Source organism: Panthera tigris, chromosome F3 (genome assembly GCF_018350195.1).
Source record: "Panthera tigris isolate Pti1 chromosome F3, P.tigris_Pti1_mat1.1, whole genome shotgun sequence".
Classification (NCBI taxonomy): domain Eukaryota; kingdom Metazoa; phylum Chordata; class Mammalia; order Carnivora; family Felidae; genus Panthera; species Panthera tigris.
The window spans coordinates 43,769,726-43,830,333 of NC_056678.1; the positions used below are offsets into that span (position 1 = coordinate 43,769,726).

Here is a 60,608-nt window from a genome sequence, read left to right on the forward strand (position 1 = left end):
GGGAGAGGGATAGTCACTGAAGGCAAGCAGAACCGGTTGGGCTAGCTCTAACTAGTCAGGTGACCTTGGCCAAGTTCTCATTCTCTTTGAGCCTCAGTTTCCCATCTGTGAAACGGAGGTTACGAACTCACCTACAAAGTTTGTCTTTAGCCTAAATGAGAGTTTTTGACAGGCAAATAGTAAGCGCTCAATAAACAGCAGATATTATGAATTCACAAATCTATCAAAAAATGTGATCAACTGCGCTCGCTTTGGCAGCACAGAGACTACAATTGAAACGATACAGGGAAGATTCACGTGGCCCCTGCGCAAGGATGACACACAGATTCGTGAAGCGTTCCAGATTTTCCGATTTGAAATAGATCTACATGTTTATTGAATTAAAAATTATAATACATGTGACCCACCAATTCTTGCCCTACATCAGTGGTTCTCAAACTTCAATGTGCGTAAGAATCACCCCAGAGCCTTGTTTCAAGTGCACGTTTCAAGCTCCACACCCCTGGAAATTTTGTCTCCGTCCATGTGGTGTAGGGCCTGGGGAGCTGCGTACATAACTAAATTCCGAGGTGTTTTCTGTCGCTGGTAATCCATGGACCATACTTTTTTTTTTTTTAAGATTTTTTTTTTAAATGTTTATTTATTTTAGAGAGAGAGAGAGAGAACACGAGCAGGGGAGGGGCAGAACAGAGAGGATCTGATTGGCCTCTGTACTGACAGCTGAGACCAATGGGGGGCTGGAACCCTTAAACCGCGCGAGATCGCCAGATCATGACCTGAGCCGAAGTCCAACGCTTACCCAACTGAGCCACCCAGGCGCCCCAATGCACCATACTTTTTGGGAATCACTAGCCTATGGTCTCCGAGAATGAAAAGACAAAAATGTTTTTCCCATCACTACGATGCCATAAAAACTCTATAACATGCAGATGTAAAACTAAAGAGATCCAAATATTGAATGATTCTATTTTCAAGATGAGTTATATAGTTTTTACCTACTTCAAGATTTCCAAATGAATCATCATAAAGTAACATTGTATTCTTTAAAAAAATTTTTTTAATGTTTATTTTTGAGAGAGAACAGACAGAGCGCACGCAGGGGAGGGGCAGAGAGAGGAGACACAGAATCTAAAGCAGGCTCCAGTCTCTGAGCTGTCAGCATAGAGCCTGATGTGGGGCTTGAACCCACAAACTGTGAGATCATGACCTGAGCCGAAGTCGGACGCTTAACCGACTGAGCCACTCAGGTGCCCCTGTATTCTTTTAACACCCATGATATGGATAAATGTGTGTAAATACCTCTACCTCAGAGTTCTTTTCAATCCCTTGTAGAGACCTCTCTCTCCCCTTTGCTCAGGTACTTAATTAATCATCTCCACCACCCCGGAATGCTGACAGACAGCACCATTTCAATCTTTTGTTGTTTCACGTTTTGTTTGTGCCTTTTATTTCCCCAACTGGACTTTAAGTCCAAAGGCCGAGGCCAGTGTCTTTTATTGTTCTCTATCTTCCATGAGCATCTTGTAAAGCCTTTGTACGTGAAATGTGTTTCATAAATTTCTTTGAGTGAATGCAGATATATTTAACAGTGGACTGGTACTCACTGGTAAATTCTTTACCACAGGAGTGGCTCAGAAAATTAGGGCTGTGAAGGGTGAGCTATGACGCTTTTTTACGGTAAGAGTCGGACAGAGCAGGGGGCAGATTTCAGGCCTATGAAAGTGCGAGAATCTCCCTGAGCCTGTTTCCTTATCTGTACAGTGGGAATAACATTTACCTTGCAGAGCTGTTGTGGGGATTAAGACAGCGTTCGCAAGGTTCCTAGCAAAACGCCCAAACACCTGAGTTCTCTTTCAATGGTAACTCCTTGCTCTTATTATCATATCTAAAAGTACCACGTAGAATAATCGATGTAACTGCCATAGATATCTATCTTCAGGTGTAAAATAATAAACTGATTCTCTTTGACCAAAGCTGATATTTTCTCTTTTTCCCTTTTTTCTCTTCTATCATTTTTATCATTATTTTTTTTTTTAAGGGCTGGCCTTTTCAGCTTTAAGTAACAGCTCGTGCAGAGGTTTGTATGGATTCCCTACAGAGATGGAAAGGGACACAAGGCAGCCATTTTACCAGTCCCAGGCGTTCACCCAGAGCAGTACAATCAGGGTTTAAGTTTACACTTCACAAACCTCCTCTGTTCATAGTCATGATTATTGCGACTTTCCTCTCATTACTACAGAGCAACAAGCACCCAGAATGAAGAATATGCATCCTACCTGAAAATGAGATGTAGGAACTTCCACCTTTTTGTAACACAGATTAGGAGATTGACAAATCCAGGGAATGAGCTGAACATTGGGATCTCCCATGCAGGTTTTGGGGATGCTGTGAGAGACAGGGTCGCAGAGTGGCAATGTGTTTGGTTCTACTCTTTTAAAACAGCCAGTTAGGGATCAGAGACTCTATGCTATGGAGGAAAGAACATATACAATTTTGAATGAAAATAGTAATTACAGTTTTATCTCTAAAGGCAAAAAAAAAAAAATGGAAACAACTAAGTATCCCAGAATAAGATAGATAGCGGTTAAGTAAACTACGATATAGTCACTTGATAGAATGGGAAGTAGTCACTTAAAATATTTGCTTAAGACATATTTCCATATGGAATAACACGGAGAATGTAACAATATGTAGATAATGATTCTGAGTACATTTTAAGAAAAAAAAAACAATAAAATTTGGTATAGACTCAGAGCTCTCTCCAACTCACAAGAGATGCAGACAGAGCCTGCCCGGTCCGTCTGCCTCTTAGAACAGCCAATAAAAAGCCTGTATTTAGGTGGTGGGATTGTGACGTCTTCGGCGATCCAGCCAATCTCCCTGACGATTATTTGCATAGTTTACTTCTCCTAACCCAACGGAACCCAATTTTTTTTCAAGGGAGCATTGAGTGGCAGTGGAAATCTCTAAAAGGAAGAGAGGAAAATTACATTAACAAAGGAATATTTATAATGATGTTGGTATCGAAATACAGTGATGAAAATTATTATATCTGGTCTCAGTAGAGAGTACTTTTACTTCCTAAGCTAAGCGCTCTTCTTATGTGTTAAAGCTTAAAACAGCTGACAAGTATTACCCATTTGATGTTTAAAATGTTTTTTAAAGAATTCCTATGGAGTAGGAAACAGAATTTTCTTGGATAATCTGCAAGCCCCTTGCTAATGGCAAAAAGAGTAGCCTTTTGGAAAAAGAAAAGAAAAACCTTACTCTATGCTTACCTGTTGATCTTGGCACCTTATCCTCTATAGTTAAAGCTTCATCAGTTTATCAAGATAATTGAGCTGGCTGTTGACATGGGAGCAGCGTTCCATAACCCTGATCTTTATCCTTCTTGTTTATATATTTACTGGTTTAGTCTATATGATACTACCAGGAGACCCCCCACCCCCCTTTCATTAGCCTAACTGGGATTTCCTTTCACAAAAAGCATTAAGCTTAGTGAGATAATTCTTTTTTTCATGCGGCAGACTGGGGGCTTAGATAAATCTGTTAATTATTTTTGTTTTATTCAGGTTTACTGAGAACATCTATGTATTGAATGTTTTCACGTGCATTATCTATTTTTAATCCTTAGGATAACCAGGTGGGAATAGATCTTATTAGCGCCTGTTTATAGATGACAAAACCAAGGGTGAGAGAGGTTAAGTGAGTTGGTTGCCCAAGAATACACAGGGAGTAACAGAACTGGAATTCTCACATGGACAGTCTAACACCAAGACCCGCGTTCTTCCTGAGACACCATGTTATCTATTATTTGTAATTAAGCAGCGGTGTCAAAGAAAAATGGAAAATCTACTCTTGCATACTAAACATAATCTCCTACATCGCAAATCTGCACATTTTTGTCTTCTCTTGAACATCAAGACATCCTATGTGCCTATATTTTTGCAAAGAAGCCTAGAGCACAAGAATGATCCATCCTTTCAAAAGAATCTCAATCCAACTCCTTTCAAGTTCTGTTTATCTTAGGTACTCAAGAATTTACTCTGGCTACTGAAAATTTGCCATCGGCTTCAAACTGGCAGTTGTATGTAACACAGGTCTCTACACAGACCTCCCACCCATATTTCTTTGGCAGTAGTGTATTTGTTCTATGAGTATGAACACAGAGAAAGTTGGACTGGGTGAGAAGCATTTGAACTCCCAAGGTTAGAACCATTGGAGTGGAATGTGTAACGCTTTGGAAACTGGATGACCTCTCTGATAATAGCCATGGCCCTCACTCTGCACCAGGCAATGTCTAAATGCTTTACATTTACTACCCAACACCCTATAAGATAAGTACTGTCATTATCCTCACTTCCAAATCAGGAAACTGGGGCATAAAGGGGCTAGATAACTGGCCCCCAGTCACATGTGAGCGGAGAGCAGAGCCAGGATTTGCTTTCAACCAGTCTGGCCGCAGAGTCTAAGCTCTTAACCACCATGCTACATTGCTTCTCCCAAATGGAACGTATGGCATTAGCTGATTTCATTAAACACAGGGCTCCTTTTTATTGACCTGCATTACACCTCGCTAAATATGGCCACAAATAGGAAATTTGACCATCATGCTATGTATGTCTGATAATTAAAAAAAAAAAAAAAATCAAAGTTAAGGCCAACTTCGACCTAGGAGAGAAATGAGACACGATTCAATTGGTAGGGGTCCCTGCATTTCTCTAGGGCTAGCCAGGAGTCTGGTAGAGGGCAGTAGACTATTCTGCCTGACATTCAGCACCAGGAGAATCTGCTCCCACTGGTTCTGTCTGGTCCTGCCTTGTTCTTCACTGGCATTCTGTCTTTCCCTCACCATTGAAAATACTAACAGCAGAGTACCAGTAAAGCTTTGTTTTTCTGCGTTGTGCCTGATACCGTGTAGTGGATGTAGAGGGTGGTTCTGCATTCCCAGCCCATCCTAAATTCCTATCTTCTAAAAACGGAGCTGCCTAGTTTAGAAAGTAGCTGCCTGACTGAAGTAAATTCTTAACAACTTGGGCTCTTCCAGGATACACATGAAAATGAGTGGTTGGAATGGGAAAAAGGACAGAACAGAGTCAGGAAACTCATAGCCTGGTAGGACTGAAGTGAGGCTAGCATGGCGTGATAGGTGTAAAAGCGATTGGAAAACTGTAAAACACTTTAGGGATCATCACTGTGACTCACAGACTCAGTGGCCCCTTCGCCACAATCTAAACCAATGAATGGGTCTCAGATGTTCGCTTGCGTTAGAATTACCTGGAGGGCTTATTAAAACCGACTTCTGGACTCACTATTTTTGATTCCGTAGGTCTTGCTGGGTTTCCAAGAATTTGCATTTCTGTCGAGTTTCCAGGTGCTGCTGGTGCTGCTGGTCCCAGGACCATCCCCTAACAACCATTGGTCTAGGCTGCTGGATGGGCAAAAAGCATCATATCCATAGTAAGCACACAGTAGACACTCGGATGGAGTTGTTATCACTCGGCTCCGTATCTTGGTAGCCCCAATATTTACTGTCTTCTGCCTCCAGATTAGTAGCGCACTTTGGCTGAGATTTATGGGAAAAAGCGATTGCGTTCTTTTTCTTCTCTTCCATATGTATCAACCTCCTGCCATTAACACGCCTTCTTATTTAAAAGCCTTTCCACAGTTTGCAAGGGCTCACACATATTGTTGCGTTAAACAATGAAATACGTTCTAATTTCTGAGCATAAAGCTAAAACTCATATGAGATAGTCACTTCAAGTGGGAGAAGGGATGATGGGGCAGAAGATCACCCCCTCCCCTTCTGCATTTGCTGCTGGTAACATAGGCATAAGGTTTGTGTTTCTGACCATGTGAGCTAGAGGGGATCACTGTCAAAGCTACAGCAAAATGCACTGATGATAAACATCCCTATCTCGCCCCCTCCCTGGCAAATAAAACGAGTGGGTGGGGGGAATCCCGGCAGAGTCTTTTCGGGGAGGGTCCCTCGGGCTCCGCTACAACCGCGTCTGGGTGGCGCGCCGCCCCGCCTCTACCCTGCAGCCCGCTCTCTGCAATGCCAAAGCGCAGCAGCACAGCCCTCCAGACCTCTCCTGGGGGACCGCGCGGTGCAACCAACCCTAAAGACGTGGCCGCGCGACGCCCCCTCGGCCCTCCGGGCTTCCCATTGGCCCGTTGCCGCTGTCACTCCCTCCTTGCCTCGCCTTCCCCCTCGCGGGCGGAGGCAGCGGGCGGGGTAGGTTGCGCGCTCGCCGCTGGCTCGGGCCGCGGCCGCGGCTTTGCAGCAAGCGGCGCGGCGGGCGGGGAGCGGGGCGCGCGGGCGGGGAGGGGGCCGGGCGCGCTGCGGGCTCCGCGGCGGGCCCGTGCGGGGCGGGGGCCGGCGGCAGGGCCGGGGGCCGCAGCCCGAGCCGAGGGCGGCAGCCAAAGACCTGCCCCGCCGGCTGCCCGGTGCCCTGCCTCGCCCAGCAGCCCGGCCCGCCGGGAGGGATGCGCGGTGCCGCCCGGCTCCCCTCCGCCCAGCCGGCGCCCGGGAGCAGAAAGTTTGGGGGGCCGGGGGCTGCCTTCCTCCTCCCGCTCCAATGACTGCCCAAGGACTGCTGCTGCCCAGCCTCGACTGTGACCTGCCTCCGCTCCCCAGGTCGTAATGAACTATTCCAGGCTGTAACCAAGGCTCCCTGTCCTCGCCCCTCCCTCATCCTGATTTATCTTTCAATTCAAGAAATTGTGACCCGCCGACCCCTCCCTCGTTACTAATTCAGACCCCGGGCCTCGTTTTCTGAGTGCAAGAAGGGGTGCGGTCTCCCCCAAGACGGCGCGTTTGGAAGGACAGATTCCCCTTGCCGACCCACATACACCATGAAGAGGTGCAAATCGGACGAGCTGCAGCAACAGCAGGGCGAGGAGGATGGAGCTGGGCTGGAAGATGCCGCTTGCCACCTGCCGGGCGCGGACCTCCGGCCCGGGGAGGCCACGGGTGCTAACTCTGCAGGCGGGCCAACTTCAGATGCGGGCGCTGCCGCGGCGCCGAACCCGGGGCCCCGAAGCAAGCCTCCTGATTTAAAGGTGAGCGCAGACCTTCCCCTGGCAAGCTCAGCCGGCGACTTAGCTCCCCCGCCCCACGCTGAAGTGCTTTCACAGGAGGAAAGTGATGGGGAAGCCAGGCAAAGGTCAGAGAGGATGTTCAGCCAGAACCCCCCGGCTGGACGTCAGGTACCATTTGTGCCTCCGTCTTTCAGCCCCATTTCAGGCCTCTGTGTTTGTTCCTCATTATTCAGCAGACGTTCTAGTGACTCACCCACCCGAGATTGTTTGAATAATGTGTGTGAAGTGCTGTTCGCAGACAAAGGGCTGGAGAATTCCAAGATGCTAACTAAAAAGTTGACATCACTTTCCCTCCTGTAAGATGGCAGGGGAAGAAAATTGCAGCGTGGGAGGCCAAGTAGAGGACCATTCGTTTCCTTTGCTGAATTAGTTTCCTCCTTTTGGGACCTTCCTGGATGAAGCTCAGTTTGCCCATCTGTGAAAGGGGAGTGTGGATTTCTTGCCGTTAGGTGGAGCCAGAGGTTAAGCTAGTGCTTGGAGATCCCTGCCTGCCTGCTGAACCAACCCCCAGGGTGGAGAACTGACAGGTGGCCAAGCGGTGCTTGGGCTGGCTCGGGGCACACATGCTGAGCCGGCAGTTAGAACCAGAATCCGAAACAGCCGATCACATGCAGCTGGGAGCCCTTTATTTTCCGGCCTGCGGTTGCCGACACAATTATCGAGCTATGTTGAATATGTCTCTATATTAATTAAAACAGAAGCGGGGATAAATAATGCGCCTTTGCTGGAGCTGCCACAGGGACTGCAGGCTCAGGATTTGCAAGCCGGCTCACCACGGGGCTGAGCGAGATGTCAGCCCAAGGAAGGAACTTAGATGCCTTGGAGATTGATGCCTCCGGAGAGATAGTCTCCAGAGGGGGTGCAAGGTCTGGGCTAGGGGAGCAAAAGGACTCCATTATGTTAAATAAAGCCCGTATCCTATGGCAGCAGCCACTAAGGAGCTTACCAGAATAAGCCAATGACATTCCTCGTTTGGCCTGAGCAGCTCAGAGTCAGGAAGTCAGAGCGCAGGTGAGTGTGCTCTTACCTGGGTGTGTTACCTGTCTGTGTGCCTCGGGGAGGGGTAGAAAGGGAGACAGCTAGCTCCTTGTGTGCACTTAAAAAAAAAAAATTGTGGCAGTTATGGGAATGTGACCTCTTGCTCTGCAGGTGCCCTGTTCCGATGTTTGGGGCAAGCCTTCTGTCTAAAGATGAGCTCCATTGGGTAGGCTGTGCACAGGAGGTTTGTTCTCTCGTCAGGCCCGAGGCATCCTTGGCGCCTGTCCCAGCTGTCACCTCTGAGCCCACCCTGTGTGGTCAGGAGGTGTGGTTCCTATTTTAAGTGAGATAATGAACAGAAATGGGTGCCCTTAATGTTGATGTGGGAAGGAGGTGAGCCTTCTGCTGCACACTTCAGCCTCATTCTGGGCCCATCCAGAGGAGTCTGGCCAGCAAAACCTGATTCTCTGACCAGATGGGACCCTTGCCCTGAGTTTATGAGAAGCAGCCTTGGAAACTCCCCCACTCTCCAGTGCAGGCCAGCAGTGGGAACTGCCAGCCCCATTCATATCCCCCGCTTGCCTACGTGGGGGAAGGTGGGTGGGCTGGTTGTGGTGTGGGGGCTGCGGTGTCTTTGTCTCTGTCGATAACGCTGCCTTAAGAAAGCTCGTTCATCTCCACCCTCCTCTATCATCTCTCTTCTTTGTCTTTTTTATTTTTATTAGTGTGTGTGTGTGTGTGTGTGTGTGTGTGTGTGTGTGTGTGTATGTGTGTGTGTGTGAGTGACGCCCTCGTTCTGGTCAGGCAGATGCAGCAACAACTCTACACCTGATATTAACCCCTGAACTTCCCTGAAGCAGAATTGAGATCAGATGTGAGAAAAGGAGCCTCACCGCCCCCTCCCCAAAACATATCACTGAGGTAGATTACAGCCATGTGGACCCAGGCTGGCAGCAAGGAGGAGAAAACATAGCTGCTGCTTGCTCAGTAGGAGGATGGGGAGACGAGCAGAGCCCTTTCCTGTTTATCTCTGTCTGCTTTATCAAAACATGTTTACGAGGTAGGGACTTCAGAACCAGATAAGGACTGGGCCATCGAAATTTGATTTGCTGTGTGCTCTCAGGCAAATCACTCAACTTTTCTGAGCCTTTTTCTCAGAAAAGGGAATAGGAAGACTGAAGTGTCCAAACTTGGTCTCCAATGCTGGAAAAAGTTGTTTACCAATGGTGGCACAGTTTTCCCAATGATGGAAAAATTCCACGACTGGCTCCAACACTGGCTAGAAGCAGACTTGTTTGGATTTGATGGTGATACCAGAAAGGGGCAAGTTTAACTTTTTTTGTAACACCTGTGTCTGGCCTAGAGCGACCAGCGGTTCTGGCTTGCTTTTGTTTTCATTTTAAACTTTGGAGATGGAGACTTTTGGTCCCTTAGTCCCACTTCTGTTTTCTTGTGACAGCTTCAGGCATTGTGATAGATTAAATGCATCGGAAGAAATCATCTTGAGAAAGGGGCAAAAAAAAAAAAAAAAAAAAAAAAGGAGGCTCTTTGTCTGAAGCACCTCCATGGAGGTTGGGGGGGGGGGATTTTAGTCTTTGCCAAATAGATCTGAATGGTGCCCTAACTAGTGGCACCTACAGGTTTCAGGGGCTCCTTTGGCCTCCCTTCAGTGTTGTGCAGGATATGACTCTGTGCTGTAAGTTTCTGCTGCAGGGGCCTGGGACCTGTAATTACGGGGTTGAGGGCCAATGAAAAGAAGGAAAAATAGTGAAACAGCAATCGTAAAGGAGCAATTATGTAATTGTTACTGAAAAATCACCTGCAAATGGACATTGCCCCCCAGGAGGTTCATGGGGGTACTTTGGGGGCCTTCTTAGCTCCTCAGCACACTTGACGTGGCTTCCCTACAACAGGAGCCCAACAATCCAGAGTCCCGTGGCCCCCTCCCTCCACTCGTGGCTTGGATTCCTATTTAAGCACTTCAGTTCGTGTCTCGAGTCATTTGTCATCATCATCAAGTCCTTTGCCACTACCAGATTCCCTGCTAGTCGGGAGGACAGGCCAGGATGGCCGGCAACAGAGAGAGTTAGCTGACCAAAAAGTACACTGGAATTCTCCGGGGAGGAAACCCAGCTCCAGTGAGAAAAGGGAGTGGGGAGGAGCTCAGAGGAAACTGCAGAAAGGGACACGGGGCACACATTCCTGTTAAAACTACAGTGGGTGGTAGCTGTTGCTGAGGCCTGGGATGAGTGGCGAAGCATAAGAGTCAGCTGGTTCTGTCCTGGGTTCCAGAAGCCTCAAGGCAAGGAGGAAATCACCAGCCTCACCACCTCTCCCTCCCCTTGTGCAGCCAGAGCAATTGAGCCTTTCCTGAAAGGGAGACTCTGAAAGTGCGGAGCCAGAGGCCTTCCCTTGACGTTCTCTTCCCCTCACAAAAGCCCCTGTGGATAATTTCCCCAGGGATTTCTGGGCACTGTTAATACTTTTCCCAGAAGAAAAAAGGGGGTATGCTGGAATCCCATTATTACAGTCCTGGCTCGAAGTGCTTTTGACTTTAGATTCATTTGGGTTCCAGCTGATGGTCTTCCATTCACCCCATGCACTAGCCTCCCTGCCTGTTCAGAGTAAGATGAGAAAAAGCGATTAGAAGCCACATAGCTGGCCGAAAGTCCCGGCCGAATCCTGTGTGGTTCCCCTTGCGGCCTCCCCACCTTTATTGGCGCTCACAGGTACTTGAGCCTCTCCCAAATGGCCCGGGTTCCTTCAACCCTCCCATAGAGAGTCCACTGGGGAAGGGATCATGGGTCAACAGATACCAAACCCCTTCAGTGGGAAAGGCGCTGTTCTAAAGTGTGAAATAAGACGTGTCTGGAAAAGTGTCTGAAAACGCATACGTATCGTTTACAACAGCAAAACAGACACCCCCTTTACCTACCATCTGAGTCGAGAAAGAGAACGTTGACATTCCCAAGAAGCCCCTGCTTGTTTTTCTGTTCTTTTTTTTTGTTTGACGTTTTGTTTTTTTTGCTTTTTTAAGTAAGCATTACATCCAACGTGGGGCTTGAACTCACGACCCCAAGATCAAGAGTCGTGTACTCTACTGACTAAGCCAGCCAGCAGGCACCCCTTGTTTGTTTCCCCCACCCCCCTTTTTTTTAAGGCCATGGCTCTTGATCAGATTTCTGGGTTTCAGTTTCTCTACTGCATCAGTGGAGGAGAAGACAAGTTACTTCACAGGAAGGAACGTGTGTGCTCTGGGATTCTAGTGGCGGGTTCTGACGGTAGAGTATGGCTCTACATGCCTTCTCCTACTTCTGCTTTAGGAGTGATATGTTCAGGCATGAAGATTCCTTCAGTCTCACGCAGGGGCTGAACCCCTGGGATAGATTTCATCAGGGAAGTAGGATTGCAGTAGATGTAAGATCAAGGGAGGGGGAAATTAGGGGAAATTAGTTCTTTGGCAACAGGTAAGCCCCCAGCCAAACAGGATGAAATGCTTGCAGGAAAATCACCCATCAAAGCACACATAAGTGTAAGAGTGCTTTGAGCATCATGCAGTGGAGTCAGAAACATATGGGGTCGATCGGAAGAGGTGGGCTTAGAGCAAGATATTAAAGAAAGGGTAGGGGGCACCTGGGTAGGCTCAGTGGGTTAAGCATCCGACTCTTGATTTCAGCTCAGGTTGTGATCCGAGGGTCGTGGGATCGAGCCACGTGTCGAGCTCCCCACTGAGCGTGGAGCCCGCTTCCGATTCTTTCTCTCCCTCTGCCCCTCTCCCTCGCTTGTGCGTGCTTTCTCTCTCTCTAAAATAAAAATAAAAGATAAAAAAAATAATAAAGAGAGGGTAGAATGTTAATTACCAAAGAAGAGGAAAGGGGTTGGGGCACCTGAGTGGCTCGGTCGGTTAAGCGTCCGACTTTGGCTCAGGTCATGATCTCACAGTCCGTGAGTTCGAGCCCCGCGTCAGGCTCTGTGCTGACCACTCGGAGCCTGGAGCCTGCTTCGGATTCTGTGTCTCCCTCTCTCTCTGCCCCTCCCCTGCTCATGCTCTGTCTCTCTCTGTCTCAAGACTAAATAAAAACATTAAAAAAAAAAAAGGAGAGGGGCTTTTTTTGGGGGAAAGTGGGGCCAGTGTCCTTTTTGACTAGAATACAATTGTTCTCCCAGCCCTGTAAATAGTCAGGGATAGTGCAGGGGTGTGAAAAATGCTGAGGTTCCCTGGTTTTCACCCCACCTGCACCTAAGGTGCAGAGGGTGGAGGGTCCCGAGGCCCAGGACGGCCCCATCCCCACCCCTCTTTGCCTCCAGTAATATTCAGAGCAGCCCTGTATGTGGGCTCCGGAGGAATTGGTGACCGACGGGAAAGCACGTGGCAAAGGGAGCTCTCCGTTCTCCTGCCACGTATCGGGTTCTAGATAAATTCCCAGCTGCCCTCGTGGCTCTAGTGGGAACTGTCCCGCAGGCTCAGTGTTTGCCGAATGTACTTCTTTTTTTTTGTGGATCTAATTGTCCTTCGTTGCCAGTCATGCTAACAAGACTGTCTCCCTCAACAAGGAATTGAAACATCTCCTAAGACCTGGATTTTAGGTGGAAGTTTTAAGAAAAAGTGTGAGTGTTGGGAGCTGGGGGAAAAGCTCAGCTGGCTTCTCAGTGGTAGTTTTGGAGGCCAACTCAAAATTCTTCCCTGTTTTCATCTCTCTTCTAAGAGATGGCCCCTGCCTTAGAAATCCTCAGAGACCAGGAGGGTGCATTCTTAGAACGCGGCCAGGACTGGACAAGGTCCACCGTTATCAGCCAAACACGTAAGCCTCTCTCCATGTTACGAAGTTAGAACGAAGCTGTTGAGGGAGAGCAGGTATGTTTTGTGATTGTGTGAGAAGAATAATAGGTTACTTTTCAAATTGAATGGCTAAAGGCTTCCTTATTCCAGCCACGTTAACTGAGTCATGTCCACCCTGGAAAACAACACTGGCTGTGAGCACCTGAGCCCTGACCCCAACTGTGTGTGAAGACGGTAAACACGTTCAGGCTCCCGGGTCCCTGTTCATCTCCTTCCAGGCCAGTTCAGCCTTGGCCGTTACTGGGATGAGGTACCCTGAGATAAGACTTTGAACTGTAGCAGGAGGGATCTGGGTTAGACACAAGCTGCCTGGCTGAGCATTTTATGTCTTTGGAAAAGGTCATTGTCTAAGGATTAAGTCCTCTTTTAAGATGGTTTTGTAGGCTTGGATAGTTTCCACTCCGAAAATAAAGAATTACGCAGCAATTGTCAGGTAAAATCAGGGATGCAAAGATATAGATGATAGAACTCTTGCCCTCCGTTGAGGAGTCTGTCCATAAGCAGGTAAAAAGTTGGATAACAGTTTGAGAAAGCACTAGAAGCCGTGTCACCAGGCACACGATTAATTGCAAGGTGAGCGGTGCAGATAATGAGCTCTCTGGAATTCAGAGCAGGGCAGTGAGACCTGGTGGGGGATGGCTCGATGGAGGGGGCAGGCAGTGAAGGGTGGGTAGGAGGAGAGGAGGCGGAGAGAGGGCGCACCACACGGGCAACTTTTAAATCTTCCGGGCTGGTATATGTCGAGTCAGTTCTGCCTAAAGACCCAGGGGAGGCGGTCGCCTTCCCAGACTTGCATTGGCACCAGGCAGAATTCTCTAAGCAATAAAGGAAGGAGGAATTAAAATAAAATCGAGAATGGGGAAGTCATTTGCCCCTGTGTTGAGATCTGCCTTTTTTTAAGTGTCAGCTGTGATGCTGGGGGAGAAAAAAATGATTCCAAAAATCTTTCATCACTGTGTTTCTCACAGAAACCCCAGACAGGCCTGAACGCTGGCAGCTACTCGCTTCTCTCCGTCATTATCCTCGTCGGTGCCAGACCTGGGGCAAGGCTCCCTCTCCCAGCCCCAGGCCCCCCACCCAAGGCTTCTTAAGGGCAATTGGAGACTTCCTCAATCCACTTTGTATCCTGAGAGTAGGACTCTGTGGGTTTTCACAGCGATTAGCTCTCTAATGCTGGCCCTGTTTCCATAGAGACCCTATAAATAGAGGAACGTTGGCGACCTAGGCTTGCTAAGGCTCATGGTGACCCAGTCACCCCCCTGCACCCGAGGCTGTGGTGGGGCGGAGGGAGTTCTGAACCCAGGTGGGAGGAAGGGATGTGCATTCAGCTGCCAGGTTGGGATAATTTGCTATCGGTTATCATGACTTGTTAAGATCCAGCTTTTCTGGGAGTTAAGAACACAGGGACCTGTAGGAATCAGAGGCTGCTTTTGGCTATTTTTTAAAAATGTTTATTTATTTTGAGAGGGAGAGAGGGAGCGCGCACGTGGGGCAGGGGAAGGGCAGAGAGAGAGAGAGGGGACAGAGAGAATCCCAAGCAGGCCCTGCACTGTCAACACCGAGCCCAACTCGGGGCTCGAATCCATGAACTGTGAGATCGTGACCTGAGCCGAAAATCAAGAGTCCAGCGCTTAACTGACTGAGCCCCACAGGCGCCCCGCTTTGGGCTGTTTTTAACCAGATGGTGCCAAAGACGCTGTACCCTAAAGCATTTTACTTCTGATCTCATGCAGCTGTGTTTGCAGATTTTGGAGCAAACTTCCCCTTTGGGGGACCCACACCCAGGGAGGAAAACAGATGAAGCCTGTTGAGACACCACAAACTTCTCAGGAAGGATCTTACAAAAAATCATCCAGCTCATGCTTTCTTCCTGAGAGGATGACAGCACCCTAAGGAGAGGGGGTCCTTTCTGCCCTTAAAAATAGTTCCAGGGGGAGGAGACAGCAAGTGTCCTCTCCTCCCCCTCCCCAGGTGTCAGCCCCCGGCCTGGAAGCTCTCCTTTCTGGCTAACTGCTGGCCTCCGGGCTGTTCTGGGACAGTTCTCGCTCATTCTACTAGGTCCGGAGAGCTCTGTTTATGCCTCACCCCTGACTCTGAAACATCTCGGCTCTCTCCTCCTAATCCGTGGCTTCGTTTGGCCACCACAATGGTTCCTGGCAGCTGGGGAAAAGCAAAAGTCAATGTGGAAAAGCAAGTGACATTTAGGAGCTGGAACCTGTTAGTCAGAACAGGTGGCGCTTTCTGCTGCGTTGGTGGCCAAGTTCTCTCAAGCTAGTCACCATGGTTTTCCTCATTTCCAAAACTTGTGGCTGGTTATGTGTATGTGCTGAGCTGTGTTTTTTGTTTTTTGTTTTTTTTTTAAATACTTACCACGTTATGTCAAAACTTCTCAACCACCTCCTCTTGGACGCCTATATGCAGAAGCACCCCAGCTCACGGGTCACCCAGCTCTCTTGTCTTGCACTTTGTTAGTGAGCAATACCCCCGTCTCATTATTCTTTGGCTGCTTTTTTGTTCTTTCCCCTCACGCCTACCATAGACTTTAGCAGACTCCTCGGTACTACGAAAGCAAAGGTCCTGTGGTCAGCCAGTCACCATCCTGGGCTTTCCTTCACCTTCAGAACAGACGGGGAAGAGGGGAAATGAAGGCCCACTGTGGTTAAAGCCCTAACCCAAGTCCTACAATGTGGCATGGGCACATCGGCCATTACGGTTCAGGGGACCCGACTCCCCCTGGCCCAGGCCTTTTTAGGTTTGTTGTAATCCTGCCTCTGATACTGTTCTGGGATGCATGTAAATACCACATCTGCTTTAGTCTTAGAATCAGTGTGTGAGCCAGTGAGGGTAAATTAGACTAGAAGTTGGGGGACTTGCCCATGTAACTTGGATGAACCACTTAACTGTGCTGTGCCTCAGTTTTTTTAATCTGCAAAATGGAGACAATTGATCTATACCTGTCCCGTTCTCCCTCCTAAGGTTAGGATGACAGCATAGATTGGAGAGCACTTTAAAAAATGCTGCATGATTTTAAAATAAATTGACCAAGGATCTTAGGATTCAAGGCAATATAGCAGACAGTGTGGCCGCTGTCCACAGCACCTCTGCCTGTTTCCCAGGGCTCAGAGCTCTGGGACCTGGTGAAGTCTTTTGAAGGGAACTCTTTTTACCTGAGCAGATACAGAAGAAGGGCCTCTGAGTTGGAGAAGCTGGGTCAGGAATGGTAGGGAGAGGACAGAGAGACCTGGAATGGGAAGCTGGGAGGACAGTTTGTAATATGTAATGACTGTTTGACAGGAGCAGCTCGGCAAATGCCAGAGCCAGCTGGCCCCATCCATGATGCCTGGAGGGAGGTCTGGTATAGCTTGGGCCTCAGGAGGAAGGAGTGTCCTGGCCGTCCCTGGTCTGGAGGCCACAGGATCTGGCCCCTTCCAAGTTGATGGCAGAGTGCGCTCCCCTGTCCGTCTGCCCTGGACATGTTGGCTCTGCCCGGAGCAGATTCAGGGGGGCCTCCTGGCCCTGCCTCAGGCTGGCCCTGTGGGGACAGTAACTCCCGTGGGAGAGCCTCACACTGTGTAACCTAATGTCTCCCGGGCTGCCCCAGAATTAAATTCTTGAGAAGCAATGGTGGTAGCCTTCATTTCCTCATCTACAAGTGGGGATGTTGCTACTGTTGCTTTTATTAGTGTCCGGGAAAATCAAGTGAGATCATGTAGAAGAAAAAAAAACCCCTTGAAAACTGTAAACCGTGAGCCCTTAGTGACTTGTGCCGAGGTAACATATCTGGTCTGTAAAATGGGTGATGGAAGGTTGCCTGGCTGCCTACTTTGAGGATGGTGGGGAGACTCAAATGAGGCCACAACTGAAAGCCCTGAACTTTTACACAAATTTACGATAGCTTAGCTACTGACACCCAGAGGTCAGTGCAGCTGTCTCCACATACAATCCTGAGGTAGAAAAAACCAAGAGCCAGGTCAGCTAATTCACATCTAACATGGGCTTTTTTTTTTTCTTGGTTTCTGCATGGTCTAAGGTTTTCTGTCTGTGAGTTGATTTCAAGAAGAAAAGAAAACTCAGGGGCACCTGGGTGGCTCAGTCGGTTGAGCGTCTGACTTCGGCTCACGTCACGATCTCACGGATCGTGGGTTCGAGCCCCGCCTTGGGCCCTGTGCTGACGCCGAGGAGCCTGCTTGGGATTCTCTTTCTGCCTCTTTTTCTGCCCCTCCCCCGCTCATGCTCACACTCTCCCAAAATAAATATTTAAAAATAGATAAAAATGAGGCTGGCTCATGAGATTATGGGTTCTTCCTCCCAAGTGAGGACCTGCTGGGGCTCACTGAGCCCCAAATGGCCAGGTTCCGAATTTTCCTTCTTAGGAGTTCCAGAGTGTGGCTTCTCACCTGGTCCCGCACGACCCAGCCCTCCCTTTGTCTCTGAAGCTCTCTGCCTAGGGCTCTGCCTGGCCAAAGAAGCCAGCCCCCTGACAGGCACGCTGTCCGTCTCTGGCCTGAACAGTCCTGCCTGGGGAGCAGCAGAGCTGAGAGGGAAGGCTGGGGCCAGGGCAGCACTGGGCTCCAGGGCCCCTTTGGTCCGTTCCAATCTGAGGGGAAAGACGCTGACTTAGATACCTCATTCCGACAGGGATGCTGAAGAAGTGGTCACGTTACTGACTGCACTGTGAGGCATGCCCACAGAAGTAATATTTATTATTTATTTTTTGTTTACCAGTTCGTTATGAAGGGTATTACAAAGGATACAGATGAATAGCCAGATGGAGAAATATACATGGGACGAGGTCCAGAAGGGTCCCGAGTGCAGGAGCTTCTGTCCCGGTAGAACTGGGGTACACCATCCTCCTGGCATGGATGTATCCACCAACCTGGAAACTCCAGTAAAACTTCTTTTATTGCCAACTACATCAGGAATGAGACTGGCTGCAAATAACAGAAGAGCGTGCTAAGATAGGTACGGTGTTGTAGACAAAGACAGGTTTATTTATCTCATGTGGCCAGAATCCCAAGATGGGCATTCAGAACTGCTTTGGCATCAAGTTCCCAAACCTGTCGCTTGCGGCTCTGCCGTGTGTGTGTGTGTGTGTGTGTGTGTGTGTGTGTGTAGCCCTTCGCCATCATGCCAGTCATCTTGTGGTTGCAAGACAGCAGCTATGTGTCCAGGAATTACCGCTACATTCCAGACCTGAAGAAGTAGGAAGGGCCAGGAGCTTTAGCAGGAAAGCAAAAGTGCTGCTAGAAACTCTCACCTTGCTTTTCATTGGCTAGAGCTGTCACATGTCACTCCTAGCTGCAAGGGAGTCTGATGAAGTATAAGAATTTTTAGCAAGGGGCGTGAAGGCCAGGCCGTTTGGTTGGTAAGGAAGGGGAACACGTGTTGGGTAAGCACTCAGCAACGTCTTCTACAACAGTACAACCTGATGGTCTGACCCTGATCTTCTCAGAGAGCACCGCAAGGAGGCATCTTTGGAAATGGGTGCCTGGTGGTCTAAAAGAGCCAGCGCAGCTCGAAAGAGGACTGAACTTAGAAGGAGGGACAGACCGGAGGGCAGGGGTGGCGGGAATCGATCCAGAAGGATACAACCCTGTGAGCCTCAGACTAGTCACAAGATCACATGACCAGTAACCCTGAACCGTGTGTTGATCGCGAATGTCCTGTGGAGGGCTGTGGGGGTACATTTCTTGGGGAATAGAGACTGGGTCAGGGTTGCTTGCTGCCTTCCTGCAAGATGCCCTTTTAGGCATGACAGGCCATTCGCAGGGATCTTCCAGGTTCAGACAGCTGTAGTAGCTCTAGTGATCTCCCAAGAGCACACCACCCCCCCCCACCTCTGTCCCCAACAACTGGGCATTCCAGAGCTTTCCATTCACGAGGGTTCTTCATCTCTCCCCGTTAAGAAAATCCAGCAGCTCTCAGAGGGCTCCATGTTTGGCCACGGCCTGAAGCACCTGTTCCACAGCCGGCGCCGGTCTCGGGAGAGGGAGCATCAGACGTCTCAGGATTCCCAGCAGCAGCAGCAGCAGCAGCAGCAGGGCATGTCCGACCATGACTCCCCGGACGAGAAGGAGCGCTCCCCGGAGATGCACCGCGTCTCCTACGCCATGTCCCTGCACGACCTGCCGGCGCGGCCCACCGCCTTCAACCGCGTGCTGCAGCAGATCCGCTCCCGGCCCTCGATCAAGCGGGGCGCCAGCCTGCACGGCAGCGGCGGGGGCGGCGGCGGGGGTGGCAGCCGGCGCACCAAGAGCAGCTCCCTGGAGCCCCAGCGCGGCAGCCCCCACCTGCTGCGCAAGGCCCCCCAGGACAGCAGCCTGGCCGCCATCCTGCACCAGCACCAGTGCCGCCCCCGCTCCTCCTCCACCACCGACACCGCCCTGCTGCTGGCTGACGGCGGCAACGTGTACCTCCTGGCCGAGGAGGCCGAGGGCGGCGATAAGGTGAGGTGGGGCACGAGGGGGCGTGGCCTCGGTGTGGCGGGGAGGCACTCGGGCGCGAGAGCCATCCGCCCGAGGGGCCTCTGGACCTGCGGGGGGGCTGAGCTGGGGGCCCTGCCGGGTGGGTACCCACACCCTACTGCCCACAGAACTGTCCGCGGGGTTGGACCAAACCCAAGGCAAGAGATGATCCCCAAAGGGTTCGTTTCTCTTTGTCTCAGGGGTTTTCAAAAATGAGGTTTTGCTCAGGCCGATGTTAATTCCGGCTTGTTTACCTTAAACAGGCCATCAAGGAGCAGTACCGGCAGTTGGTTCAGAGCCCAGGCTGGCGCCAGCCCTGGCTCTGCACTTAGTAAGCTGCGTCAGTCACTTAACGTCTGTGTGCCTCAGTTTCCCCAGCTGAAAGCGAGGATAATAACAGTAGAGTTGCTCTAGGTTCGAATGGGTTCACGTATGTATGAATGTCTGGGATGGAGCCTGGCACAGTATCGTTTTTATTATTATTACCAACCAAAGAAGGTGGGAGAGGAAGCCATGAGGGGTAAGGAGAGGGTAAGGGTAAGGAGAAAAGCTAGTTTGGCACTTCCTGAAGTTCTGTCCTCACTCCTTCGTTCATATGACAAGTGCTCACTGAACGCTTGCTAATGCCATAAGAATGAACAAGCCGAGGTACTGTGTTCATGAGCTTACTGAATGGGGGGCAGGGGCAGATGGGCAACGGACAGAATAAGGTGGTAAGGCTGTGATAGAGGCTGTGAGGCCTTTGGGAGCAGGGGGAGGGAATTGGAGTTGGTAAAGACCTTCTGGAGGAAGCCATTGACTTGAGCCTTGAAGGAGTACAGGTTAGCCCAGGAAAGAACCAGGGGAAGAGGGGGGAGAGGGAGTAGCATGTACAGAAGTCCGCGAGCTGGCGCAGGGGTCCTCCTGGCCTTCGCTGTGGTCACAGCATCCAGCTGTGTTGGGGACCGATGGGTAGGCAGAGGCCAGACTACACAGGTAGTGTGAAGGTGTCCATGGGTGTTAGGCAGGAAGCTGGAAGGAAGTGGTCCCTCTGGATCTCAGTGTAGACAATAGACCGGGAAGGGGGTTAGGAGTGGAGTCAAGGAAACCGGTTTTGGAGCTGCTTCAGGAGTCTGGGCCGCAGCAGTGAGGATGGAAAGGAGGAGACAAATCCGGAAGACATTTGGAAGTTGGAATCAGCACTGCCAGGTGAGAAAGTGGACAGGAAGACAAAAGGAAAGAGGAGAGGATGATTCCAGGGTTTCTGGCTTACCAACCTCGCGGATGGGGCATCTTCTAGTTGAGGAAACACGGAAGTAGGAGCAGGTTGTGGAAGGAGAGTGATGAGTTCACTTTTGGACGCGTTGAGTTGCAGGTGCCTTTGGGAGCTGTCCGACTAAAGAGCTCCAGCGGGCGGTCGGGTTCACGGGCGAGAGGTCTGGACTCGGGCTGGCACTCTGGAAGTCAGCACTGAGCTTGAAATCATGGGTATAGAAGAGACCCCTGAAGGGCACGTGTCGAGTGAACGCGAAGCCGAGGACAGATGTGACATAAAAGGGACAGAACAGCCAGACACAGAGGAGTCACCATGGAGAGAGAGAATCCTGAAGCAGGAGGAGGGAGTAGTCAAAAGAGTGAAACGGGGCAGGAGTGACAGGTCCTATCTGGGTATGGAAGTGTGTGCAGGCAGCACACGCAGAGGGGGTCATTGGTAACCAGCAAGAAACCCGTTTCAGTGGATTGCAGAGCTGGTGGAAGTGGGGGCAGCCATGTGTTGCCCGTGCGGGGAGACAGGACAGCAGATAGTGGGTTGAGGCACTTTGGGTTTTATTGGGGTTTTAAAGATGGGTGGGGAGAGTTGTGGGTCACCTAGGGCCTCATGGGCCAGGAAAGGGGCTTCTGACTTTTTTCCCCAAGTGAGATGGGAGGTCATTAGAAGGTTTTTGTGCAGATGAGTGATACCTTTTCAGAAGACCACGCTGGCTGCTGTGTGAACAGGCTACGAGCCGGGGTGTAAACACGGAGTCCAGCCGGGAAGCTGTCGAAATACTCCAGGCACGGGGCGGTGGTGGCTTGCAGCTGGGTGGGAGTGGTAAGGGTGGGGAGAAGTGGCTGGATTCTGGATTTGCTTCGGAGATCGGGCCACGTCCACCTCTGACGGTTGTGGAGCGTGAAAGCAGGCAAAGACGGCACACGGCTTTTTGGCCTGGCAGCTGGAAAGACGAAATCGTCATTCACAGAGTTGGGAAAAAAGGCAAATGGAACAGATATCTGGCAGGGGCCGTGGCCGGGGGGGGGGGGGGGGGGCGCGCGGGTGGGCAGAAAGCGGAGCTGGGTTTCGGACCTGTTATGTTTGAGACGGCTATTAACATCCACATGGAAATGCCAAGTAGGCAGTCAGATGTATGAGTCTGGAGTCCTGGGGAGAGATCCAGGCTGGAGGCATACAGTTGGGAGTTGTCGGCGTGAAGATAGGATTCAGATGGATGGCACCGGACCATTTGCAAGCCCTAGTTTCAACTGTGGAGAGTGCGTTCCCAGAGTGAGATCTGCATGTGTTGGCTGAAAGGGCTTGTGGAATGGAGACCCCAGAGGGGCCGGCAGAATGAAGCAGCTTACCAGGCCACAGTGAACAGGTGCTCTGCGTGCAGCTGGACCCACCTCTCAGCGCTGAGTCAGTGAAGACACTTGAAAAACAAAAATAGAACCGTCCTGCCAGGCCAGGGTCCCCAGTACCACAGCTCCTTTATGAAGAGGAGCATGTGAACCTTGGGTTCTCTGGCTGCCTGAGCAGACGGAGCGGGTGGGTGGCTGGCCCCGTGAGAAGCTGGTGAAGGGTTGTTGATGTTTGCTGACCTCGAATGCAGGGGGCTGGGGGGCGCCGGGGTGGGCGTGTCAGCCGGGAAGCTTCTCCCCAGGCTTTTGCACGTGGCTCGTGCGGACACTGGCCCCGAGACAGCCGGGGTTCTTCTCTCGCTGCCGGTGAAAGACCGGGGCCGGACGCTCTTGGGCGAGCTGCCAGGCAGGACGGTGCCCTGGGGGACATGATTGTTCCTACAACTGTCTTATATCCTTATTTAGAACTTTCAGCTCTCCCCAACTCTGTCATATGTGTTGCCCAGTTAATCTGAACAACCTCCCTGTGAAGTTGCCAGAGCAGGTGTTCTTATCCCCATTTTCCGGATGAATAGACTGAGTCCTAGAGGAATCAAGAGACTGCTTGCCTGAGGACACCCAGCTACTTTCATGGCAGAGAGGAGACTAGAGCCCACATTCGAGCGTGTTCGCGAGACCAAACAGACGTGAGGTCACTGAAAGCACCAGGGGTCACGTGATGCAGTATCCATAGGGAGCAGACCTGCCTCGGCCCAAGAGGGTGACTTTATTGCTGGGGTACCGTTCCCCCTTCCGTGACACAGATTTCCAGCCCTGTAGCTGTTCCTCCAGAGATAGGCGAGGCCTGGGGAGCTCCTGAGGAGCAAGGGGGTCTTCCAGCCAACCCGGCTCTGTCAGCTGACTCCCCCAGACCCAGAGGCCATTGGTTGGTGCGAGAAGCTGTGGTGGTTCCACCCCGGTCTGGGCATGAATAGAAGGTATTCTTCTCTCTAGTAAACACTGCTCCGCATGCTCTCTGCAAGCTCCCTGGTGATTACTAGCATCTATTTTTAATTCATAAGCCTCCCCCACTACCCACACCCCTTGCCATTGTTTGGAACTCACCAGCTGGCTTTCGGACCAGAGCGGCCCGGCGGGGGTTGAGTTACTGGAACAGCCTGGAGGCAGCTATAGTTCCTCAGCTGTCATGGAGAGGCTCGCCCAGCCCCCACCCGAAGAGAGCAGGGGACCTGGAGCCCCAAGGACAGTAGGGGAGCAGATAGGGGCTCATGGTCCTGGGAGGCAGCTCAGCCTTGGTGACATTGTTGGCTATCATTTGTTCCCTCCAGTTAGCTGTTTTCGACGTTGTGCCTTAAATGATTTCCCCTAAAAGCAAAATCGGGGGCACCTGGGTGGCTCAGTTGGTTAAGCGTCGGGCTCTCGATTTTGGCTCAGGTCCTGATCTCATGGTTCATGAGATCAAGCCCCACGTCAGGCTCTGTGCGGAAAGCACGAAGCCTGCTTGGAACTCTCTCTCTCCTCCTCTCTCTGCCCCTCCCCTGCTTATGCGCACATGCGTTCCCTCTCTCTCTCCAGAATAAATAAATGAACTTTTTTCTTTTTTAAAAAGAAGCAAAAACAAATGCCCATCTCCGCCCCACCATCCTGCTCTCTACTATTTGTATAGCACTGAGCACGTTAGCTACTCTCTCTGCCTGACATCTATAAAGCGAAAACAATTGTCACCATTTTTGGGGGCACTGGGGCCCTAGGTGCCCAGAGAATGCAGGTGACATCTGGGTTCTCCATCTGTATGTAACGTAGCCTTAACCTCTGGGAAACTCGGGCCGCAGGGGCTGCAGCAGGAACCACTGGTTACATGGGCAGCAACAGTGGAGTTGAGTGTCCCCCAGCAGATGAGTGTTTATTTTCTCTCTCTCTCTCTCTCTCTCTCTCTCTCTCTCTCTCTCTCTCTCTCTCATTCTCTCTTTCTCTCTCCTGAGCAGCAGTTCTGAGAAAATGTGTACTCTCAGAGAAACCTAGTAACTCTTCCCATCCTGCCTTTGTGTCCTGCTCCCAGCGTTTCAGGGACCAGATTAGCCCCTGCAGGGATCAGAGGCGTATATTCCCTTTTTCTCATTTGTTCCACATCTGATTGGCTCATTGCTTCCCTCTTGGTCTTATTCAAAATTTTCCCTAAGCTGCTGCCACGTTCCTCTCCCCACTTCTAGGCTTGTGCAAGGTGCACCCAGCTGGAGGGTCTCGGGAGGGGGATAATGCAGGAGCACTGGGTTTATGGCCAGCCCTGCCAGGCTGGCTCCTGGCCTTGCTCTGGTTGCCCTTCCCCCTCTGTGTGGTGTGGTTGGTGGCCTCTGAGGACGAGGAACAGCGTGTGGCTGGGAGCCTAGAGCTCGCAGAAGGTGTCTAGACAGCCTTCGGAGACCAGCACAGAGTTGCTCAGTGCCAGGACTTTTACTGACAGGCCAGCCTGCTGCCCCTGCTGAACCAGGGCAGGCAGGGTGGGAGAGAGGGCCGGGTGCACATGGTGAGGTGCAGAGAGTGGAGAGATCGTGTCACGCTTGGATGCTTCCTGTGGCCTCAGGAGGTCTTATCTCCAGGCTCCAGGCAGGGAAACCAGTGGTGTTCAGCTCATCACCTAAACCAGAGCAGACTCTGGACATCCTGTTCTTCCATATACTGCCCCACCAGACTTACTCGACAACAAGATTTTTTCTTCTCTGCCCCGGCATAAATAAGCACCCCTGTTTACTCCGAGGGATGGCAAGCGAGAGGCCACCCTTAGCCCTAGGCTCTTGCCAAGAAGACAGATCTTGGCAGGTGCCAAAGGAGCCTGGTTTATTTACGTCTGAGATCCTGCTGGGTCAGAGGTGGGTGGGGCTGCCCTGCCGACCCCTCAGCAGCTGGGGGAGGCCAGACCATGCATCTGGGGGGCTTCCTCGTGTGTCTGAGCTTGCAGGCCAGACTACACGAGAGGCCGAAGGGGCCCTGCTCTAGGGTCCCGCTGCGTTCCTCGGCCTGTCCACACAAATACATCCACCTTCAGAGCCACATAACACCCTGCCCGTTCAGTCATTCATGTATACACTCTGGTCTGTGCCAGCCGGAACTCCTACCCAATTGCTGCGGAGGACAGCTGCCTTCTCTGTTCCGTCTCGTCCCCTCGTCTTTTCTCTTCCTCTCCGCATGCAAAGGCTCCTTAGGTGGACAGAGAACCAGAGGCAGCCAGCCGCTCGCCAGGCCAAGACGGGGCAGCTCTGTGATTTGTCGTGAACCGTTGTTTCCTGTCTCAATGATTAAAGACATGGGGCGCCTGGGTGGCCCAGTTGGTTTAGCGTCCAACTTTGGCTCAGGTCATGATCTCGAGGTTCGTGAGTTCGAGCCCCGTGTTGTGCTCTGTGCTGTGTCAGCGGGCTCTGACCCAGAAGCAGCCTCGACCGCTTGGAGCCTGGAGCCTGCTTTGGATTCTGGGTCTCCCTCTCTCTGCCCCTCCCCTGCTCGGGTCTGTCTCTCTCTGTCTCTCAAAAATGAATAAATGTAAAAAAAAAAAAAAGACTATTTTCCTGGGTTCTTCGGGCCCCACCACAGCAGTATATCTTGTAGCACCTGGCAAATCAAATTCTTCTTTTAGTCTGATTTGCGGTCCTCATATGCAGGAGAAGCACCTTGCCTTTTAGGGGCCCTGTCCAATCAGGAGAGGGGCTAAACAGTGAGGACTCTGCCCCTTACCTAAAGCTTGGGCCCCAGAGATCATGAGCTACAGCCTTCTCTTTTAGAGCAGGATCCTGGGCTCAGTTAGTTGTCCCAGGAAGGACCTGGCTTTTCTAGAATTAGCCTTTATTCATCTTCCCCACTGACATCCATGACTTTCTTTCTAGATAGAAAACTCCCCCTGTTCTCCAGAGTAGCCCTGGCTTCTGGAAGTACAGAATTCCCCCGGGGGGGGGGGGGAGGGGGCGGGGTGGTGAAGTTAGATCATGTCCAAGTTACCTCGCAAGACCCAGTTTCTTGCATTTTCAGCCCCCTTGTGGCCTAGCTCAGGCTAAAACCTTATGGGAGACCCTGTGGCTCTCTGCAGCCCCTGGAGTGAGGACTCCAGTCCAGATGCAGGTGGGAGACTTTCAAGTCCCCAGCCTTTCCCCTTGGGACCCTGAGCGCATAAGATGCACCCCAGGGGAAGGTGTGCTCCGGGTTTGGTTACCAGCCCCACGCCGGAGCCGGCAAGAGCAGCAGGAGGAGCTCTCTGTCATCCCGCTCCAGACGGCGAGGGGCCAGTGCTGGTGGTGTGGGCATGGGTCGAGGGAGCTGGCACAGGGCTCCCCAGCCACCGTGCACATTCCTCCCTGTATCCACCACATCCCTGAGTTGGGACACACGATCTCGGTTCCCTCTGGTGCCAGATGAGGCAACGGATATCTGGTATCGCTAACCTGATCCCCGCTTCTGCCTCTTTCTTCTCCTGGGCCGTCTGAGCTTTCTCTGTTTATACGCCACAGGGCACAGGGCCCTGACACAGAAGCAGTGATGAATACATACACCCGGCCGCATTCCTGCTGGGCTCCAGGAGCCAAGGGCTGTCATGCCCTGCAGTGTGGGGGCTGGAGGCAATGAGTGATGTTTCTGGAAACCGTAGCCCTCTCCGACCACCCTTCTCTCCCCAGCGACAGGCGCTGGGGCGTCTGACTGTTCTTGGCCCCTGCCAGCCCCGGTTTCCCACATCCCGCAGAGGCCAACTCTCATGTCTCTACTTCTTTGACCTTCTTTTGGTCAAAGAAGGTCTTTTGTCTTTTGTCCTCTTTGACCTTCACCCAAGTCTGGATAGGGGAGTTCTCACTGCATCCTTTTCCACCTCTGCAGAAGCCCTGCTACTGGGACCCCAAAGCTGGGCCAGTATCCATAGCTAGTGAATAATTAAGCATGCCCAGCAGATGCTCAACAGATCCAAAGTGATACTGTGACCTCCTTCTGGTGGCCGGAAAGGTGAAGCCTGCCCTGGAAAAGCTCTGTAATATTAACTTCATTATATAAGGTTTCTTCACGGCCTGAGCAGGCGGCTTCAGAGCCAACTATGAGCTGGGCCCCATGCCTGTCTACTGACTTCTCAGGGGCCCGGTGGCATGGCGGGCATGTGCCTCGGACTTGCGGGTCGTGTCCCTTTGAGCCTTGCTGGCTTTGGCACTCAATCGAACAGCATTTTGCAGCTTGCGTTCCTCGTTTAATCAGGGCAGCTCATGTAAGTGAGGAGCCCTGGAGTCAGCAGGAACCCCCAAGAGTTCTGCATGTCAACCCTCTGCTTTTAGAAAGGAATCATTCTAAATTCTTCTTGGCAGGGGCGCCTGGATGGCTCAGTCAGTTAAGCGTCCGACTTCGGCTCGGGTCCTGATCTCACGATTCGTGAGTTCAAGCCCCACACCGGGCTCTGTGCTAACAGCTCAGAGCCTGGAGCCTGCTTCGGGTACTGCGCCTCCCTCTCTCTCTGCCCCTCCCCTGCTCGCACTCTGTCTGTCCCTCTCTCTTAAAAATAAATAAATGTAAAAAAATTTAAAAAATAAATTCTTCTCGGCAAAGAGTATCGAGTGGGGGTGCTCTCTTCCTAAAAACCACCCAAAAAGAAGCTGCTTCCTCTCTGGGTCACTTTCTCCTACACCTGTCCCCAGCGCCCCCACCACCAAGGAAACAGTGGCTATGAAAGGCTTGAAATCATCTTTTTCTATACACCTGTCACCCATTTTGATTTTCCTAAAAGAGACCAAAGATGAGCGGTTCTCTCCACTGCCCAGCATCTGGCTCATGACTTTGCCCGCAGGGGGCTTCCTGTAGGAGTGTCCACGGCATCAGCCGGGTGGAAAAGCACCAGGTGGGAGACATGGCCTTCTCCCTCCCTGGAAGCAGCTGGAGGGTGGCCTGGTGTGTGCGTGCTGGTCACCCCCCAGCTCTCTCCATTCTGGCCTTTTCTGTCTGCCTTTTCTATCCGCTCGTGGGGCCAAGCCTCTCCACCTGCTCCTATGAAACATGCCCACTCGGTTCCTGTAGTTCACCCCGCAGACTATGAATCTTCCTCCCCTCCTGCCTTTCGTGGCGGGGGTGGTGCAGGGAGGACGAAGAAGCTCTCTGCTGAGAAATGTGAGTTTCTAAGAAGATGCATCTTCTGGTCGGGTCAACAAATGAGTGTTGGAGGAAGGACTCTGAGTGCCGACCGCTTCCCAAAGCCCTATTTGCAAGAGGTGAGCATTAGCGAGGCAGCAGCCTGCCACGGAGGGATGCTAACTGGGAGATTTTCACAGCGCACCTGGAGCGTGAGATTTTGAAGGCCTCACCTTCTATTCTGAGCTGCTAAATTTAGCTGTCTTTAGCTTCTAAAGCCGATGGCTTCTCAGGTTTCCCCTCCTTCAGAATATGTGGTTTGTGCCTTTTTTTTTTTTCCCCCCTAAGAGAAAGAAGAGTAAGTAGGAAGATTAAAAAAGGGAGGAGCTGAAGAACGATAACCAGAGGAGAAGAAGAAAAGAGAAAGTGTGAAACTGACAGTATTAGGGGAGGAAGGGGCCTGGCCTGAAACCTCAACGAAGAGGAAGGGGAGACTGAGCTGAGCGGAGCCCAGCGACTATCCGGGCTTCCCTCCAGCGTCCTCTTCCATCTGTCACCCCTGGGCTCAGGCTAACCGGGAGGGTGGGGGCAGTGTGACCACAGACCCCTGGCCCAGCCCAGCTGCCCGCGCTCGTGGGCCCGAGCCACGGGGGCCGCCCCACCTTGGCTGACATGGGGCCCGCGTCTCCGCCGGGCCAGAGGGGGTGACGGCAGGGGAGCGGGACGGCCAGGACTTAACAGCAGGTACACGCGATGGCATCCTCTCAGGGGCACCCTCTTCTTCGCAGAAGGAGGTTGCCTTGTGGCTCGTGTGCTGCCTAAGCCCCCAGCCTTACTGCTCACCGTAGCCCTTCCGCATCCACCTGCCACCCTCTCGGCAGCCACTTTTGTGGCTTCCTCTGTCCCGGGCAAAGTCTCCCAAGTAGCGTGTGGTGTGTGTGTGCGTGTATGTGCACATACACGTGTGGCGAGGGGGCCTCGGCGCTGGTCGTCTTGTTCGGTAAAACCGACAATGTGTCAGGCATGTTCCCAGTTTATCTTCACCGCAGCCCTGGGAGTTCATGAGCATGCGTGCCATTTTGCAGCCAGGAAAACTGAGGCTCGGCTACGGAGAGTCTCTCACCTTCCCCTCCTACCTCCTGATGCCGAGGGTCTGATTCCTTAAGGCCTCTTCCTCCAGGCTGCTGCTTTGTAGGCCTTGGTGCCTCCTCCGGCAGCTGTGACGGAGCACCCGCAGGGCCTGCCGAGGCCAGCGAGTGGCAGGGTGCGGGTCTGTGGCAGGCCGCTGACCGCAGGCCCTCTGCCGTGCCACTGAGAGGGGTAGCCCTCCCCCACAGAGCCTGGCCTAGGTGAGTCTTCCTGTGATACATCCCCCTTCAGCCAGGGCTTTTCAGCCCGCCCCCCTCCCACCCCCCCCCGCCCCCCTCCACTCCCGCCTCTCATTGCACTTGGGGACACTGAGCCTCAGGGCATGTGGGAGCTTGAGGTCCCAGAGCAACTGTGGAACTGAGACCCAAATCCAGGGCTCACATAACCTTTCCCCACCCCAAATCACGGCGCCTTGGGCTCCCTGCTTCCCACCCGCAGGACAGGAAGCTCCGTGGCCTTGGCAGGTCTGGGAACATTTCATGCGCGTAAAGACAAGAGCAGACTCTGGAGGGAAAGGGATCTCTCTCCCCCTGGCCTGCCTGGCACACCTCCCCCTGGTTCCTGTTTGTTCCTTTTCTCTTAGCAGACTACCGGTTCACCCCTAGCTCCTCCCCTCTTTTTCCTGCTGTTTAGTTGTTGTGCTGATGGGTGGTTGTCCCTGGAGGAGAGGAGCCGAACCCTCCCATTGGGGAGACCCCCGGCTGCCTGTGTCCTGGGGGCTCTCCTCAGGGTTATCTTGGTGGTGCAGTGTGCTCTTGCAGGAACCTCTTTCTGGTGCTTCTGAGCCTTCATGATCGGGAAGTCCAGGGAGGGAGAGAGCTCAGGAGAGAGCCCCAGGGCTCTCCCCACCTCTGGTCTCCTGCTCACTGCCACCTTCTGTTCTGCTTGGAAGGAAAGGTTACACATCTTAGCTTGGTGGAGCCTAGAAAGGAGGGAGGCGGGGGGAGGGGGGTCTGTTTGTTTGTTTCATTTATTCCACCAACATTTCTTGAAGTGCTTCTACACGTTATGCTGAATTTGACTTGACATGTTTTAAAAAATAAGGGCTTTAAAATGACCGCCTTTTTGGGGAGGCACCTGCGTGGCTCCGTCGGTTGAGGCTCTAACTCCAGTTCAGGTCATGATCTCACTGTTCGTGAATTCGAGCCCCACAGCGGGCTGTCTACTATCAGCCTGTCAGCGCAGGGTCCGCTTCGGATCCTCTGTCCCCCTCACTCTCGGCCCCTGCCCCGCTTACTCTCTCTCAAAAAAGAAAACATTAAGAATATGTGTATATGCTTAGGGCTTGTTTGATTTGTTGTGGATGTGTTCCAAGTAAAATTTCTTAAGTAATTCAAAACACTTGCAGGGACACCTGGCTGTCCCAGTCAGTAGAGCTATGGCTCTTGATCTTGGGGTGGTGAGTTCAAGTCTCACACTGGGTGTAGAGATTATTTAAAAATAAAATCTTGGGGCGCCTGGGTGGCGCAGTCGGTTGGGCGTCCGACTTCAGCCAGGTCACGATCTCGCACTCTGTGAGTTCGAGCCCCGCGTCAGGCTCTGGGCTGATGGCTCAGAGCCTGGAGCCTGTTTCCGATTCTGTGTCTCCCTCTCTCTCTGCCCCTCCCCCGTTCATGCTCTGTCTCTCTCTGTCCCAAAAATAAATAAATGTTAAAAATAAAATCTTTAGGGATGCCTGGATAGCTCAGTCGGTTAAGCATCTGCCTCTTGCTTTTGGCTCAAGCCATGATCTCACAGTTCATGAGTTCAGGCCCTGCGACAGGCTGCGTGCTGACAATCCAGAGCCTGCTTGGGACTCTCGCTCCCTCTCTCTCTGCACCTCCCCCACTCTTGCTCTCTCTCAAAAATAAATCAACATTAGAAACATATTTCTAAAAACCCGAAAACTTTTACAATGAGAAATACGGGAGGAAAAAATCAGTAAGAGCTGCCGTGGATTTAGAAAAAGGTAAAGTCTGGGACGCCTGGGTGGCTCAGTTAGTTAAGCATCCGACTTCGGCTCAGGTCATGATCTCATGGTTTGTGGGTTGGAGCCCCCACGTCAAGCTCTGTGCTGACAACTCAGACCCTAGAGCCTGCTTCGGATTCTGTGTCTCCCTCTCTCTGCCCCTCCCCACCTCACATTCTGTCTCTCTCCCTCTCCCTCTCTCAAAAATAAGCATTTAAAAACATTAAAAAGGAAAAAAAAAAAGTCTTTGGATGATCATTTCAAAGTAACCAAAATGTTATCATCTAGGCTGCGTCAAGAATGAGTGCAAAAACATGCTTTTAAAAATTTTGGTCCCAATATACTTTGTCTTAGATATTATTTTACAGGCTTGTCATTAGTTCTGGAAGAGGAGGGATGTCTTAGTATGAGAAGACCAGGCTGTGGTTTGGATGCCTAGGACAAAGCTGCAATAGACAGACTGTCTGTTACAGCCCCATGAGATAGGTCATTCAATCATTCTGAAAGCCCAGGGAGGGTCATTCTAATGCTAGGCCCAGCGAAGGGCTCGGACGTGTTTAAGATGTGATTCCTGCCTTCCTCGGGAAAGTAAGACCGAAGACCTGTTTGCACATAACCACTGTGCGAGAGGAACAAATGTTGGGACGTGCTGGAAGTAGTCTCTGACCCTCATGTTCCGGGCTGCACATGGCTGAGCTGGCCCCCAGAAATCGGGACCTGTTGATGTGCTTTTGCTAGGTTCCTGTCCTCACAAACCCCAAGTCATCGGCCACCATTAATGTTTGTAAGGTTTCCCCAAGCCCAGGGTGTGGGGACTCCTACTCTTGGTTTTGGCTGCACGCCCTGGCCTTGGGCCCCACAGATACGGCTGGGACCTTCTTATCTCTTCGCACCTTCTTGGGACCACCCTACCACGTGTGGAGCCTGAGTATTTAAAACCCGAGTCCTTCGCCTGGCTCACGTAGGTGCAGGAGCCGTGTCTTTGGTGATTCCGCCTCGGAAGCCTCCCTGAGAGACTGAGCTGGGCCCTCAACTCCGCTGGCCCTCCTGTACCCCTGCTCAGAGCTTGCTCGCCTCAATTGTGGCCCTCTGGCCCCCTCTGCTGGCCACTCACAGGATTTCTTGCTGGAACTGGCCAGATGAAGTCCAAGGAGGAAAGGACTGCTGTGAGTTTGCCATCTGTGTTTGATCCGGGGTGTTTATGCCTGGGCCATGCTGGGGGGAGGCGGTGGGGGGGGGGGGATGGAGGAGAGTGGGGAATAGGGAGCAGAAGCCAGCGGAGAAGGAGCTGTAGTGGTGTCTGAGCAGAGAGTGGATTTCTGGAAGAATATCTCAGAGCTGCGGGGGTCCCCCAGGCGATGCTGGCTGAATTCTGATCCCTCCAGGGAGTTCTTGGCTAGGGAGCATGGCTTGGGAGTGATGGAGGCTTTAGCGGGGCAGAAGGGAGAGAGGTAGGGTACTCCAGGCTGAGCTGGCTGTGTTAGGATCCAACAAGAAGTCCCCTCCAGGCTCCAGAGACCTCCTTTTCATCCTGGCCGGGAGCCCTACTTCCTTTAGGAGGTGAAGAAGGGAGCCAGTGGACTGTGCCTCTGTTTGTCAGGGGGGCTTCTGATGGTGGGAGGCATTTCTGGGCTTGCACTAGGTGGGTGAGTGATGCAGGTGTATGTCTCCATGTGCTGCACCCCCCACGGGGGCTGGAGGTGCTGCCTGTCACACCTGGGTGTCCTCATGCACACTGAACTCCTGGTGGCGACAGCTGGGCTTGGGAATGGGCAGAGTGGTGGTGGCGGGGGCACCTCTTTAGAGCTGGGTCTCCCCGCTCAGTGATCCTGCCTGTCTCCTCCCAGATGGGAAGGAGCAGCCTGTGAGCCCCAGGGCAGGGGAAATCTCCCAGAGCAATCCGTCCCTAATCCCCAGGCTGGTCCTCAGGCTGGAGATGGCAGCTGCAGAGCCTGGGAGCTTGGGCACACCTGCTCGCAGACCCCGGCTTCCCTTGGCAAGCCCCGTGCTGCCCAGGGACTGCGACCCCGGGGGCCTGGCCCAGCCCCTGGAAAGCTGGAGCCTCAAAGCCTCTGGCGCCCCGTCACCGGCACGGCTTCGGGAAACGGGACCCGCACAGGTGAGGCCCCTGGTGGGTGGAAGGGGAGAAGGTTACTGGGCGGGGATGGGAGAAAGCCATTTGTGCTGCTTGCCAGGTGGCCTGTGCTCACCGTCTGGTCTCTCAAGGTGTAGCCCCCTCTCCATTACAGAGAACTCTTTGTGGGAGGGTGGAGGGGGCGAACACCAGGCCTTCGGGTCTAGGCTGAGGAGTGCCCGGAGGGCCCCTGGGGTGGGGGTGGGGGTGGGGGCAGGAGTCTTATGCAGAAGCACGGGTGAACCCTGGCTCAGAAGCCTCTAGAAACCAGTACGCCGTACGTCACTCTTCTTGGGGCCAGAGGAGCTGGTGTGCAATTAAATGGAAGGGGTGTGCCTGGATGTGGTCGCTTCTGTCTACAGAAAGACTTGGACAGGGAGAGCGGGGTATGAGGGTCCCGTGAGCATTGACCCCAGGTGGACGGTGGGGAGTCCAGAAGGAACCAAGTGCTTGGGCGCCTGGAGCTTTTGGAGAATTTGCAGGGTGGAGAACGGAGGAGGCCCCGAGGCAGGAGCCTGTGGGGGTGAGGAGGCAGAGTGTGCAGGACATTTGTGTGGAAAAGGGCATCGTTCTGAGCAGGGCAGGGAATGTGGTAGCTGAGCAAAAGGTGTAGACTGGGCCAGAACCTATGGGTGGGCCTGTCAGCAGGGTCGGGAAGCTGAGGGCTGGGGGAGAGAGAGGAGAGGGTAGCCCTGAGGCCCGAGTCTGGGCAGGGGTGGGTGCCTGCTGGCTGCAGGCAGAGGCTGACGGAAGCCTCCACCCGGTGCCCAGCTGCCTGGAGATCGCAGGTGCTGTCTGAAAGGGCGAGCGAGTGCATTCCTCGGGTGTCTGTGCCCTGCACTCTGAAATCCCAGGTGGCAGCATGGGACTCTCTGTAAAGCCGCTGAGGGCCTATGCCTTGCCACAAGGGATGGGGTGCTGCAGGGAGGAGCCAGGGCCCTCGGGCTCCTGCCTCTCGAATCCCCCTTGTAGGGGCTGGGGCCTTTGCTGCAGGAGTTTTTCACCCCACTGGACCCCCCGTGAACAGACCCGGGTATACATACTGCCCCACGTGTACTTCATTAAGTGCCTAAGCATTTGCCTCCCTGCCCTCCGGAGAAAAGCCGCTTAGGCTCCCTGGCACCGGAGGAACCGCTGGGTGGGCTGGTACCTTCCCCTTCTCCCCTCCCCTGCGCCTTTCCCACATGGGGGTGGGGGGGGGCATGGGTCAGCTGTGATGGGGTGTCCAGAGCTGGGACCGAGCAAGAAACCGCAAACTGCCCCCACCTCCTCACCAGGAAGAGAAAGAGCCAGCAGCCCGGCAGGCTGTGCCTGCTGATTTGGAGGAATGGGGGCAGTCCCTGCCTCCAGCACCGGGGCTTCGGGTCATTTTTCTGGCTCTGGCTGGAATATCTAGTTGGTGTGGGAGACGTCAGGTCCCTTCCTCCCAGCTTCCCCGCAAGGTCAAACTGCCTCTTTAGGCAGAAGGATTTGAGCTGGCCATGAATATTCCTTTCCATCTTGGCCCTGGCCTTTCCCTCTGGGGATGATTAGAAAAAGTGAATGAGTGTTCTTTATCCCTAGAGGGGTGCTCAAATCAGAGTCACGGGGCCAGAAGTCAGCAGATAGAAGCACCTCTGCTGAGTCACGCGGGCCCAACAGCCTCCATCACACTTGTCCTTCTGGGCTCTTAGCGGCTGGAAGCCCAGGCCCTGCTCAAGAGCAACATCCCATGTGGATCTCAACCTGCTTGGCCAGACCCCAGACCCTCTTGTTCCCCGCCCTGGGAGGGAGCCTGAAGGCCACCTGTCCCAGGATGACGGGGACTGCCCTGCTCTCCCAAAGGGAAGCAAAGAAGCTCCAAAACTCTTTGTTTCCTCCCCTCCCCTCTCCTTGTGTGTGTGTGTGTGTGTGTGTGTGTGTGTGTGTGTGTGTGTGTATCTGTCTGTCTAAGAGTGACCTTCGTGTTGGCTTTCCTGAGCAGAGACCTAGGACAGGAAGTCCTCATCTTCTGTGTCAGCCTGCCCTGGGGACCCTAACAGGAGTACTTTGTAAGTTCAGGAAGGGGCTGCTTGTCCCCTGGGGAGGGACGTCAGGCTGGGAGCCCTCTGCAGTCTTGTGGGAACCTGGGAGCACAGGTGGAATTTATTCCATTGCCGAGAAATAGCACCACGCTCCACATTTCACAGCAGCTAGTACCTTCTCCTCCCTGAACAGAGCTTCATGAAAGCCTGGATGCTTTCTGTCCCTACAGAGTATACTGTGTGCTCCCGGCCTCAGGGATCTGGGCGGCTGGGCTGGTGTGCAAGACGGGGAGCCATTGCCCCTATGGCAGGGCCCCGGGTTAACAGAGGACATGAGCTCAGGCCTGGGAGGAGGTGGGAGCCCTGGGAGGCCCCCAGGAGCCAGGGCTCCTGTAATCTGGCAGCATGCCTAATCCGGCTTCGTGCGGAATTGCCGGATGGGGACAGGGAAGGGAGTCCACGGCTCTGCGAGCCCACGTGGAGGGGGTGCTTCTGGGTGCAGGAAGCAGGGAGGGGAAGTGGGAAGGTTGGACCCTGGACACTTAAGACAACGTCCCATCTCTGGCTCTTCCAGAACATTCACCAGGACTTCTTGGACCTCAGTCACTGTTTAGAACAAGGTCTGTGACCTCAGCCCCGGCTGGTAGGTACCATGAGCGGAGAGCATGACATGGCCTCCCTGGTTGCCCGGCATGGAAGGGCATCATGGAAGGAAGCATGGCCCTCCCTCCACCATTCTCCTTGTAAGAACTTGCCTGGCCCACGGGCGGGGATCAATCTTGGGGTCAGGTACCTAGGAGAGTGGAGTGGGAAGGCCATGATGCTGGGGCCGCAGCTCCAGGTGTGGTGCTGGCTGCTGGGCACGGACAGAGGGCTGAGTGGCCTGGGCCAAGTGAAACTCTGTGACAATTTGGAGAGAGGAGCAATGGTGCCTCTGTTGCCCACTCGCTGCCGTGCTCCAGCTGGGAGACCCAGGGAGTTTTCACCCACCACTGACCGGGGGTTGAGTGATCTGTACCCGGCCTCAGGACACGGGATTGGGAGTGAGTTAGAAAGAGCGCTGGCTCTGTTGAAAATGAGACAGTGATTTGAAGGACCAGGAGACCCTCCCACAGACCAACCCTGTAATAGGACATTGGTTGGAGCGGTGGCCGGAACCAGCAGGTGGGAGGACCCCTGGCCTTCTACATCCAGCTTTTTGTAATCACCACTCTGTCTGGCTCCAGAAGATTGCCATCACCCCAAAAGAAACCCAGACCCATTAAGCAGCCACTCCCCACTCCCCACTCCTCCCCTGCCCCCCAGCCCCTGGCCACCACTAATCTGCCTTCTGTCTCTATGGCTTTAACCTTTCTGGACGTTTCATATAAAAGGAATCCTTCAGCACGTGACCTTTTGCATCTGGCTTCTTTTGCTTAGCGTGATGTTCTCAAAGTTCACCCACGTTGTTGTGTGTATCAGTGGGACTTCATTCCTTTTATGGCCCAATGATGTTCCACTGTATGGATGTACCAACTTCGTTTACCCATTCTTTGGTTGATGGGCAAATGAGTTGTGTCCACCCTTTGGCTATTGTGAAAAGTGCTGTTATGAATACATTTGTACATGTACTTGTTTGAATACCCATTCAAAATTTTTTTTTTCTTTAAATGTTTGTTTTTGAGAGGGAGATAGAGCGTGAGTGGGGGAGGGGCAGAGAGAGAGGGAGACACAGAATCCGAAGCAGGCTCCAGGCTCTGAGATGTCAGCACAGAGCCCGATGCGGGGCCCGAACCCATGAACTGTGAGATATGACTTGAGCCAAAGTCGGACACTTAACCGACTGAGCCACCCAGGTGCCTGAATACCCGTTTTTAATTCCTTTGGCTATATACCCAGGAGTGGAATTGCGAGATCATGTGGCAAATCTACAGCAAATCCCCCAAACTAAGAGACCCCCCAAATTGTTTTCCGCAGGGACTTCCCCTTTGCATTCCCACCAGCACGGTATGAATACCTGTGGTAGTTTTTCTACATCCTTGCCAACACTTGTTATTTTCCTTTTATAATTTTTTTTAAATGTTTTTATTTTATTTCTGAGACAGAGAGACAGAGCAGGAGTGGAGGAGGGGCAGAGAGGAAGACACAGAATCGGAAGCAGGCTGCAGGCTCCAGGCTCCGAGCTGTCAGCACAGAGCCAGACGCGGGGCTCGAACTCACGAGCTGTGAGATCGTGACCTGAGCCGAAGTCGGACGCTTAACCGACGGAGCCACCCAGGCACCCCCTGTTATTTTCCTTTTAAAAATTATGGCCACACTAGTGAATATGAAGTGTCACTTAATTTTGTTTTTGAGCACCTGCTGTATGCCCTGAGACTGTACCGATTCTTGCCTTCACTTACTGTTTCATTTCATTCTCCTGACAACCCTTTGGGGGTAGGTCGAATCCCCTCCTGTTTCCGGGTGAGAAAATAGAGTAAAGTTAATGACATACCCAAGGGCATGTGGCCAGTGAGGGACAGAGCTAGGGTTCTAAATTGGTGTCTGACTCCAAATTTGGTGCTCTTTCCATTGCCTTGCATGGGCTCTCTGTCCTGTCTCCGTGCTGTTTGTTTTTTTTTTTTTAATAGAAGTATAATTAACACACAGTGTTATGTTAGTTTCAGGTGTACAGGGTAATGACTCAACAATTCTATGCATGATACAGTGCTCATCATAAGTGTACTCTTTCTTTAAAGTTTATTTGTTTATTTTTAGAGAGGGAGAGAAAATGTATGCGAGGAGGGGAGGGGCAGAGGGAGAGAGAGAATCCCAAGCAGGCTCCGCGCTGTCAGCACATGGGGCTCGATCCCATGAACTGCGAGATCTTGACCTGAGCCGAAATCCAGAGTCGGGCTCTTACCTGACCGAGCCACCCAGGCGCCCCACGATAAGTGTCCCCTTAGTCCCCTTCACCTGTTCCACCCCTCCCCCACCTCCCCTCTGACAACCACCAGCTTGTTCTTTGTATTTAGGAGTCTGTGTTTTTTGTCTCTTTTTTGCTTTGTTTGTTCTGTTTCTTAAATTTCACGTATGAGTGAAATCATGCGGTGTTTACCTTTCTCTGACTTGTTTCACTTGGCTTTATACTCTCTAGTTCCATCCCCGTAGTTCCAAATGGCAAGATTTCACTCTATTTTATGGCTGAGTGTTATTCCCCTACGCACGTACTCTGCCTCTTCTGTATCCATTCGTCTATGGACGGACATTGGGCCAGCTTCCACATCTTGGCTATCGTAAACAATGCCACAGGCTCATTGCTTTTCCTTGTGGTTTTTGTTTGTTATTTTGTGTGTGTGCTTTTTTTTCTTTTTCCAGATCTCTTTCCCCTCTTCTGCTTTTTCCATCCTTCATAGTTTTGTCATCTTATGCTTGAATTCTCCTTCCTTTGTTAAAGTATTCTCCTTCTTGGTGCCTCTGCCTGCTGCCTGCCACCTCCTTGGCTTTCTTTCCTTTAGCCACTCTGTCGTGGTTCAGTCCTGAAGGGCCACTGGTGCTATGGGGAGAGGGGGGGTGTCCTGGGGTGGGAGGCATGAGGAACCCCCTGCCTTCCTCCGTGGGGGAGGAGGACAGGGTGGGGGTGTTCTGTGACTGGAGGCGCCCAGCGGGGTCCAGGTGTGGCAGATGCCAGTGGAGGGGCAGCAAGGAGCTGGCGTCCTGCTGAGGGACCCCCGGGCTCGAGTCTGGGCCCCAGGGCAGGAAAGAGGGGCAGGTGAGGGGGCCAGGAGCCCAGCCCCAGGCCACTCCAGCCCACCGTTAGGCCCCAGCTTGTTTTCCCAGGAATGTCTGTTCTCTCGTTCCCGGGGATTTCGCAGCCAGCTTCCACTCGGCTTTTCCATCTGTAAGCTAGACAGACTCTAAATCAAGGGAGGAGAGACACTAAGCTGCAGGAGTAAAGCCAAGGTAGGGGGAGAGTTGCTATTTTACAGTCCCTCGGAGTCCCAAAGCACTTCTACTTTTCACGGCATCCCTGTCTCATTAGCTGCTCGCATCCCCCTCCTAGTCCTTGCGGCAGGTTCTCTGCTCATTATAGAGACAGCCGAGCACCGCCGAGGGCCGAGCATCAAGCCATGTTTCAGACCCAAAACTCACCTTCTGGACGTTTTTTCTCCCCCAAAGAGGGAGAAAGAGAATTGAGCCTCTTTGGAAGCACAGCAGCCTTAGAGGAGGACCAGATTGCTTAATCTTAAAAATGGTGTTCCTAGAGAATTTAATTTTTTGTAGTTCAATATTTATGCTATAGTATCAATATTGACTGCACTGGTAGGGGGATAATCTCTTTTTTTTTATGAATGAATTTTCAATCTTGGACCCTAGGTCTACACTGTTTGTTTTGTTTTGTTTTAATGTTTGTTTACTTTTGAGAGAGAGAGACCGAGAGACAGAGCGTGAGCTGGGGATGGTCAGAGAAAGAGGGAGACAAAAAATCCGAAGCAGACTCCGGGCTCCGAGCTGTCAGCACAGAACCGACGTGGGGCTCGAACTCCCAAACTGTGAGATCATGACCCGACCAAAGTCGGAGGCTTAACTGTCTGCGCCACCCAGGTGCCCCTGGTTGGTGTAATTTCTTAATTAAGCTGCATTCCCCTGCCCCCTGAATTGTGCTGCCTGGATCCAGACAGCATTTATGAGTGCCTTCTGTATGCCCCACACTGGGCTAAGTGCTTGCTAGGCATCATCTTGTGTAACCCTCACAGAGACCTGAGAGTAGATAGCATTATCCCCCTTCTCAGGTGGGGATACTGAGGGTCAGGGAGAGACAGGTTTCATCACTGCAGGACATAGCACAGGAGGAAGGGGTTTAACTGCAGGACGGGGTTTTAAGTCGCACTGGCGTGACAGACCTTGGGACAGATCATTTAAGGGAGGCTGTGGAATTGGCTCTTCTGGTATGCGAGTTCAGAAATTCAGAGGTGCAGGGTTCTGAAGACATGTGCCCCTGGAGGGAGGGCCAGGGGACACAAAGGGAGACCCAAAGCCAATGTAAGGGGCAAGTCCTGACTTTAGGAGAGATTGGAGAAGGGATCGGCATTGTCCCCAGCATCCCCAGCAGAACTGTGACCTGGAAAGGCCCCAGAGGAAGCCCACAGAGGAGCCACCCGCCCCCGTCCCCTCCCCGGCTCCTGATTTTGGCAGGACTGTTGTTTTCACTAGTGTTTTCCAATAACTTTGCACCTCGGCAGAAACCGGGTCCAGTGACTTCTGCCTGTAATTGGCACAGGCTGCTTCCAGTTCTGGTGTGGGTAAGCGGGCCACTTGCTTTGCGCTTATAACCCCTTCCCCCACCTGTACCTCATCCCGCCCCACACACATGAAGAGCGAAGGATCTGACCCGGCCGTCCTGGGGTGTGCTGTGTGTAAAAATACATGGGGTTGAGCCATTTCCTGCTGCTTCCGTTCTTGCATGGCGATAAGACACAGGGGACTCAGCTGTGGACAGAGAGGTCCTCCAGCAGCTGGGGTGGGGGGGGGGGCGGCTCTGGGAGAGCAGGACTCCAGGCCCGCCTGCTTTCTTCTGACCCCGCGGTTTCTCATCTTTCCTATCTCCTGGGACCTTTCCTTCCTTTCACCCCGACCCCCCAACCTTTCTCGGCTTCTCTTCTCCTTTGTGCCACCCTCATGCGCTTGGGAAGCCTGCCTGCTGCTTGGAAAGGGACCGTCTGCTCCGTCCTGCACATTTGCCCCTCCTGAGCTAGGCCCTGGTACCTTCAGGCCCCCAGACTGGTCTCTGCTGCCCTTGGCCCCCAGGGGTTGCTCCTGGGACTTGAGTCCTCAGGACCTGGCCAGCACGGTGGGTGGGGCTGTGCTCCTCTCCTGCATCTGAGAGAGCGTCTGGGAGAGCGGGCAGGGCCCGGTGCTCCTGCCGTCATGAAGCGGAAGAGGTTGCTGACGACTCAGGAGAGCTGGAAGGTGATGGAGGGGCTGGAAGGGGTATCCACAGAGGCAGGAGACCTGCTGAACTGCATTAGGAAAGCCGGGGTGGGACGGGTGGGGAGGCTTCCTGTGCCTACGTAGGGCCAAAGTGTAGGCTTTGGCCAGCTCTGGGGGAGAGGCCTGTTTGAGGCAGGAGCCTTTGGGGGAGGTGGAGTCCATAGGGACAGCTTGTCTTGTCTCTGAGAAGTCAGTCCTGTGACTCTCCTCAGGCATGCTTGGTCCGTATGATGGAGCAAGAAGAGCTCTGGGCTGGAAGTTCTGTGTTTTCGTGGCTGTGTGTCCCTGAGCAACTTGCTTGAACTCTCTGGGCCAAAGGAGGGGCAGATCTGCCTAGACTGCATTTTAGGGATGTTATGAGGATTACGTGGATCGCAGCTGGGATAGCCCTTCAAAACTGGCCATGGGTAGGGGCACTTGGCTGGCTCGGTCAGTGGAGGGTGTAACTCTTGATCTCGGAGCTGGGAGTTTGAGGCCCACGTTGGGTATAGACATTACTTAGAAAAAAAATCTTTTTTTTTTTAAATTTTTTTTTCAACGTTTATTTATTTTTGAGAGACAGAGAGAGACAGAGCACGAGCAGGGGAGGGGCAGAGAGAGAGGGAGACACAGAACCTGAAGCAGGCTCCAGGCTCCGAGCTGTCGGCACAGAGCCCGACGCGGGGCTCGAACTCACAAACCGTGAGATCATGACCCGAGCTGAAGTCGGACGCTTAACAGACTGAGCCACCCAGGCGCCCCAGAAGTAAAATCTTTTAACACAAAATGGCCACCATAAAGGAATACTGCTACGGTTGTGGTTATTTGGGGTCTTGCCCTGAAGCTTCCTATTCCTCCTGCATCCATCTCCCAGGCAGAGAAACCAAGGCCAGAGGTGTCCACGGACGTAGGAGAGTATCCTCCCACAGTGTCACGATTTACCGACGCTTGCTTTTCTTGCCTCCTTCCCCAGGTTGACAAGGGAGACCTTGTGGCCCTGAGCCTCCCCGGCGGCCCCGGCCACGGTGACGCCGACGGTCCCGTCAGCCTGGACGTGCCGGACGGGGCCCCCGACCCCCAGCGGACCAAGGCTGCCATCGACCACCTGCACCAGAAGATCCTGAAGATCACCGAGCAGATCAAGATCGAGCAGGAGGCGCGGGACGACAACGTGGCCGAGTACCTGAAGCTGGCCAACAATGCGGACAAGCAGCAGGTGTCGCGCATCAAGCAGGTGTTCGAGAAGAAGAACCAGAAGTCGGCCCAGACCATCGCCCAGCTGCACAAGAAGCTGGAGCACTACCGCCGGCGCCTGAAGGAGATAGAGCAGAACGGGCCCTCGCGGCAGCCCAAGGACGTGCTGCGGGACATGCAGCAGGGCCTGAAGGACGTGGGCGCCAACGTGCGCGCCGGCATCAGTGGCTTCGGGGGCGGCGTGGTCGAGGGCGTCAAGGGCAGCCTCTCGGGCCTCTCGCAGGCCACCCACACCGCGGTGGTGTCCAAGCCCCGGGAGTTCGCCAGCCTCATCCGCAACAAGTTTGGCAGCGCCGACAACATCGCCCACCTGAAGGACCCTCTGGAGGACGGGCCCCCCGAGGAGGCGGCCCGGGCGCTGAGCGGCAGCGCCACCCTCGTGTCCAGCCCCAAGTACGGCAGCGATGACGAGTGCTCCAGTGCCAGCGCCAGCTCGGCCGGGGCGGGCAGCAACTCCGGGGCTGGGCCGGCGGGGGCGCTAGGGAGCCCCAAGTCGAACACGCTGTACGGGGCCCCCGGAAGCCTGGACGCTCTGCTGGAGGAGCTGCGGGAGATTAAGGAGGGACAGTCCCACCTGGAGGACTCGATGGAGGACCTCAAGTCTCAGTTGCAGAGGGACTACACCTACATGACCCAGTGTCTGCAGGAGGAGCGCTACAGGTAGGCGCCACCCCTCCCGCACCGCCGCCGCCCGGCCGGGCCTCGCCGGAGCGGCCGGGCGCCGGCTTTCAGACTCCGGCTCGCGGAGGCAGGTGGGGGTGCACATAGAAGGGTCCGAGGCTGCCGGAAGGAGCCAGAAGAGGCCCCGGGAGGCCTTCCTCCAGACGGGTCAGAGCGGCTGGGAGATAGGGTTAGGGGGCCTGGCCTGCCGATGGAGAGAAGGCTCTGCCTGTCTCAGGAGCTCTGAACATCCCTGCTTGATGGTTATGTGGTCCGTGTACAGAAGGGGGAAACTGAGGCAGGGACACGGCCAGCTACGTGGCCTCTCCTCCGGAAGGACTAACGGCACTGACTCTCGAGCCAGGTTCCCTGGGTTCAAAGCCCAGCTCTGCTCTTTCCTGTTTACCTTGAACAAAGCACTTAGTGCTCCCCACAGCTGCTCTCCGGGTCTGTGCCGCGGCAATAACACGGATCCCTACTCCTAGGGTTCGTGAAGGTTCGACGAGTCCAAACCTCTAAAGTCAAACTGTGTAAACCTCTGGCACCATCAGGTTAAACATTTGGCAGAAGCTGGAGTCTCCAGCCCCTCCCCGCCCCGCCTGCTCCGCGCCCTCTTGCTCAGTGCCCCTCCTGTGTCATTTGGTTGTCACTTGCTCCCTGGGATTCTCGGCGAGCTTTTCCTTAATTAGCTCTTTTCCTTTTTCTTCATATATATGAAGAAGGGTTAGAAAATTGGGGGGGGTGGTCCCTGCCTGAAAACTAACTACCCCTACATGAGAGTCACCTTTTGATACTTTGTGCCTGCAGAGCAGGGATCATGTCGCTGTGTCCCTGGTGACCAGGAGAGCATCTCAGTCCAGGGCTTACAGGCTCGCGCCGAAGGCGTTTAATCCCTGAGTCCTCCGTTCATGAGCTGTGGGACCTTAGGCAGGTTCCTTAACCTCTCTCTGTCCCAGTCTTCTCATCTGTGAAATGGGATGATGCTAGTGCTTGTCTCGTGGGGTTGAGGGGGGTGAGGATCCTGGGAGATAACGTGGGTAAAGCCTGGGCACAATGCCTACTTGGAAGCAGCGCCGTATAAAGAGTAGCTTTCGTTGTCGTTGCTGTTCAAATTGGAAGGGGACTGAACGCGTTGCGTGTTTTGAGGAACGAAACCGATCCTGGGGAGAGAAGGGAGGTCAGGGGGCCAGGACTGAAGTCACCCCTTCTCCCTTTGCCAGGTACGAGCGGCTGGAAGAACAGCTCAATGACCTGACCGAGCTTCACCAGAATGAGATGACCAACCTGAAGCAGGAGCTGGCCAGCATGGAGGAGAAGGTGGCCTACCAATCCTACGAAAGGGCTCGGGACATCCAGGTACGACCAGAGACTGGCCCTGGGGAGGCCCCAGACGTGCCGAGAGAGCTGTCGGCGGCCGGAGGGTGAGGGCTTTACCAAGTGGGGGGTGATGGGCACAGGCGGGTCCACTGGCGGCGCAGATGGGCGCGTGGCTGGAGAGGGCAGTGTGGGGCGGAGATAGGAGCCGGGCAGGCCCGAGGCTGGATTTGTGCGAGCCGACGGGCGAGGGCCGCCCATGCCCCCAGCTCTGTGATGGCAGCCTCGCCAGTGAATAATCGGGATCTGCGGGCTCCAGGCTGCCTGGAGAGGAAGCTCCAGGGGATTGGGCCAGCTGTGTGTCCCCTCTCCACTCCCCGCACACACACGAGTCAACCACATCCGTCTCCTACCATCTTCCCTAAAACGTCGTAAAGCACTGCCCGCAGCTGCAGCCGATCAGCCTGTACCCCCCGCCCCCCGGCCTGGCCTTTGCAGGGGGCGCCCTGTGCACGGGCCCCTTCTCTGAGGGGCGGGGAGGGTTCAGCCCACCCTGAGCTCCCACGCGCCCCTCCCCCCCCGCAGGAGGCCGTGGAGTCCTGCCTGACCCGCGTCACCAAGCTGGAGTTGCAGCAGCAGCAGCAGCAGGTCGTGCAGCTGGAGGGCGTGGAGAACGCCAACGCGCGGGCTCTGCTGGGCAAGTTCATCAACGTGATCCTGGCGCTCATGGCCGTGCTGCTGGTGTTCGTGTCCACCATCGCCAGCTTCATCACGCCCCTCATGAAGACACGCCTGCGCATCACCAGCACCGCCCTCCTGGTCCTCGTCCTCTTCCTCCTCTGGAAGCACTGGGACTCCCTCACCTACCTCCTGGAGCACGTGCTGCTGCCCAGCTGAGCGGCCAGCCCACCCCTGCCCCGTGCTCCCCCCGGCCCCGAGATGGCCACGCTTCTCCAGGAGGGACCCGGGGACCCCCGAGTCCCTTGAACTTGTTCGTGTGTCTGGTTTGGCCTCTTGCCCAAACTGTCCATTCCAGCAGCTCCTGCCCCCTTCTCTGTTCTTGCTTCTGTCTGACGCCTTCTCCCTGTTGGCCTGAAGGGAGCCTCGAGCGCAGCCCTGGCCGGGCACGGTGAGGACATCCGTGGCCAAATGGAGCAGAGGAGGACACCGGGATGGACCGTTCTGATTATTTACAGTCACACAAGGACTTCTCCCAGCGGACTCAGGATGCAGCAAGTCAGGAGGGTCAAGAAGAGGAGCAGGAGAGGGCCACGCCCCATCCTTCCAGGGAAGAGCCCAACCTGGAGGCATCCACAGTTCCTTCCTGCGGAGATGGTCAGGGTGAAGGCCAGACGGCAAGCGGGGGGTGGGGCTCTGCTGGCCTCAGAGAATGCCAGGGAGAGAGGGCAGGTCCCCCCGGCCTCTGGGCACCTGCCGGGCCAGAGGGCAGGCTCGGTCCACCCCTGGTTCCTCCAGAGCTGGTTTGAGGCTCACTTCTGGGCCGGGCCCTTCCCGGGATATGAAGGACGCAGGCTCTGGAGGCCAGGTGGAGTACAGCTTTTGGACTTGTGTTTTCCCTGTTGTTCTTTCTGCCTGTCACTGGATCTGCTCTTTTCAGGGAAACAGGCCCCAGGGGCCCCCCGAGCCTCAGCCTAAGCCCTTAGGCCTCTGGGAGCATGTTGGGTTCTATTTATTTATTTATTTATTTGTTTCTTTGTACCTTGTCCCCCCTGAGCTCCAGGGAGAGGGAGAGGCCCTGCCCCTGTCCTCTCTCGGAAGCCAGGGCCTTCTCCTTGGCTGTTGGGCACTTCCATACCATTTCGCCTCTGGATAATCCTGGCTAGGGGAAGGGGGGGCGAAGCCACCCAGCCCCACTCTCCCAAAGCACCCCTCAGCCAGGACGGGAGGAGCATAGCCTCTCTTTTATACATCTGTTTATTTTGTATGTGTGTATTTGTGTGGAGGAGGTTGTTTGTTGCTTTATTTTTTTAAGGCTCTGGAGTGTTGTGTATGGTTTCTCTTCACATCCCAGCCTTCCCACGGGCACTTCCAAGAAAAGAGGGCATTTCTCGCAAAACAAAAGAGAAATCCCTTAGAGCGGAGGAGGGTAGTGCCTGTCAGCTGTGGTGGACCTTCCTGAAAAATAAATATCCTCTAAATTTTCAAAGCATCCTGTCTAGTGTTAGTTGATGAGGCCATCCCCGTGGAAACCACCGGGTCTCTCCCCACACCCAGGCATGCTGGGTAACACTCTGGGCCTCCCCTGTTGGCCTGAGCCCTTCTTCCTTCAGGATCCATCCCTGAACAAGCCATCGTGCACCCTTCCCGTCCTACTTTGCGCAGCCAAAGCTCTGGCCTCCGTGATAGGGAAGTGAGGTGATACCACCCCCTCTGGCTGCCCAGAGCACTTTCTAGGGGGAGGGGATTGGGAGATTGCTTTCTAGGGCTTGAAGAAGACAAACGGCCCCAAACCCAGACAGCAGCGGCCAGGCCTGGTGTGGCCACGAGAGGGCAGCAGAGTCCTTACTCACCCTTTTCTCGGGGTTCAGTTCCAAAGAGAGGCATCTGCTGGACTTACCGGGGCCTGATCATGCTGTGCAGCCAGACCACAGATCACCTGCTCACCAGAAGCCTTGAGCGTGGAGGCCAGGCCCTCGGCCTCTGCCCCTGTGGCTGCAGCTCCCAACCCTGGCAGTTAAGGGCACTCACAGAAGGCACTGGATTCCCAGCAGGAACCCTGTAAGACCTTGGGGGGGTGGTGAGTACCACCTGAATCTTCCTAGTGAGAGGAGGAGGCTGGGTGCAGGGGGGTGTGTGGGAAAGGCACCCACCCCAGGGTCCTGGCCCGTAGTTAGAGCACCTGTGGCCAATTCCCGTAGCCTCTCTGGCCTCGGTTTCCACATCTGTAACGGAGGACGGACGCAGTAGCGGCTGATTTCGAAGGGCTCTGACATTCTGTGGTTCTGCGGGTCTGAGAAGTCACAAGTTGCAGTTGTGCCTGTGGCCTTGGGCTCGAGGGGGCTCTAGGAGTCAGGGAGCACTCCCTAAGGGGATCAGAGAGAGGACCATGGTGGCCTCAAGGAGAGCAGGCTTTAGTTTCATCTTCACCCTCTGTGACCGTGTAGGAGTTTCAGCAGGTGACCTTATGGGGCCCTCCAACACTTTAGCACTCTGGGCCCTGCACCCCACCCGCGCGCACACACACACACACACCTCCCGTGGGGGCCACATTCCTGGGCCCCAGGTGTGTGTGGGGGGGGGGATGGCTGCTCCAGGCTGCAGACATTTCCCACATTCCTCCCCAAGGTCAGGTGCCTTCCCTGCATTGGCTCTCAAATGTCGCTGCCAGCCCCAGTCCCCACTGAAAGGGAGGAGGGAAGAGGGAGGGAGGGCAGGGGATCATTCTCTGCTGATACTGAAGCAGCAAGTCCAAGAAGAGGGGGCAGATCGCCCCGGCCAGAGGCATCTGCAGAAAGGATGGAACTGCACGGGCCTCCTATTGACAGGGAGGTGGCTAGTAAAGCCCTGCCTTGTCCCGGCTGGGAGTTGGGTTTTGTTCCTCTGATGGTCACCGACACTCCCTTGTTTGTGTCTAGCCTCTCTTCCCTCTGTAAAAAGGGAGGGAATCGCTCCCACCGCGGACCTGCCTCCTTCTCCCACCAGGGTTCACAGGGCCGCCCACCCTGCAGGGGACTGGCCTCCTTCAGACAGCAGGGCCTGTCGGGCGGGGGGGGGGGGACAGTGCTGGGGAGCAGGCTCCTTCCTGGAGGATCTGGCCTGCAGGCCCCAGCCCCGCATCTCGGCCTGGAGTCGGTGCTTTCGCCCTCCAGCTGCGCCTGCCAGGCTGGCCCGGAGCTAGCGTGTTCGCAGTGCCCGCGCGCGGCTGGCTTTCCGGGCCAGCCCGTGGAAAGGGCGCCGCTGGAGCAGGTGCAGGCCTGGCAAACACCGAGCCCTCCGACAGCAAGATGGCGACAGCAAGATGGCGGCACCACCGGCAGAGGGAGTTGACTTAACCCTCGCTGCTCCAGTTTTCTTGGGCTGATTCTGAGGTGGGAAGGGAGGGGGGAGAAGGAGACAACTGGGGTCACAGAGCGGGAGAATATGAAACTGTGGCTGGGGCACCTGGAAGGTCCTCGCGGCAGGCTTCATTTCCCCATCAGTGGCCGGGCCGTTAAGTGCGGTCCAGATCCCGGTATTAAGAGCCTGACAACCTGGGTTCAAATCCCAGCACCACCGCTCACCTCAGACAAGCCTCCGGTTGCCCTCGGAGCACCTCGTGCACGTAGGAGTGCAAGTGACCTCTGGCTCACGGGTCTGGGGTGTGAGAGAGAAGGCATTCTGCACATCCAAGACTTTGGTACAGTACCTGGAAGGTGATCGGAGACTAACTCAGGGCAGTTGTGATTACTCTTCATCCCGGACCCCAAGGGGTGTTCGGGTGTGGAAGAAGCCGCTCGGGAAGTGTAAGGCAGAGCCTGCGGAAACTTTCCAGGCTGAGGGTGACTCGGGAGTCAGCCTCTGATCCCTGACAGCCCAAGAGAGGCCCTCACGGCTCCCCTTTCCCGGGAGCAGAGAACCTTCTTCATTCCAGAGGCCTTTCACCTAAGTCTTACAGACAAAGCCGGCTCAGGCCCAAGGGGTCAGGCCCCAGCTTGAGGGAGAACAGGATGAGGCCTGCCTGCCCGGCCCAGGCCTGCTGCCACCATCCCGGGCCTATAAGTGTATGAGCATGCGGGGCCCTCCCTCCTCCGGCCCGTGGGCCAGGTATGGGCTCGGGAGTCAGCATCAGGAGGCCCAGGTTTGAGGCCTGTGAGGTCGTGGGCCTCAGTTTCCTTATCTGAAATGCGGTGGTGTTCGTGCTGCCCAAGTGGCAGGACTTTCACGAGGCTCAGAGGAGATGTTGGATGCGGGCGCCTGCCACAGGCCACCCCCAGGTCTCCCCAAGGGGAGATAACCTGCAAGGCTGCCGCTGGACCATCTGGGGGCCGCAGGGAGGGTTCTGACCTCCTTGTGGGCAGGGCTGGGCAGGGCTGGGCAGGGCTTGTAAAGGTGGCTGGCAGTGACCCCTCAGCCTGAAGGGCTGTAGCCAACCTCCAAATAAAAATGGAGAAAGCTCTCGGCCCCCACCCAGTGTGCTGGGATGGCATTTGGGGAGGGAGTGGAGGCTGGGACTTGCCCCAGCACATCCAGACCTGCAGGCAGGACCTGACTCAGCCAGAAGGGCAACCCAGGTAGGTGACGCAGCGCGGCCTCCCACACTCAGCTCCTCCGGGGAACGCTGTCCCTCCCCCGGCAGCCCATCCCTGCCTTTGACTCCCCCCTCCCCAGGCCAACTGTCCAGATGAGGTCTCCTGGGGCCCGGGGGTAATGGAGAGGCCACCTCCACCATGCCCCTGCCTCCGGGCAGCCATCTGCCAAGTTAGCTGTTTCCAAAGGTCCCTGGAAGGGATTCCACAAACTGGTGCCTAGGCTTTGCTGTTCATCCACCTCCCAGCTAAAGGCTCCGGTTGCCTTACTTTGGTTGTTCTTATGGCAATTCCAGATCACTGGAGACGAGCCCGAAGTTAATGCTTTGGACGGATCTGGGTCTCTCTGGCCGGTCTGGGGGCTCTGTTCTTTGGTCTCCCGCAGGAAGGCTGAGTTTGCTCGGTACCACCCTCTTGGGTCCCTAGCTCCACGTGAGAAAGCACCCACTTTACCTGGAATTGGGTCTTCTTGCCCATTTTCTGGCTGAGGTCAGCCCCAAGCACCCAGAGTCGGGGTGGAGGTGAGGAGGAGAGGGTTTCCCACGCAACTGGGCATTGCGTGAACTCACGCAAGAGATAAGTCACCAACACAGACCTGTTATGTGTCTCCGACTGGACCTTGGTCCTCATCTTCTCAGCCGGGGGGGGGCGGGGGGGGGCAGGTCAGGCCGAGGATGGGTAGAGCTGACAGGTGCAACATGGCTGCTTAGGAGAAAGGGCCTAAGGACAGGTCCCATCCCTCTCCTTCGTTGGGTCTCAGAGCTCTCGTCATAGATTAGCGGCCCGAGGCTCAGGTGTGTGGCCTCCAAACCAACCCCACTTTGGCTCTGCTGAATTCAAGAAGCACGGTTTAGAGCGGTAAGTAAAGACAGACACGGTCCATGCCCTGATGGAGCTCAGACTACAGGGGACACACGTGCGTGCACACTCACGCACGGATGTGCACGCACGCACGCTCACATATGTGGATACACCCTCACACACCGTCGTGCGCACACCCTCACACACATGTGCACTCGCACTCGCGCACACACACGTCTGAAACACAGCAGGCAGAGATAAACACTGCAGTGGGGGCCGGGGTTGGGAGGTCCAGGGAGGGAGAGCGTCAGTCTGATGGAGAGCTTCGGGAGGGTTCTCAGAGCACTGCAATGTGGGTCAGAGGCAAGAAGGGCGAGTCTCCTCCAGCACGGTGCTTTGGGCCAGGTCCTGGGCTTGCGGGTGGGACAGAAGACATCGTTCCATGGTGTAAAGGGATATGTGGCTCAGGCATCAGTCCTGCCCAGCCCACACCTCGGAGGGCGGGATACTGGGGAAGGGGCTTCTGAGTCCACTCACTTCACTGGGAAGGAGCAGGGATGAGGGCATCTTTCAGAGAGGAAAGGGACCCCTCACCCCTGAACTTCTGACACGACGCGTGGGGGCTAACACTCAGCTGTGCTCTGTGACCCCAAGCAGGTCACGTAACCTCTCTGGGGCCTCAGTGACCCCACAGCCACACGAACGGAGAACTGAGGATGGAGAGGTCCATGTGGCTCCTGAGTTTCTGGGAAGATCCAGAAAGGTGTCTCTGCGTGAGCCTGACTCAAGGGCAGGCTCCCTGCTTGGCTCGGGTGAGTTCTGTGAGCGGGAACATGTGCTGACAGAGGGTCGGAGGGAGCAATGAGAGGTCTGGGACCCATGTTCTTTTCTTTCTTTCTTTCTTTCTTTCTTTCTTTCTTTCTTTCTTTCTTTCTTTCTTTCAAGTAGGCTCCACACCCAGCCTGGGGCTTGAACTCATGACCCTGAGATCAAAAGTGGCTTGTGTCTACCGATTGAGCCAGCCAGGCCCATGCTCTAACCACCACAGGGGTCCAGGGGTCCAGGGGTGGGGGGGGATCCCAAGTGTCTGGAGGGCAGTGAGAGGAGCCTGGCTCCATGGGGCATCCTTCCTCCTGCAGGGGTGGGGCTACAGACGAAAGAGATACCAGGGTTCTCTTCTCTGCTTGGCAGCTATACGATTAAAAAGGACGTGGCTTCCGTGCACAGCCATGGTCTATTCGGGTGTGATTTGAGGGTGGGAGAAAGCCCCACCCTGGCCCAAAGTCATGGCCATTTGACTGAAATTGCCTTTTTCTGTCTAGGACCTTGACAGCTAGCAAATGCTTTTTGTGTGCACTGATTCATTTTCTCTTCACCTCAACCCTAGAGTGTGGCAAACCCTAGAGATGAGTACACTGAGCCTCAGGATGAGGGGAACTTACTCATGGACACAGCTGGTGAATGGCAGACCCAGGACAGACCTGGGCTTGCCGAAGCCTGACACCCACCGTTGGGTGAAGCATTGCTTCTTCGTGTGCAAAAGTAGGCAGGTAACCTGAGGAAGAACAAAGCCTTGAGCCATTCACATCTTAGTATGAATTAGGTTATCCCCTCGGACGCTTTCTTTACTCTGCCAGAAAAAGATAAATTTAGGGGTGGGGGCGGGGTGGGGGGAGTTGAGGGGGAAAAAAAAAACACTTTCAAAGAGCTAGAAATGGAAGACAAAACTTAAACAAATTTCATTGCCTTTCTATGTTTTTCTATGCTTTCCCAAAGCCGGGTTATTTAAGCCCCAGAATGTGATGGAATGTTCAGCCTCAGAGGGGACAGGCTAGGGGGGGGTCTAAAGGAACCATCCATTCCCCTGTTCATCAAACCCGTATGAATATCTGCTTCATGCGACAGATGGAGAATGCCGGGGAGAGCCGCGCAGACTTTTTCTCTTGGAGCATCTCGAAATCTATCCCAAAAGAATGACAAAAACAGACAAGTGACAATACAGCTTGGTGACTGCTGAAATGGAATTAGGGGCTAAGGAAGAGCAGGTAACCCGGAGAGGAGGTGGATTGGCAAAGCTCTCTTCACTCGATGACACATCCTTCGTCACATGTTTTTCACCCAACCCAGAACCTCATAAGCCTTCCGGCCAGCAAGTCCTTCTGGCTGACTTACTTGAGTCCCTCTTGCCAGTGCACCCGGCCCTGCCCGTGATCCTAGCCCGTGACCTCAGCAGCTAGGTGAAGGGCCGTGGGCCTTTGTGGAATGTCCGGCCAATACTTCCATTATACAGATAAGGGGACTGAGGCCCAGAAACAGCAGGTGACGGCTCAAGGTCGCCACAGGGAGGCGGTGCTGAGCCTAGGCTCTCACCTGCAGGTGCCCACCCACCATGACACACACATCCGACCGCTCTGTACGCGATCAAAGACAGAAAGTCGCAGAGGGACGCGATCAAAGACGGAAAGTCGCAGAGGGGGCCCCTACTACGGCCTGAGTAGAGGAAGCTCTGAAGCCAGGCAGGAGAGAGAGGGTTGGGGAGAAATCTCCCCGCCCGCCCCAGGCGTGCTTGGGTGATGACAGAGCTTACTCCTCAGACCCAGCGTCGCCATTCGGTCTCATTGGACCCTCACAAGCCAGGGCTGCTTAGAACTCAATTTAAATTCGTCAAAATTCAACAAAATCAGAAATTCATTTCCTCGGCGGCCCATTTCAAGCGCTGAGCGGTCACATGTGGCCGGTGTCTGCCGTGTTGCACGGCCCAGATAGAGAACATTTCCATCGTGGCAGGAGTTTGTATTTGGACCGTGCAACTTGCGACTTGAGACATGTTACAGATGTCATTTCACGTCAAACTTTTTTTCTTAGAGGCGCCTGGGTGGCTCAGTCGGCTAAGTGTCCGACTTCAGCTCAGGGCACGATCTCGCGGTTCATGGCTTTGAGCCCCACGTCGAGCTCTGCCCTGACAGTGCTGGGGATTCTCTCTCTCTCCCTCTCTCTCTGCCCCTCGCCCTCTCCCACTCTCCCTCTCAAAATAAATAAATAAACCTAAAAAAAAAATTTTTTTTTCTGAGTATCATTAATACATGTTTGTTGTAGGAGCACCTGGGTGGCTCAGTCGGATGAGCATCCGACTTCGGCTCAGGTCCTGATCTCACGGTCTGTGGGTTCGAGCCCCAGCTCGGAGCCTGGAGCCTGCTTCGAATTCTGTGTCTCCCTCTCTGCCCCTCCCCTGCTCGCCGTCTCATTCTCTCTCTCTCTCTCTCTCTCTTTTTCTCTCTAAAAAATAAATAAAAACATTAATACATGTTTGTTGTAGAAAATTTAACAAGGAAACTCCAACCACAGGTGGTCCCTTCCACTATTAGCATTTGGCATATGGTCTCCCAGTCTTTTTTTTTTTTAATTTTTTTTTTTAACACTTATTTATTGAGACAGAGCATGAACGGGGGAGGGTCAGAGAGAGAGGGAGACACAGAATCTGAAACAGGCTCCAGGCTCTGAGCTGTCAGCACAGAGCCCGACGAGGGGCTCGAACTCACAGACCTCGAGATCATGACCTGAGCCGAAGTCGGACGCTCAACCGACTGAGCCACCCAGGCGCCCCTGGTCTCCCAGTCTTATGCTTCCTTTATAAGACACTTCAAATCATGCACGGTCATTGTAAACACTGCAAACAATAGAGGGGTGTGGAGAGTAAAAATATCCCTCAAGACCCTCTGTCTGGCAGAAAGCATGGTCAGCAGCTTGGCATGCATTTGTCCTCAGCCCCACCATCTCGTGGACACCAAGAGGCCACCGTGAGCACACAATCCCCAGCTCACTGTCTCTTGCCCTCATGTGCTTCGAGACTTCTAGTCCTTCCCCTTCCACTCACCCAGGGCCACAGGCAGAGGTGAGGGTCCTCAGGGTGGGTCCCTGGCCTCAGAGCAGCCCCCCTCAGCTGCCTCTGTTTTGGACCCTCCTGGCGCCTCAGCCGGAGAAGCCCCTCGTCCTCTATCTTCCCCCTCCCAGGAATGGGGCTCTGCTCCCTGCTCCCGGCAGGGTCCACTCCCCCACGACATTTCTCCCAGCCATCCCTGGAGACAGCAGAGTGCGGCAGAGTGGTCGAGAGCGTGGCCCTGGGAGCAGTTGCGGGTCTACTGCCTGCCAGGATCCCCGGGCCCCTGCCGGGTGTGGCGAGGCACCCCCTTGGTTCTCATGTTGCTCATCTGCGGGAGAGAACAGCGCCTCCCTCAAAGTGCTGCTCTGAGAGTTAATGAGACGAAAGATGTGGAACGTTTTGCGTCGTGAGACAGATATTTCCTGTCGTCTCACCGCCCAGAAAACTGAGGCTCAGTGAGATCCAGGCATCTCTCAGGGTCCTGCTGGCGGGAGGGGGCAGGAACCGGGGTTCTGACCCATGTCTGTCTGGCTCCAAAGTCCTTGCTGCTGCCCCCGCGGGGAACTCCTTTCTTAGCCCTGCCCCTGCGCTCCAGAGCACCTTGACTTGGGTCCCGGGCCCACGGGGAAGCCAGGAGGCACGCCACCTCCCCACTGCCACATGTGTCTGCCTCCGTGGACCTCAGTTTCCCCATATGTATAACAACCCTGTCTGTCATCTGTGCTTCTGTGACCTTCAAAGCCAGGAGACATCGGGGCCCAGACTTGGGCTGGGAGGCCAGCCCTGTTCCTCGGACCAGACCGGGCACTGGAGAGGGGCAGGGGTGGCCGCTGCGGACACCGACCCCGAGTTAGCCTCGCTCTCCCAGGCTCCCCTGGGGCCCTGTGGTAGGGTGGGGTGCTCGACAGGCCTGCTAGGTGAGAGCAGATTTGGAAGGAGTTTAGGAAGGGTGCGGCAGGGAGGGAGCGCCTCTCTGGCTCAGGTGCGATCACCAGACAGGGACAAACCTGCCAGCTTCCTCTGCTGTGCCAGGCAGGGCAGGGCGGCCTCTTCCACAGGCCGTGCCTCTGGCTCCGCTGCGTGACCACCCCGAGCCCTTAGCAAGGAGCTGGACATCCTCCTCCCAACATGCATCTGATGCCAGCTCAGCAGCCCTGCCTTCCTGGGGGAGGAGGGCCAGGGAGCCAAGCTCTGATTGCCCCCAGAGCTGTGAAGACAGGAGTAGGGAGCCTGTCCTCACAGGCCTAGCTGGCCAGAGGCTTTGTCTCCCCCAGCCACCCTCCCCCAGAGGGAACAGGAGCAGACAATGGCCATGGGTGACTCACCCATGAGCCATCTTCCCAGCCCCACCCCTTGGCCCAGCCCTTGACAGCCCAGGTTGTCCTCCAAGGGGGCTGGAGACCAGCCTTCCTCAGTTGCCAGCTTCCTCTCTCCTTACCCAGCCTGCTCCGCGCAGCGCCCTACATCAGGGTCCTCGGATGGAAGGGTTTGACCACAGCAGAGTCCTTTGTCAAAGCCAGCGGAGGCCACGGGACCTGCTCTCTTCTGCTCTCCCGCCCCCTGCCTCCCCAGGGCATCACCCACTGTCCCTGAGTGTCTGAGTGGTCATTGTTATTTTTCCATCTCCTTCTGGGGTAGAGCTTACACTCTACCTGCAATTTATTCCCTTCCAGCAGGCCAAATATGTGGGGCGGTGAGGAATCCCAGTCCATCCGCTTCGTGAAAGACAGCTCACTATTAGAAAGCATTTCCTTTTGCTGAATTGCAATCTGCCCCCCTGTAGCATCCACTAGGCAGCACTTCAGGAATTTAATGTTCACTTCCAATCCCCATCTATTCTCTAATTCTTTGTTCTGAGCCAAATACCCTCAGTTTTCAGTTATTCCTCCTAAGATTCGTTTTAAAACCTTTTGACGGTTTGGCCTGTGTCCTCTGGAAATATTTCCATTTATTTGAGTTCTTGGAACACGGTGTCTAGAATGGGGCATGGGGCTCCGGCCAAGGCCAGGTCAGCATAGAGAGGTACTGAAACGTCACCGCACAGACTGGCACAATGGAAATCTCAGGCGCTCTGTTGTCTGGCTGGCCTGCATTGAACTTGGAGTCCTCGTTGGCACTTTTTGGAAACATACGGCTGTTTAGCCACGTTCGTGTTGGATGAGTACGCATAGGTCACCCCGACCTGCATGACTGCTGCCTCCAAGAGTGTGACGGCCTCTCTGTCTGCCTGGTTGTGAAGGGGTTCCCTGGCAGATAACCCCAAGGCTCAGGCAGTGGCTCTTAACAGGTTTTTACTCAGGGACCCCCCTTGAGGGACTGATGGAAAACTGCTTTCTCTACCCGGAAAAATGTACCTACTCCTAAATTCTGCAAATCGTCACCAGGTCTTTCTACAGACCATAGCCGGACTCCAGGTCAGGGATCTCCGTCTGGAAGCTGATGTCTGAAAAACAAACTCTGAGTTTCCCTGTACAGACTGTGGGGCCTAGGGCACATTCCAAGAGCTGTGCCTGACAGCTCACAGAGCAGGTTCCCATCCTTTGCCTGAGACAAACCCAGGGTAAGGATTATGACCGAACAAATAGGAGGTCGAGGCCCACAGAGATCCAGTGACTTGCTCAAGGTCACACAGCTAGTCTGGGCAGAGCCGTACTGGACTTTCCTACCAACATGGCGTCTCAGAGAAACCCAGCGAAGTCTGCCCGCCAGTGGGGAAGACACAACAGAGAAACAGCCACACTTGGCTACTGGGGAGACGGGTCCTGAACGTGGCCAGAGGGCTCCTGCTACTGCTCTGCAGAGGCACACCTCGTCCCAGCCTCTATGATGAGCTGTGGTTCTAGAAGGCCTCCCTCCTGGCAAAGGCAGAGAAGGGTCAGGCCGCCAGGCTGTGACTTGTAGGAGGGGAGGGACAAGGTCAGAAACCAGGCCTGGAACCTAAACCTTAGGAACCCAAGGGGCAGAGAAAGAGGCCCTGGCCCCCTCCTCTCCCTCCAGGTGAATGCAGACACCCCACTTGGCAGGGAGCACACACCCCAGAGAATAAAATGTGCCAGGGGTGGGGGGGCTAAGTGGGGCTCAGGCTAGAGTGCATCTGAGTGCATGAGGTTTACATACAGACACCAGACTTGACTATTTGACGTCAGTGTTAAATTGCCAAGAAATTCTTGCCTCCTAAAACCCCCTTACATGACCCAGACAACTCCTCAGCCTGCATGGCCTAGCTCACACCCTTCAAGAAGCTTCCCCGAGTGGCCCTTGGCAGAAGGCCTTGCTCCCTCTACCCGGCCCTGTGTTTAGAACCACTCAGGCACTGCCTGGTCACTATCTGATGCCCTTAAGGACCATGCTCCTAGCAGGTGGGAGCACTGGACTCAGTATTTCACCTTGGCCCCCGGCAGTAGGGGCTCAGTCCATGTTGGTTCAATAAGCTCTAGATACCAGAAACGAAAAGTATCTTCTGCCTCCATTCTGAGATTTCAAGCTGGGTCCCAAACCCCCAAGGTCAAAGAAGGCCAGCCCCACTCCCCCAAGCACTTCCCTCTTAATGAGAAGCCAATGATAGTCTTTTCAAACCCTCTGAAAAAGCATCTAACTGCTTTTCCTAGGCTGTGATGGGTGAGAGAGAAGGCTCCAGGGAGAATGTCATTTTTATGTTCTGTCCCAAACCGAGTTATTTCTCTTTGCTCCAAACAAACAATTGGCAAAGCTGCCTGGGCCGAGAAGGGGTCTGGAGCCTGCAGTATTGTCCTGAAGGCAGCCGGGTAGTTCTCTGTCCTCCCTAGGTCTACGGCCTGAGCCAGGGCTGGGGAGCTGCTGAGGGAGGGGCTCAGGTTTGCTTGGGCCTTCGGTTATGATCACAGTGAATTCATGAATTTGTATTGGTTTTCTGCTTTTGTCCCCTCCACTGGACTTCCAGGCTCGCTCCGGAGGGCAGGAACCACGTCTTCTTCAATCCAGGATGCTCAGGGCTGGGCAGAATGTCAAGGACACACAGTAGATGCCTACTACGTGTTAAAGAAAACTTACAAGACCCGGAACCTCCCCGCCAGTCTTCTATCTGGGGCACACCTGCCTCCCTTAAGGGAAAGGGCTTCTTAGAGCTCCCCCAGGCTGACGGGCGGAGGGACTCGTCACTGGCCCATCCTCCCTCCATTCTCTTATCGTTGGAGGGAAGGGGCCTTCTCTGGGCTGCTCCTGAGGCCAGCTCTTTGTCTCTGTTTATTTCCAGCCCCAAATATGCTTCTTAGGTCTTCCAGCCACCTGGCCTGAAGCCCCAGCCACTCCAGCCTCAACTCTGCACAGCCCCACCCAGTTCACCTCCCCCCAGCCACCTGACCGCCCTTGACTCTACCTCATGCTCAACTATTTTTAGCAGAGCTCCGGGGGAGAGGAGAGGTGAATGACCTCACTGCCTCTTGTTTTTGACATCCTCTCCTGCCCCCACCCACCCGTCACCCTCCCCGTCCCCCCCCCCCCATGTCTCTTCCCCCTTCAAATAACAACAACCTAAGAGACGTTTCACTTTCTACTGATTTTGCGCTTCAGCTGCCTGGGTCTCCGGGAGGGTGGGTGAGTCTTGGGGCCCGCTTCAGGCAGATCCTTTGTTCCCTCAGGCTGTAACCCTTGGCCCCGCGCATCCACAAGCCAGGGACACATTCACTTTTCGTAAAGCTGTCCAGAATAGGGAATTCTTCCCGCTTTCCTGGGTCAGAATCCCAGTATCTGGCCCAAATTCTTCTCAACCTAACCTAAATTTTCCCTGCCATCAGGGTTGCTGGATCTAGCAGATAAAAATGCAGAGGGCTCATTTAAACTTGAATTTCAGGTAAACAAATAACTTTTTAGTTCAGCATGTTCCAGGCAGTATCTCACGAAGAAATTATTTGTTGTTTATCTGAAATTCAAATGCAACCGGGCGTCCTGTAGTTTCTGTGGCAGCCCTAGCTGCTGTCTGCCTTCTTCTGAAAGCAGCAGTTTTCAAGTGTTCTGGATCACTTTATATTTATAAAAATTATTGAGGACACTCGAAGAGCCTTTACGTGGGTGAGTTGATGTTTACCAGATTAGAAATTAAAACAGAAATTCTAAAAACAGTTGTTAATTTATTTTTCAGGTAACGGTTAAAAAGTAACAGTAAAAACTCATTACGTGTTTATATAAATGAAACATGTTTATAAAAATAAACTCTAGTTTTCAAAACAAACAGAAAAAAGTGAGAAGAGAGGCATTGTTCTACATTTTTGGTGTTTTTTTTCTAAGAAAACGATCTTTAAAAATTTTTTTAATGTTTATTTATTTTTCACACACACACACACACACACACACACACACACAGTATGAATGGGGGAGGGGCAGAGGGAGAATGAGACGTAGAATCCAAATCAGGCTCCAGGCTCCAAGCTGTCAGCACAGAGCCCCAACGCGGGCCCGAACCCACGAACCGGAGATCTTGACCTGAGCCGAACTCGGATGCTCAACTGACTGAGCCACCAGGCTCCCAACAAGTGTTTTTTTTGTTTTTTGTTTTTGAAATTAAATGTTTATTTACTTATTTTGACAAAGAGCCCACAGGTGAGCCAGGGAGGGGCAGAGAGAAAAGCAGAGAATCCCAAGCAGGTTCTGAGCTGTCAGTGCAGAGCCTCTGATGCGGGGCTTGAACCCACAAACCGTGAGATTATGACCTGAGCCAAAATCAAGAGTCGGATGCTTGACTGAGCCACCCAGGTGCCCCTTTGCAAATGTTTTTTTAATGTTTGGCTTAATGAAAGTGAGCTAGGTTCTTTTCTTAAAAATTAAAAAAAAATTAAGTTGCGGTAAAAAATACATAACCAAAACTTTTCCATTTTAACCATTTAAAAAAAAATTTTTTTTTTAACATTCATTTATTTTTGAGAGAGAAAGCGACAGAGCATGAGCAGGGGTAGGGGCAGAGAGAGAGACAGGGAGACACAGAATCCGAAACAGGCTCCATGCTCTGAGCTGTCAGCACAGAGCCCGATGCGGGGCTCGAACTCGTGAACCATGAGATCATGACCAGAGCTGAAGTCGGATGCTTAACCGACTGAGCCACTCAGGCGCCCCTCCATTTTAACCATTTTTAAGTGTGCAGTTCACAGTGTTAAGTACATTCACATTGTTGTACAAAATCAGATTTTTCTATCTCTTTCAGCATTCAGTCTGTTATGATATCATATACCCTGAAGCCCCAGAAAATTCCACTGTATAC

The 60,608-nt window shown here is 53.8% G+C and overlaps 1 protein-coding gene and 1 non-coding gene across 6 annotated transcripts; both read left to right on the forward strand.

Moving 5' to 3' along the window:
* Nucleotides 1-242: 242 nt before the first annotated feature.
* LOC122236091 lies at nt 243-349 on the forward strand. The gene has a single exon (XR_006214290.1). It is a non-coding gene; the product is annotated as a U6 spliceosomal RNA (small nuclear RNA).
* Nucleotides 350-6,467: 6,118 nt separating this feature from the next.
* TMCC2 (transmembrane and coiled-coil domain family 2) lies at nt 6,468-46,619 on the forward strand. Of its 5 annotated transcripts, XM_042976278.1 has the most exons (6): nt 6,468-6,640; nt 6,762-7,065; nt 18,829-19,368; nt 42,198-43,138; nt 44,359-44,494; nt 45,038-46,619. In XM_042976278.1, the coding sequence occupies exons 1-6, from the start codon at nt 6,582-6,584 to the stop codon at nt 45,347-45,349; spliced, it is 2,292 nt and encodes a 763-aa protein (XP_042832212.1). In that variant the 5' UTR covers nt 6,468-6,581; the 3' UTR covers nt 45,350-46,619. The 5 variants fall into 5 exon arrangements, with proteins under 5 accessions (XP_042832212.1, XP_042832214.1, XP_042832213.1 ...); XM_042976280.1 differs by lacking the exons at nt 6,468-6,640; nt 6,762-7,065 and adding an exon at nt 7,925-8,115; XM_042976279.1 differs by lacking the exons at nt 6,468-6,640; nt 6,762-7,065 and adding an exon at nt 17,656-17,884.
* The last annotated feature ends 13,989 nt before the right edge of the window (nt 46,620-60,608 follow it).

Excerpts from the sequence above, each read along its gene's own strand:
- TMCC2 (XM_042976278.1), top strand. The coding sequence starts at position 6,582 with ATGACTGCCCAAGGACTGCTGCTGCCCAGCCTCGACTGTGACCTGCCT. Across the intron at positions 19,369-42,197 it reads AGGCCGAGGGCGGCGATAAG|GTTGACAAGGGAGACCTTGT; the intron begins GTGAGGTGGGGC and ends CTCCTTCCCCAG. Across the intron at positions 43,139-44,358 it reads CTGCAGGAGGAGCGCTACAG|GTACGAGCGGCTGGAAGAAC; the intron begins GTAGGCGCCACC and ends TCCCTTTGCCAG.